This window comes from Macaca fascicularis, chromosome 16 (assembly GCF_037993035.2).
Source record: "Macaca fascicularis isolate 582-1 chromosome 16, T2T-MFA8v1.1".
NCBI lineage: Eukaryota > Metazoa > Chordata > Mammalia > Primates > Cercopithecidae > Macaca > Macaca fascicularis.
This window is the reverse complement of record NC_088390.1, coordinates 66,886,417-66,957,023: the sequence shown is the minus strand read 5'-3', so window position 1 is coordinate 66,957,023 and position 70,607 is coordinate 66,886,417. Positions and strand designations below refer to the sequence as shown.

The 70,607-nt window shown below is 51.4% G+C and overlaps 1 protein-coding gene across 1 annotated transcript; it reads left to right on the top strand.

Annotated features, from left to right (window-relative positions):
- Nucleotides 1-28,659: 28,659 nt before the first annotated feature.
- On the top strand, nucleotides 28,660-59,410 carry WNT9B (Wnt family member 9B). Its single transcript, XM_045375884.3, has 4 exons — nucleotides 28,660-28,791; nucleotides 50,876-51,132; nucleotides 53,439-53,704; nucleotides 55,104-59,410. Exons 1-4 carry the CDS (start codon nucleotides 28,715-28,717, stop codon nucleotides 55,575-55,577), a joined length of 1,074 nt encoding a protein of 357 aa, XP_045231819.1. The 5' UTR covers nucleotides 28,660-28,714; the 3' UTR covers nucleotides 55,578-59,410.
- Nucleotides 59,411-70,607: the final 11,197 nt, after the last annotated feature.

Below are 70,607 nucleotides of genomic sequence, written 5' to 3'. Positions count from 1 at the left end.
CTTGTTGCCCAGGCTGTAGTGCAATGGCACGGTCTCAACTCGCTGCAACCCCCGCCTCCCAGGTTCAAGCGATTCTCCTGCCTCAGCCTCCCAAGCAGCTGGGATTACATGTGCCTGCCACCACACCTGACTAATTTTTTGTATTTTTAGTAGAGACGGGGTTTCACCATGTTGGCCAGGCTGGTCTCAAACTCCTGACCTATATTTTTAAGACAAAGTCTCACTGTGTCACCCAGGCTGGAGTGCAGTGGTGCAATCTCGGCTCACTGCACCCTCCACCTCCCCATATTCAAGTGATTCTCCTGCCTCAGTCACTCAAGTTGCTGGGATTACAAGCACGCACCACCCTATCCAGCTAATTTGTGTGTTTTTGGTAGAGACGGGGTTTCACCATGTTAGCCAAGCTGGTCTTGAACTCCCGACCTCAAGTGACCCTCCCGTCTTGGTCTCCCAAAGTGCTGGGATTACAGGTGCAAGCCACCATGCCCGGCCTCCCCAGAGCATTTTGGAAAGCGATTTGGGGTGAAAGTCCTTTAGGAGGGAGGGAATGGGGTGGGGTGGGGCACTGGTCAGTTGCCTGTCATCTCTGAGCCCCCTGCTTCAGTTGTGGCTTGGAAATAACACTTTCCACCTCGTAGGGAGCTGTCAGCGTTAAATGAGAATGGTGCTGATGGAATGCCAGACCGCGGATGGTGAATACGAAATACTGGGTTTCTTTCTTCTCTTGAGGCATGGAATAAGCCTCTCCCTCAGGTCTCTCCTCCTGCCCCGGTCAGTGTCCGCTAAGCAGTCCCCTTTCAGGAGCTCAGGAGCCCTCTCCAGAGGGATTTATCCAGGAAAATGTTGTCTGATGTCCCCTTCCGAGACCCACTTCAAAATATCCACTTCAGAGAGGTCCCTCCAGACCCCTCGCCACTCCCCAGCCCTGTCCTGTTAGGCTTCTTATTCAGCTTTATTTTCCAGCATAGCCCTGACACTGATGTGATTAATATGTGATTACACATATTATTATTTTTTTGAGACGGTGTCTTGCTCTGTCGCCCAGGCTGGAGTGCAGTGGCGCAATCTCGGCTCACTGCAACATCCACCTCCTGGGTTCAAGTGATTAGCTTGCCTCAGCCTCCCAAGCAGCTGGGGTTACAGGCTCCCACCACCATGCCTGGCTAATTTTTGTATTTTTAGTAGAGACATGTTGGCCAGGCTGGTCTCGAACTCCTGACCTCAGGTGGTCCGCCCACCTCGGCCTCTCAAAGTGCTGGGATTACAGGCATAAGCCCCCATGCCCGGCTGATTATACATATCACATCTTCAGTTGCTTGCATATGTTGTCCGTCTCCAACTGTAAAATCTCCACAAAGAAACTCCCTCCATGAGACTGCGGAACCCCCAGTGGTGTGGGGTCCAGCACTTAGCAGCCCCTCAAAAACACTGTTGATGATGGGCCCAGAAGAGAGGGAACAGGCAGGGCTGAGGTCTCAGATGGAAGGGCCACTGACTCAAGTCTGGGCTCCCTCAGGGTCCTCAGTGCCCCTATCTTGAGTGGCCCTAGCTCCTACAACTCCAGCCCACCCCAGCTACCCAGGTCTGTTGCTTGATTCCTGTGTCCCTTTCATAGGACCCTGTGCTGCCTCCAGTGGGATGAGATTAAGGGTGGGCAGCCTGTTGGGAAATCACTGCCACATGGGGGCATCTGGGGCTTGGTGGCCCCTCGTGCTGCCTCTCCAGCTGTGTGCCACACCTCTCTCTCCTTCCCTTTCTTTCTCCTCTTCAGCCTCCCTCCATGCCCCTTTTTCTGCCTTTGCCTCAGAACCCTGAGCCCCATCCCTGGACATGGCTAGCCTGCCTGAGCCTTTTGGGGCTCTAACCCAAGGCCAGCTCCTGGCATGGGTGTGATCCTGCCTGAGGAGTTAGAGCCAGACCTCTGTGTGTGGCTGCCATGGTTTCTCTCAGTCACCTGGAACTAGAGCTCCTGGGTTTTCCCTCCACTCTCCTGTGTATGGGACATAAGCAGGCAGGGAAGGGGAGAGAGTCCTGGTCGCAACCCAAGAGGGGCTTGGAGCCATCTTTGGTCTCTTCTGTCTCCACCCTTAGTCACGATGGGCCCCCACCTTCCACCTGGGCTCTGAGGGTGGAAAGTGTCTGTATTTTTCATCGCAGACGTTGACTGCATGCCTGCTGTGGACAAGGCTCCACAAGGAATGGGACTACCCTCAAGGAGCCTGCCTTCTTCCTTATAACCCAGCGCCGGCTGATGAACACAGTAGGTGCTCTGTGAATTTGACCTGGTCCATTTTTTCAATGCATCTTCATGGAGCAACTCTGTGTGCAGCTGCCCCTTGGCAGCTGAGCACTGATGGGCAAAAGCAGCCCAGGTTTTGGCCTGCAAGGAATTTGCCATCTGCTGGGGACAGTCATTCATCAGAGGACCAAATACGTAAATGTTTGCTTAAAAAACAAAACCAGGCCGGGCGTGGTGGCTCATGCCTATAATCCCAGCATTTTGGGAGGCCAAGGCGGGTGGATCACCTGAGGTCAGGGGTTTGAAACCAGCCTGGTCAACATTGCAAAACCCTGTCTCTACTAAAAATACAAAATCAGCCGGGCCTCGTGGTGCACGCCTGAAATCCCAGCTACTTGGGAGGCTGAGGCAGGAGAATCACTGGAACCTGTGAGGCAGAGGTTGCAGTGAGCCGAGATCATGCCATTGTACTCCAGCTTTGGCAACAAGAGCGAAACTCTGTTTCAAGAAAACAAAACAAAACAGAGGTGTGGAAGTTCTTTCCATCTCAGGGGTCTTGCGGGGAAGACTTTTGTGGGGGCACATTAGGGAGACAGAATAGAACAAGCCTGATAATATTCTTGGAGATGGTGAAGAAATTTCTAGTGAAGTCCTGGCTTGCACCTTCCAGAACTCTACCAACTAACAACCTTCTCCACAGACTAATATGACCAGTAGCGGTCATTGCTGGGACCTCAGGGTGGCCAGCTATGAGCCCTGAGTCCTGGGAGCCTAATCACATGGATGGAGGCCCAGTGGGCTGGGAATGGGGTCACAACTGCCTCACTGGCAGGGGCCTAGGCACAGCTGGCACAGATGTGGGAGGGCCCTTGGGCAAACCAGGGCCATCTGCCTGGCATTGCCCACATCCCAGCAGGACCCACCTCCTATGCACCTTTGTCTTGGCTTCCAGGTAAGGCCTGAATGGGGATTCACACGTCTGGCTGGGAAATCCTCTCTGAGTGGTTGCCTTAGAGCCCAGGTCTACCACAACCCCAGTGAATCCCAGCTCTGCCTCTTACTATGTGACACTGAGCATATTATGTAACCTCTCTGTACCTGCTTCAACTGCAAAATGGGTATAATAACATTTGTCTCAAAAGACGATTGCCTGTTCAGCAGAGTGATAGCTGCTGTGTTTGAAATGGCACCTGGGACGTGTAAAATGACCGGTGAGCATCCACTCCTCCCTCTGTGGCAATCAGCTGCTTTTTTTTTCTGAGACGGAGTCTTGCTCTATCACCCAGGCTGGAGTGATCCCAGCTCACTGCAACCTTTGCCTCCTGGGTTCAAGTGATTCTTCTGCCTCAGTCCTCCTAGCTGGGACTACAGATGCAAGCTACCACGCCTGACTAATTTTGGTATTTTTAGTAGAGACGGAATTTCACCATGTTGGCCAGGCTGGTCTTGAACTGCTGACCTCAAATGATCCGCCCACCTCAGCCTCCCAGAGTGTTGGGATTACAGGCATGAGCCACCGTGCCCAGCCTCAGCTGCTGTTTTTGAACTTCTGGAAGACAAAGGCTTCTGTTTAGCTTTGGTGTAGCTCACACTGCTGGTGGTCCCTTCCTCCAGGATGGCAGAGGCCCCCAGTTTGTTCTGGTCTTCACCCCTCTCCTACCTTACTCAGAGATAAATCGTGACTGATCTAAGCCAGTCTTGGGGACCCATTCTGCTTGCCAGGGACTGGCCTAAACTGGGTGACATGAGCCTGAGGGAGGTCTGCTGAAGGGTGCAAGAGGGTTTCTGGGAAGAGTTTTTGGGGCTCTTAAAATGACACACAGAAGAAATATCTTTTCCCTGCTTTTGGACATTGTTGTTTTGGGTTGGGATACCTGGAACTGCGGCAACCATTCTGTGACTATGAGGAAAGCTGCCTAAAGATGAAGCTGACCGGCAGAGGAAGACAGAGCAAAGAGAGAGAAACAAACTCCATTTCTGATATCATTGCTGAGACATTAACTGCCTTCAGAGGAGTCCTGCTTTGGAACTTCTTGTGATATGAAATAATACATTTTCCTTGTTGGTTAGCCCACTTGAGGCTGTTGCTTGTAGTCAAAGGCCTCCTAACTGATATCTGTATCCTCCTCACCCATTATGTCCAGTGTAGGGGGTAGTTACATTAAATGTTGAGATTGACTTACAAGGTGAGTTACTTTTACTTAAAGTTAGGTGAGTGTTAGGATTTCTTTTTCTTTTCTCTTTTTTGAGACAGAAATTTCTTTTTCTTTTCTTTTCTCTCTTTTTTTTTTCTTTTCTTTTCTTTTTTTTTTAGGATTTCTTTTTCTTTTCTCTTTTTTTGAGACAGAGTCTCACTCTGTCACTCAGGCTGGAATGCAGCGGCACAATTTTGGCTCACGGCAACCTCCATCTCCCAGGGTCTAACAATCCTCTCACCTCAGCTTCCCGAGGAGCTGGGACTACAGGCATATACCACCACACCAAGCTAATTTTTAAAAATTTTTGGTAGAGATGGGGTTTCATCATGTTGCCCAGCCAGGGTGGTCTTGAACTGAGCTCAAGTGATCCATCCACCTCAGCCTCCCACAGTGCTGGGATTACAGGCATGAGTCACCATACCTTGCCAGGGCTTCTTTTTCTTGATTTCAGGGTTTAGTCTAGGTGGGGGTGAGATTGCAACTGGAGCCTGGAGCTGGGAGCCTCATTCTGAGATGACTTCTCGGGAAAAAGGAAACAACAAAAGTCAGGGTGTAGGGCTAAAGTGAGGTTTAAGATGCATCCAGAATATAGTTCTGCCCAGGTTGGACGTGGTGGCTCATGCCTGTATTTCCAGCACTTTGGGAGGCCAAGGCAGGCAGATCGCTTTGAGCTCAGGAGTTCGAGACCAGACTGGGCAACTTGGTGAAACCCCATCTCTACAAAAAAAAAAAAAAAAAAAAAAAAGCCAGGTGTTGGTGGCTTGTGCCTGTAGTCCCAGCTTACACAGGATGCTGAGGCTGAAGAATTGCTTGAGCCCAAGAGGCAGAGGCTGCAGTGAGCCACTGCACTCCAACCTGTGTAACAGAGTGAGACCCCATCTCAAAAAGAAAACAAACAAACAAAAAGAATGCAGTTCTGCCCAGCGCTGCCTCTGCATTTTCCTTAAGAGGCTGCAACTTGGCTGCTGATGGGTTTGAGGTTCATGAAAATGTTTTGGAATTAGTGGTGAAGGTTCCACAACTTATGCTACTGAATTGTCCACTTTAAAATGGTGATTTTTTTATGGTGTGAAAATTTTATTTCTTTCTTTCTTTCTTTTTTTTTTTTTTTTTTTTGAGGTAGAGTTTCACTCTTGTCACCCAGGCTGGAGTGCAATGGAGCAATCTTGGCCCACTGTAACCTCAGCCTCCTGGATTCAAGCAATTTTCCTGCCTCAGCCTCCCTAGTAGCTGGGACTACAGACATGAGTCACTATGCCTGGCTCTTTTTTGTTGTTGTTGTTGAGATGGAGATTTACTCTTGTTGCCAGGCTGGAGTGCAATGGTGCGATCTCGGCTCACCGCATCCTCTGCCTCCCAGGTTCAGGTGATTCTCCTGCCTCAGCCACCCGAGTAGCTGGGATTACAGGCATGTGCCACCACACCCGGCTAATTTTGTATTTTTAGTAGAGATGGAGTTTTACCATGTTGCCAAGGTTGATCTCAAACTCCTGACCTCAGGTCATCCACCCACCTGGGCCTCCTAAAGTGCTGGGATTATTGTGGAAGCCACCGCGCCTGGCCTCGATTTTTTAAAAAGCGAAAAGCAGCAGCCCAGCCACCTGCCTCCTGCAGTCTTCCCTCTGCCTGTCATTCTCAGGGTGTCTGGGAGCCATTCTCGGGCTCCCTGGGTGTGTGTTGGGGGTGGAGGGGCGCAGCCCCACCAGCCGTGCCACATGGGGGCACTTCCTAAAGTCTCTGCTGGGAGGGGCTGGTGGAAGGCTTGCCTGGGGACACTGGGACTCACTCTTTCACCTGAGGGGACGGTTAGCTCCTAAGGTCTGGTCCTCACTGGCCAATAGCCTCAGGTTGGGGTGGGAGTCGGGGGTGGGGGCAAAGTAATGCTGTGGTGGGGCTGGGGGAGCATGGACTCTGTCATCAGACAGAACAAGTTCACATCCTGGCTCCCTGCTGCTGAGCTGTGACTTAGGGCAAGTTATCTAGATCTCTCTGTGGCCGCTTCTTATCTGGCAAATGGGTATACTAATTCCACCCTTGGCAGGTTTAAATGGCATAATTTACCAAAAAGCTCAGGGCATCTAGTAGATAACACAGGCTGACTTCCTAAGACCTGTTATTATCATGAGACCCAACATAATGGCAGAATCCTGACCAGGCTGTCTTAGTGATTGAGGACTGATGGTGACGAGATGTTCCCAGCTCTCCTGCTTTTCTCAGACTGCTCAAAAGCCTTCATCCCCTCATCCTCATCACCCACCCCTGCCTTGGCCTACCACAGCCTCCCCACCCCCACCCCCAGCCTTTTGCTATGCACATCAGAAGGTGTGGTAATGTGGGAAATCATATTTCCTTTCTTGTTTTTGAGACAAGGTCTCGCTCTGTCACCCAGGCTACAGTGCCATGGCACAAACATGGCTCACTGCAGCCTCGACCTCCTGGGCTCAAGCGATCCTCCCACCTCAGCCCCCTGAGTGGCTGGGACCACAGACATGCACCACTGCACCTGCTAACTTTTTTTTTTTTTTTTTTTTACCTGCTAACTTTTTATTATTTGTAGAGATAGTGTCTTCTTCCTACGTTGCCCAGGCTGATCTCCAACTCCTGGGCTCAGGAGATCCTCCCCTCTCAAAGTGCTGGAATTACAGGCATGAGCCACCACACCTGGCCAGAAATCATATTTTCTGAATCCCAAATCAGAGTACATGGCATAACCAAAATATTTGTTCTTTTACTTTATTTTACTTTTTCTCTAGAATTTAAGAAAATCCGAAATGTAGTTTGGTCAAAGGTTGGACTTTTGGGAACATTTTGATGGCTAGTGTTGATATTTATCACAGCTAGAGAGGGCCGGAGGTGCTCCAGAAGGTGAGGCATGGGTTAAATCACTTTGAATCACACGGGGAGAAAGCTCATGTATTCACACCCCCTGTTCCATTCTCCTTCACTCCTCCTGAGTATCCTCAAAGAGAAAGTCTGTTTGGTCCTAATATGACTTCAGCACCTCTCCAACACTTGCTAAGATCCTTTTCTAATAAAGAGAGAAAGTCACACATTCAGAGCCTTTGCAGGGCCATAATGTCTAGTTAGAATGAAATCTCATTGTTGAAAATGAGTAAATCTGAAGTCTCCTTTTCAGTTGATGTTATTAAGAACAATGCACATCAGTGTAAAGAAAAGTGTTCAGAAAATAGCAGAACAGGTCGCATGCAGCTACAGAGTGGAGGTGGCATGGAAATCCCTGGAGTCTGGAAAACACCGGAACACGGGACAGCAGAGCTGAGGGCTTGCAGTCAGGGTGCCCTGCAAGTGCCAGTCTGTGTGGTCAGAGCATCTTGGTTGGCCGGAGACCCTGTGGGTGAGCGAGGCTAGAGCTGGCAGAACCCCAGAGCTGCACCTGGAAGCCACCTGGCTATGAGCTGAGATGACCCCCAGTGTCTGCTCTGCCTCAAGGTACCAGATAGGCGATCTGGGGTGGCCCATTCAGCCTTAAGAGTGGGTTGGATGACAGAGGAGCCCAGCACTAGGCCCCTGTGACTCAGATACTGACGTTGGAGGTAGAGGTGGAGGAGGAAGCGTAACTGTCTTCCAGTTGTCCAGAAAGACTGGGCAAGGTCCTGGGTCACCTCTCTGTTCTAGGCCCGTCAGAGGCTTTCTTCAGGGTCTGGGAGAAGACGGGGGAGCCCCGGAGTGGTGGGATCGAGTTCAGACACCCCTGAGCACTGCTCTTGAGTCAGGCAGGTCAGGCCCAAAAGGTGCGTGGGCCTCAGGGAGCCACTTGTTCCCCTCTGGTTCCCGTCCAGTGAAGAGCAACAGAGGAGGGGACTGGGAAACCAGGGTTCCAGCTTCAGCTTTCTCCTGACTGACTGTGTGTCCCTGGACAAGGCACTCACCCCCTCTGGGTCTCAGTGTCCCTCCAGGTTGAAACTGCCAAATGAGTTCTTTGGGTTCTGTAGGCATTGATTGGATGCTCTGCCTCCCTGTGATCCCTGAGGCCAACACCGTTTCTGTTCCTGTCCCCTTTCAGGGCAGAGCAGGACACGTGTGCCGGAGCTGGCTGCAGGCCTCTGGCTACCCCAGCCTTCAGCAGAGGCTTGTCCTCCTAGGTGAGGGGCTGTCCATGCCCAGCCTCGTGAGGCCTGCATGGTTTTGGGCAGTTCCCAGTGGCACTGTTGGCAGGCTCCAGGCACTAAAGGAAGAGGCCAAGACCCTGAAAGATGGGGGAGGAAGACAGGGAAGGAAGAGGTGCCTGCAGAGAGGGTGCCGGTGGCTGTCCCTCACGAATGTGCCAAAGGTTGCCAACTTGAGTTTAAGCCTTGGTTCCAGAACACAAAGGCCCCTCTCTGGGGGCCTTAACCCCTCGGAGCCCCCACCCCTGGGCTGGCTGAGCTGCCCCAAGGGAACTAGTCCCAGAAGGGCCTGGTTGTTGGCTGCGAAGTGGCTGGGAGGGAAGTTTTAATGATACACAACACAAGACACAGGGGGGAAAAGAGAGAGGGGGTGGTGGAGGAGAGAAGGGAGGCTGGGGGGAGAAAGAAAGGCCTCCTGCCAGGCGTGTTGCCAGGAGACGGCCAGGCAGCCAGAATCAGCCCTGCTCTTTTCACAGTTGGCTTTAAGCACCGAGAGAAAGCCCGGGCCATAAAGGGGGACATGTGTTGCTGGGTGTGTAAGGCTAGCCTCTGCAGTTAGGGGAGCCCCTGCCCCCGCCCCTGCCGCTGCACCGAGAGAGCCCCTTGCGCCCCCAGCCCTGCCCCCGCGCCTGGGGGTTATGGATGAACGATAGAGCTGCCGAGCAATGGAAAAGGCAGGGGTGGCCCTGGCCTTCCAATGTCGCAGTCACTTTGGGGGTGAAACTCACCAGCTGGGGCGCCAGGGAGCTGGCAGGGGCTGGCAGGGCGGGGAGGCCTGGGATTCCAACATGGCATGTCCACAGAAAAGTGTTCCTATTGGCTCAGGACGGCCTATCCAGGTGGGGAATGGGGGTGGGGGTGTCTGCATTTCTAGGAATCCTCAACAGGGCACTCAGAAGGGAGCTGACAAGTCCCAGAAACCTGCATTCTGGCTCCTGGTTCTTGTCACGGATGCCATAGTGGGAACAGCCCCCTTTAGGCTGCACCTTGGCATTTGGGGACTGTCCCTGCAGCGCAGTGACTGCTGTGTCCCTGAAGAGTCCACCACACAGCCAGGAAAGAGCAGAAAGAGGGGGAGGGTTGTTGACAAAACAAGGACTCAAGGATCCTAGGCCCTGGCTGCCTATCCAGAGAGATGTCAGTTGAAGAGTGACATGGTACTCTCAATACAGAGGACGTCAGCAAACGGGGAAGCAGCGTGTACGTGGAAGCTGGGCCTAAGCCCTGACGGTTCAAGTGAGCTCCCTGGGTGATGGCTCCTTCCATGTGTTCTTACATCCCACTGGAAGCAAGCTGCAATTTCTGTTGCTTCTTGTATCAATTGCATGAAAGGAAGGGCAGTTTCTTTTGATCCTCTGGCATGCCAAGGCCTGAGTGCCAGTCCTGGGAGCCTTACCAGCGCTCTAGGAAGAATCAGAAGGCGAGTGTTAGGGAGGAAGGGACAGCCAACCCACCCCGATTCCCCACCTGGTCACCTGGCCACCTGACTTCTCTTTGAGCTTTCGGAGGCACTGCTGGAGGCCGACCTGAGCTCAAACTCAAACCCCAGTCTCCTGCTCGGTGTGGTGGGCAGCCCTGCTTCCCCGGCTCACGGAGTGAATGAGAGTGTGTGTGAGCCAGTTCTGAACAAAATCAGGAAATCACTGTGTCTTCCAAGAAATCTTTGACTCTGTGCCTATGTGTGCACTGAGCTGTCTACCAAGTGAGTGAGCGTCCTGGAAAACAGGCCTCCCTGGGGAAGAAGTGAGCCAGCCTGCCTGCTGGAAACCGCTGGGGGCTCCTGATCGGGAGGCTTACTTTTCCTCCAACTTCCTTCACCTCTTTTTTCTGGCTGGAGTGTGTGGTTCTGCTAGTTCTGGAGTCTTTCCTGTCCCCATTCTGGACCATGTCCCACCCCAGGTATCAAGAATGGCTCATACCTGTAATCCCAGCATCTTGGGAGGCTGAGGCAGGAGGATCACTTGAGGCCAAGAGTTTGAGACCAACCTGGGCAGCATAGTGAGACCCTGTCTCTGCAAAAAATTTAAAACTAAGCCAGGTGTGGTGGCATGTGTCCGCAATCTCCACTACTCGGGAGGCTGAGGGGAGAGGATCGCTTGAGCCCAGGGATTTGAGGCGGCAGTGAGCTAGGATGGCACCACTACACTCAAGCCTGGTTGATGGAGTGAGACTCTGTTTCAAAAAATAAAAAAAGAAAATGACTTACTTCCGGAGGGGCCGAATCTCCATGAGGTGGTAACCAAAAGGGTAGATTTGCCGACCCTTAGGGGGAAGTGGTGTCCCGGGCAGTGACTGGAGAAGCAGGTGGTGCCTGGGTCTGACTGCAGGAGGGAGGCCTTCCGGGTTCTGCCTCCGGGAGAGGGCAGGCTGCTGGGGAGGGTGCGCATTAGGAGATGGAGAGATAGGCCACCAAGGAGCCCACTAGGGCACCTGGCAAGTTCTGCTAGGCCCACCGAGGCATGGCTGGGCTTTACAACAGGGGGTACGGAGCTCCTTGAGTGGAAAGCTCCTCCCGCTGGCTTGCCCCTGATTTCATCCCAAGAACGGTCAACTCTAGCAAGCACATATACCTGCTGGGCTGTAGGTAGAGGCTCAGTCCGGTCCCTGAGGCTGGGCACAGGCTTGGTCCTTCTCGCCTGTCCTCCCCTTCCCTGTCCTCTGTCATACCCCTCCCCCATGCAGGGGAACCAGTTTTAACCCGGAAGGCTCCCTGTGCCCTCTCACAACTCAGCACCCTGTTATTGCTTCAGAACCCCTGGCCAGCTCCCCAAGGGCTTCTTCCCCCCCACCCTCATATACTGTTAGAGTCTGTGGCTTCTGTTTCTCTAGCTTGTTCAGGGAAGAGTCCCTGGAGGCCCACCTTACTCCCAGAAGCACTCCAAAAAATGGCCTCCCCCAGGCAGCACCAAACTCCCCAGATTGACCCTCAGTCTCCCTTCTTCTTCTTTTTTTTGGAGACAGGATCTTGCTCTGTTGTCTAGGCTGCAGTGCAGTAGTGCCATCAGCGCTCACCGTAGCCTCCATCTCCTGGGCTCAAGTGATCCTACCACCTCAGCCTCCTGAGTAGCTGGCACTACAGGCACACACCACCACACCTGGCTAATTTTTTTGATTTTTAGTAGACAGATGAGGTCTTGCCATGTTTTCCAGGATGCTCTCAAACTCCTGAGCTCGAGCGATGCTCCCACCTTGGCCTACCAAAGTGTTGGGATTACGGGCATGAGCCACCTCACCCAGCTCAGTCTCCCTTATTCTTAATGAGGGGACCATGAAGTTAATCTCTCAGGTCCACCCTCACCTCCTCCAGGAGGCCTCCCTAATTTACACCCCTCCCTCTTTGTGCCTTCCAGCTTCTCATCAGTGTTGTCATTCCTGGCCTAGAGTGGCCTTCAGCAGTTGCCAAGATTTGTCCCCAAAGCTCAGGGCTGGTGGTCAGGTGGGTTAGGGATGAGTTGTCAGGGGTTGGGAGAGTACCTCTCCTAATGCAATGAGGAACAGATCCAGCTGGGTTGGAGGGAAGGGAGGAGGGCCTGGGCCCCCTTAGCCCCCTTCACTCCTCACCTCTGCACCCCTGCCTAGACTCTTGACCAGGAAGTTGAGCTAAAGGAGAGTGGAGACAGGAGACAGGGCCCTTCTCTCTGGGATAGGACTCTCCCCATGGGGCTCTTCAGAGGTGGGGCCCCTGGGAGTCCCTGGACCTTAAAGGTATTGTGCCCACACATTCTGGATGGGGCCTGCGAAGATGGTCAGGGTCATAGTGCCACCTGCTGGGGCTCCCAGGAACAACAGCTGGAGAGACGCTGACATACGTGTGTGTGTGTGTGTCTGTGTGTGTGTGTGTGTGTGTCTCGGTTGTGGTGGTGGTGGGGTAATTAATAACACCTCACCACAGATCTTAAAATTCGCCTGATATTGAACCCTCACCCCCTTTCCAAGAAAGCAGCCAAAAGAGCGCAGAGGAAATGATACTGGAATTCAACTGGGGCTCCCAGGGAAAGCCAGGGCCACAGGGACGTGATTGCATGCCTTGGAACTAGTGTTTTTTGAACTTCATTCACGAAGCCTGGTTTCTAGGGATGGTTTATCTTTTCATGGACCTAGAAGGAAAGTGGAGATTGTTCTTTGTGCTTCTATGTGAAATGGGGTTTCAAGGGCAAAAAACAAATAAGCACTTTGGATATCTTTGTGTTTTATTACATTGATAAGAGGAAGAAAAGCATGTTACATTGTAAATGTCGATGATTAGAAACAGTCCAAGGTGATCATTGTAATGTCAATTTCTGAAGCAGATGGGAGAAATAAGTAGGATAATCAAATGAATAAGCACGGTGCCTCTCACTTGCTAAATACTCTGCATGTTGGGAAATTCATTGATGAAATGAAACCCACTGTAGAGAAAGTGATTGGCCTTCTTGGCAAGCCAGGCTGGAGGTGAGCAGGGTTGGCCAGGGTCATGGGGTGATGTCTTGGTTGGAAGCCACCAGGTGACCTGTGTCCTGCTGAGACACAAGTATGCTGCTCAGTAACTCCCTGGGATTATTTTTAAAAAGCTAGATGTGTGAATAAAGAATTTGGGGGATTACATTTTTGGTTTGTAAATGAAACCTTTGCTTTAGGAAGAACTCAGCATAGGACCCTTGCAAGTATTTCTTTTTTCTTTTTTTTTTGAGACAGAGTCTCGCTGTCACCCAGGCTGGAGTGCAGTGGCGCAATCTTGGCTCACTGCAACCTCCACCTCCCGGTTCTAAGCAATTCTCCTGCTTCAGCCTCCCAAGTAGCTGGGACTACAGGTGCCCGCCACCACGCATGGCTAATTTTTGTATTTTTAGTAGAGATGGGGTTTCACCATGTTGGCCAGACTGGTCTTGATCTCTTGACCTCATGATCTGCCCGCCTTGGCCTCCCAAAGTGCTGGGATTACAGGCATGAGCCACCGTGCCTGGCTGCACCTTGCAAGTATTTCACATGACATTTGTTTTGCCCCCTTCATCCCTTTACTTATATAACCAAACTCCACCTGCAGTGACAAGGCTGACCTGATAACCTACTCATGTAGCCAAATGCAGATGCTTCTTAGGCAGAATTTGGAGAATAAATGGGAGAATATTTGGGGGACTGGAGAGTGGGACTGATGTTGGGGAATCAGCAAGCACCAGGCCACCATCTTGGTGTATGACATTTGTTTCCCCATCGAATCCTCACTAGAACCCTACACAAGAGCTGCCGCTTCCACCCTCGTTTTACAAATAAGGGACTTGTGGCCCAGGCAGGCTGTGTGACCTGTCTGAGGTCAGAGTCCTGATAAATGCTAGAACTGGGATGTGAACCCAGAGAGTCTGGGGTGACTCCAAAGGGCTGAGGCTGGGAACATAGGAAGGTGGTGATGCCCCTGCTGGGAATGTGCCTGGGGGAAGGTTTGGAGGGATGGCTCATGGTCAGTGGGATTTAGTTTCCCACTCACCAGGCAGAGGACTAACCTGGTATGTGCTTTCAGGGCTGACATGCACAATTGTGCATGTTGTGCACTGCAAAAGGTTACCCCACATATGAGGACACTGTGCACATCACAGCCATATTTGCAGTGACTGTTTTCTGACAGTTGGAAATAAAGTGCCTGGAGGAGGAGGGACCTCTTTCTAAATCACTTAGAGGGGCTTCATGGGTGGGCGGCCTTTTCCACGTGTATATCACCATCTTCCCACCCAAGGGAGTGAGCAGGTACTGGGGCAACTTCAGTCCATTGCTCCAACCCCTGTGTTGAGGGGGCGGAGGAACCTTTTGCATTTTCTGCTCCCTCCTCACTTCTCCCAGAGGTCATGGGAGGAGCAACGGACAGCAAAAGCCTTCTCTGTGTCACTGGCCCTGCTGTTTTTTTTCTCTCTGAGGCATCTGGATGAAGATTCAGGCTCTTGCCATCCCTGCAGGAACAGGATTGCATAAGTGGGGAGGGAAGGAAGGAGAAGAGAGGAAGAGTCCAGTGGGTCAGCGGGTCAGAAGAGATAGAACAGGGACTGCCTTAAAAAAAAAAAAAATCATAGACCAAGTGTGGTGGCTCATGCTTGTAATCCCAAGTCTTTGGAAGGCCAAGGCAGGAGGATCACCTGAACCCAGGAGTTCAAGACCAGCCTGGGGAACATACTGAGACCCCATTTTACAAAAAATGAAAACATTAGCCAGGCATGGTGGTACTTGCCTGTAATCCCAGCTTCTCAGGAGGCTAAGGCAGGAGGATCGCTTGAGCCTAGGAGGTCAAGGCTGTAGTGAGCCATGATGGTGCCACTGCACTCCAGCCTGGGCAACAGAGCGAGACCCTGTCTCAAAGTAAATAAACTAATTTAAAAAATTAAAAATAAAATGTAAAAAGTACATATACACACACATCCACTTATATGTAAAATGTCATAGATCATTTGGGTTGTTGTAACAAGCATATAAGTATATCAAGTATATCAGGCTTCAAGCAGATGCAGTCCATAAAAATCTGGGTTTACAAAAACAGATAGTTTGGCACAGAGGCCTGTGCAGAGAGAGGGGATTAGTCACCATATAAAATGGTTTCCAGGGAGTCGTTTTCTTTTCTAAATAATTTTGTTTTGTTTTTTGAGATGAGTCTCACTCTGTCACCCAGGCTGGGGTGCAGTGGAGTGATCTTGGCTCACTGCAACCTCCACCTCCCGAGTTCAAGCCATTCTCCTGCCTCAGCCTCCTGAATAGCTGGGATTACAGGTGCCCACCACACCCAGCTAGTTTTTGTATTTTTAGTAGAGACAGGCTTTCACCATGTTGGCCAGGCTGGTCTCGAACTCCTGACCTCAGGTGATCCACTCGCCTCGGCCTCCCAAAATGCTGGGATTACAGGTGTGAGCCACCGCACTTGGCCTCTAAATAATTTTTTTTTTTTTTTTTTTTTTTTTTTGAGGCAGAGTCTTGCTTTGTTGCCCAGGCTGGAGTGCAGTGGCCGGATCTCAGCTCACTGCAAGCTCCGCCTCCCGGGTTCACGCCATTCTCCTGCCTCAGCCTCCCGAGTAGCTGGGACTACAGGCGCCCGCCACCTCGCCCGGCTGGTTTTTTGTATTTTTTTTAGTAGAGACAGGGTTTCACTGTGTCAGCCAGGATGGTCTCGATCTCCTGACCTCGTGATCCGCCCGTCTCGGCCTCCCAGAGTGCTGGGATTACAGGCTTGAGCCACCGCGCCTGGCGCCTCTAAAGAATTTTAAGTGAATTTCCAAGAGTTTCAAATATGATTGTTACGTTTATGGAATGCTTATTCTATTAGCTCTGAGCTCATGCTAGTCTGTCTGTGGCCATGTGACCCAGCATACACTCTGTCCTTGTGGCCACTGCCAATGGGCTAGCTGTGGGTACCTGACCCTTGGCACCCTTAGCCCTGGGCGGGTCCAGCTAGCACTGGTGTGGTGTCCCCTTTGTTCTCAGACACTTGCATCAGGAGGTATGGCAGATGCCACTGGGCCCCAAAGCCGTATGACTGTAGCACAACACAGGCATCAAGGCAGCCATGACTGCCATGAACCGGCTGTAAATTCTTGATATATATAAAATATATGTATATATTTTTTATTATACCTTAAGTTCTAGGGTACATGTGCACAACGTGCAGGTTTGTTACATAGGTATACATGTGCCATGTTGATGTGCTGCACCCATCAACTTATCATTTACACTAGGCATTTCTCCCAATGCTCTCCCTCCCCCAGTCCCCCAGCCTCCAAGAGGCCCCGGTGTGTGATGTTCCCTGCCCCGTGTCCATGTGTTCTGATTGTTCAGTTCCCACCTATGAGAACATGCAGTGTTTGGTTTTCTGTCCTTGTGATAGTTTGCTGAGAATGATGGTTTCCAGCTTCATCCATGTCCCTGCAAAGGACATGAACTCATCCTTTTCATGGCTGCATAGTATTCCATGGTGTATATGTGCCACATTTTCTTTTCTTTTCTTTTCTTTTTTCTTTTTTTTGATATGGAGTCTCACTCTGTCACCCAGGCTGGAGTACAGGGGTATGATCTCAGCTCACTGCAAGCTCTGCCTCCCGGGTTCATGCCATTCTCCTGCCTCAGCCCCCTGAGTAGCTGGGACTATAGGTGCCTGCCACCATGCCCAGCTAATTTTTTATATTTTTAGCGGAGATGGGGTTTCACCGTGTTAGCCAGGATAGTCTTGATCTCCTGACCTCGTGATCCGCCCGCCTCGGCCTCCCAAAGTGCTGGGATTATAGGCATGAGCCACCATGCCCGGCCCATTTTCTTAATCCAGTCTATCATTGATGGACATTTGGGTTGATTCCAAGTCCTTGCTATTGCGAATAGTACCACGATAAACATATGTGTGCATGTGTCTTTATAGTAGCATGATTTATAATCCTTTGGGTATATACTCAGTAATGAGATCGCTGGGTCAAATGGTATTTCTAGTTCTAGATCCTTGAGGAATCGCCACACTGTCTTCCACAATGGTTGAACTAATTTACACTCCCACCAACAGTGTAAAAGCATTCCTATTTCTCCTCATCCTCTCCAGCATCTGTTGTTTCCTGACTTTTTAATGATCGCCATTCTAACTGGCATGAGCTGGTATCTCATTGTGGTTTTGATTTGCATTTCTCTGATGACCAGTGATGATAAGCACTTCTTCATGTCTGTTGGCTGCATAAATGTCTTCTTTTGAGAAGTATCTGTTCATATCCTTTGCCCACATTTTGATGGGGTTGTTTATTTCTTGTAAATTTGTTTAAGTTCTTTGTAGATTCTGGATATTAGCCCTTTGCAGGCTGTAAATTCTAAGCCTCAGGAAGTAGGTGTGAGTAGTAGTGGAGGAAGAAAGCAGCCGGTTCTGTTTTCCAACTGCATTCTCCTTTCCTGTGCCCCTGTGTAATCACCATGGAACCCCTTTCCCGAGGCTACTTCCAACAGGAGGCAGAGGGTGGGAGAATTCAGGTCAGAAGGCTCATCCCTAGGAAAGAGGGTGCTGACAGACAAGTCTCCTTGGAGGCCTGACAAATCAAATTTACCATTTATTGAGCACCTACTATGTGCCAGGAACACTACACACATGATTTCATTTAATCTTCACAAGCAGCCCAAAGAACAGCTTTCTCCCTATGTACATTCGGAGAAACGGAGGCTCTGAGAGATTGTAAGGGACTTGCCCAAGGTCACTCAGCTAGGAAGGAAAGCCAAAAGGCCAGCCTAGGTATCCTGGCAGTCCAGGACCAGAGACACTGCTGTGAGGCTTCCCAGTGGGAAGAAGAAAAGTCAGGCATCAATATTCATCCCCGAGTGAGAGTTAAGAGTTCAGCCCTGTCCCAGGCACCTCTGGGCGGGAGGGTGGAGAATCCGAAAGAAAGAGGCCCCTCCCTGGTCCTCAAGGTCGTGCCAACAGGCCAACTAAGCCATGTCCCAAATTGAGAGTGGGTTAAGCAACAGGGCTTCGGAGAAGGGAGTGCTGGGGGCTGCAATGCCAGAGGGTTCCTTGAGGAGACGGGGCTGGTGGGGTGTTTAGGGGCTGGCTGGGAGCAGGACCGGGAGGAAAGGACCCTCTGGACTCGGGAGTGCGGGGTAGATGGAGGCAGGGGAGATGGAGGCTCTGCAGTGTGAGGCAGGTGGACGGGGAAGCCCGCATCCAGCTGAGAGACCTTGAGCAACCACGTCCTCCTCTGAGCTCCGCGTTTGCCGTGTGCAAAGTGAAGGGGTAGGCCGACCCCGCAGGGCCCTTCTTGCTCTCCTCTGCGGTGTGGGGGGGTCTCTGGTCCGCGGGAGGACAGCCCCTGCTGCGCCGAGCGTCCTCCAACGTCCGCGGCCACCGCAAGCAGCGCTGACCGGCAGGGGGCGCTCCTGCAGAAGGCTGGCGGCGGTGGCGCCATCGGCACGGCCTGGGCTGGCCTGGGGACCCGGGAGGCCTCCCCCTCCATCCCTCCCGGTCCGCTCCCACCACTTGCCTTCTGACACCGCCCCTTCCCACTCCATGTTCTGGGATTATAGGCTTGGGAAGTTGCTGGTATCTAGGTCCTTGGGCAGGTCACTTCGCCTCTCTGTGCCTCAGTTTCTTCATGCACAAACTGGGTTGTGTGAGGAAGAGATGAGTTATTGGTCAGGAGAGCCTTCCAGCCACAGGTGAGGTAGATACACCACTGTTGCACGCCCCAATATCATTCCCAGGGCAGGGGCTGCGGCTCTACCACCTCAGGGTTACAGTTTGCTTTAAATATTTATTTATTTGTTTGGTTTGGTTTTTCAGACAGGGTCTCCCTCTGTCGCCCAGGCTGGAGTGCAGTGGCGCGATCACGGCTCACTGCAGCCTCAAACTCCTGGGCTCAAACCATCCTCCTGCCTCAGCCTTCTGAGTAGCTGGGACCAGAGGTGCATACTACCATGCCCAGCTATTAAATTTTTTTGTAGAGATGGGATCTTGCTATGGTGCCCCAGGCTGGTCTCGAACTCCTGGGCTCAAGCAATCCTCCTGTCTCAGTCTCCCAAAGTGCTGGGATTACAGGCGTGAGCCACCGTACCCTGCTTTGAACTTTTATTCAAACTCCTTTCATGCAAAGATGGAAATAATTCCTGGATCCTACAGATGGCCTGGCATGGTGAGTGATGCTCAAAACGTAGCTGTGGAATGATTAGTTTTTTGAAATCATCTGGACAGAAGCTAATAGAAAATCAGACAGTGCACCTCTTCTGAATCACACCAGAAGTGTCCACATTCATCTTCACATTTCTCACCACTGTTCTGTGACGAAGACAGACAGTTTGTATCCATTTTATGGATGAGGAAACCGAGGTCGCAGAGGAAGCCAGAGACAAAATTTTAAGTTAGGACCCAGAGTTCTCTTCATGCAACCTCAGGTAAATGATCCTGTTGTTGCCAGTGACTCCTATTGGAGACATGTGGTATTGCAACCAGGCCACATTAGACACTGAAGGCCCCTCATGAGGAAGAAGATGGGCACATCCTGGGTGACAAGATCAGAGAGGAAGAAACTAGGGTAGATATTAATATTGGAGCTGGGGGGGATGAAAATGATATTTCAGAATCAATAGCAGATTGGAAAGGCTTAGCTAGCTTAAAAAACGTTCCCTATTCTTTTTTTTTTTTGGAGAGGGAGTCTCACTCTGTCACCCAGGCTGGAGTGCAGTGGCGTGATCTCGGCTCACTGCAAGCTCCCCCTCCCTGGTTCACACCATTCTCCCACCTCAGCCTCCCGAGTTGATGGGACTACAGGCGCTCGCCACCATGCCCGGCTGATTTTTTTGTATTTTTAGCAGAGACAGGGTTTCCCCATGTTAGCCAGGATGGTCTCGATCTCCTGACTTCTTGATGCGCCCACCTTGGCCTCCCAAAGTGCTGGGATTACAGGGGTGAGCCACTGCACCTGGTAAAATATTCTCTATCCTTAAGCTCCCAACACTTTTTCAACCTCCTCTCACACCAAAGTAGACCTTAATATAGCAAAGGCATGCTTTCTTGGGTGAACCCATATAATTATAATGACAGCCAGTGGGAGAACTTGGGTCCTTTTCAAACATTTGTGTGGCTAATTAGGAGGGACTATTCCATCCGTTAAAGTGAAGAAAGAAGGACTGAAAAAAAAAATCACTCTGCAAAATCTAGCTCAAACATTGTTGCATCTCAGTCGCTATTGTCTTAGCTACCTGTTACCTGGAATAACGAATTGATTGTCCTCTTTCCTGGGTTCCTGCCTTATTTGGTACTTTCTTCTCTTTACTGCCGCACAGTGGTTAAATATGTGTCTTTGGTACCAGCTCCCTGGGTTCTAATCCCAGTTCTAAGCTTACTAGCTGGCCAGTTACTTGACTTCTCTGTGCCCATTTCCTCATTTGTAAAATGTTGTGAAGATTAAATGGGTTAGCAGTTTTATAGGACTTAGAACAATGCCTGGTGCAATGTAAGTGCTCAATAACTAGTTCACACTTATATAGAAATGTCAGAATGCTCTCTGTATTTATTTGTCTTTCCCAACAAACTGTGTGCTCCTCAAGGACAAGAACTGACTTCATTATCTCTTACTCCAGGGTTTAGCACCAGATGCTTATTCAAAGTATGTTAAATTGAATATTATATATTCATACTTTATCATTATGTTTTCTAAGACAGGGTTCTTGCTGTGTTGCACAGGCTAGAGTGCAGTGGTGGCGTCATGGCTGACTGCAGTCTCAACTTCCCATGCTCAAGCAATCCTCCCATCTCAGCCTCCAGGGTAGCTGGGACTACAGGCAGGTGCTACAATGCCTGACAAACGTTTTTTTCTTTTTTGTATTAGCAGGGTCTCACTGTGTTGCCGAGGCTGGTCTTGAACTCCTGGCCTCAAGCAATCCTCCTGCCTCAGTCTTCCAGAATGCTAGGATTATAAGCATAAGCCACTGTATCCAGCCTTATACTTTATATAAAATGGAAAATAAGCAGTGAGGTGGAGTTAGCCACCTTTTTTTTTTTTTTTTTTTTTTTTTAATAAGTTAACACTCAGCTCACTGCTTCCCAGAGATAAACCAAGGTTCGAGTCTCTCTTTTGTTTAAAGAAAAACATCTGGCTGGGCCACTGCAGTCCTACCCTGAGTTCAGGAAAACATGCTGTGGTCCAACTGTCTACTAGTCAGGACATGGTTAATGAGCACTTCCTGCAAACTTATTTGTACCTGCAGTTCTGATAATATGACCTGGAGGAAATGGTCTGGTGGTGGCTGACTCCTAAAACTAACTGCAAAGGAATTGCATTCCTCCAGGCACCTACGAACTTCAAGATGGGACCCCTTTCCTCTCATCCTTCCTTTTAGAGAGCAAGAACTCACCCAGATGAAAACAAACTAAAAAATGTTGAGAATGCCTCTGTGCAGACCCAAATCTATAGGATTTTATTTATAGTAAATTATGGCATTATTTTTTTAACTTCTTTTCCCTAAGAAAGTTGTTTTCTTGCCTCCCTCCTTCCCTTCCTTCCTTCCTTTCTTCTTTTCTTTTCTTTTCTTTTTCTTTTCTTTTTTTTTTTTTGAGATGGAGTTTTGCTCTTGTTGCCCCAGGGCTAGAATGCAATAGTGGGATCTCTGCTCACTGCAACCTCTGCCTCCCAGGTGCAAGCGATTCTCCTGCCTCAGCCTCCTGAGTAGCCGGGACTACAGGCATGCACTACCACCCCTGGCTAATTTTTTGTATTTTTAGTGGAGACGGGGTTTCACCATGTTGACCAGTCTGGTCTGGAACTCCTGACCTCAGATGATCCACTTGCCTTGGCCTCCCAAAGTGCTTGGATTACAGGTGTAAGCCACAGTGCCTGGCCTCCTTCCTCCTTCTTTTGAGCAGTATCCATAGCTGTGCCCTGTGTGGAACCCTTTTCTGTTGTAAAACACCCCAGTGTAGAGTCTTTCGCTAGTGCTTTGCCCTTAGGGGACTTCACAGTGGTTAAAGACAGAATGGCCTGATGCTCCGTGCCACCTGCCCAGCCATCTCCTGGCCTCCAGGTCAGCTCACTGTGTTCTATGCTCCTAAAAGTGGTAACCAGGGCTGGGGTGGGGATTATATTCATGCTGAGCCCAGTGCCCAAGCAGAGCTTGGACATATATGTCACCTGTGGGGACAGGTGAGTCCACTCATGGGGACAATGTAGTGAGTTATCTGATTTTTTTTTTTTTTTTTTTTTTTTTTGAGGCAGAGTCTTGCTCTGTCACCCTGGCTAGAGTGCAGTGGTGCGATCTTGGCTCACTGCAATCTCTGCCTCCCGGGTTCAAACGATTTTCCTGCCTTAGCCTCCTGAGTAGCTGGGACTACAAGGTGCCCGCCACCACACCTGGCTAATTTTTGTATTTTTAGTAGAGATGGGTTTCACCATCTTGGCCAGGCTGGTCTCAAACTCCTGACCTCGTGATCCAACCACCTTGGCCTCCCAAAGTGCAGGGATTACAGGCGTGAGCCACAGTGCCGGCCTTTTTTTTTTTTGAGGTCAAGTCTCGCTCTGTCCCCCAGGCTGGAGTGCAGTGGTGCGATGTCCGCTCACTGCAAACTCCGCCTCCTGAGTTCAAGTGATTCTCCTGCCTCAGTCTTCTGAGTAGCTGGGATTACAGGCGCCTGCCACCATGCCCAGCTAATTTTTGTATTTTTAGTAGAGATGGGGTTTTACCATGTTGGCCAGGGTGATCTCAGGTGATCCTGATCTCAGGTGATCCACCCACTTTAGCCTCCCAAAGTGTTGGGATTACAGGCATGAGCCACCACGCCCGACCATGTTATCTGAAATTGAGGTTTCCCCTTCAAGTCACTACTTACCTATAACTGCTAGACAGAACTGGACTGCTCAAAGCACTCCTGCTAGTTTCAACCATGTCAGTACAGATGGCTCATCCTGTCTCTCATGAACATTATAAAATCTGGGGCAGTGTTTGTAGCCATCGATAAGTCAGGTCAGACCTTCCAGGGTCCAATGTTTATTCATTCAGTTATTCATTCATTAATTCAGTTATTTAACAATCTTTTTACTGTGGGCTGAAACTCAGTACCACTATGGGAGGATGTGTGGGATAGAAAAGAAACAGGGGACAGGGTCTCAGATCTTGAGGTGTCTACAATCTACACATAGCAGGGATCCTAATCTCCCAAACTCAAGGACAGTGTATATCAACATAGGCACTGGAACAAAGTACAGTTGTGCCAATAAAGGTTGTAGAACCAACGTGGTGAGTGGGCAGAGGCAGGAGTCGTCAGTCAAGGTGGGGTTCCAGCAGAAAGCCAGCTGCCCTTGGCCACAGAAGCATGGCTGGGTGGGGGGACACCAAAGGGCTGCTTCTCTGCATTCAGCCTGCCTTGACGGAACTCAAAGATGCTGCTGGATCAAGGGCTGGAGAATGGCCTTGGACAGGCAAGGGGCAAGAGAAGGTCAGTCCCACACTCTCCCCACAAGACAATTCAAAGTGTTCTGTGAGGAAGAAGAAGGAGGGAGGGAGGAACGGAAGTGAGAAGGCCTCAAACTGGAAGTGCCATGAGGAGTGGTGAGCTCTGCCAGCTCTGGAGTGAGCGCCCCAAGATAGGACAGGGGCGCTTCCTGCAGAAGGACAGATGAGTGAAGGTCACAGAGGACTCCAGTCCGGAAATACTGCCCTGCGCCTCCCAAATACCTTTCCTGCAAATGCTTGAAGTTCCACCATTGGAGATTCATTGTTATGTATTTGTCTCCTCCCGACTTTCAGTAATTTTTTTCATTATGTCAAACATGCTTGTCATAGAAAACTAGGAAAATGCAAGGAGGATAAAACTGCTTCTTACCCACACTCCCAACCTCCAAGGCAGCCACTGTTAACATTTTGGTGTCCTTCTCTGCCCCCTTTTCTGTCATGTTCAGGCATGGCTGTGAGTTCCCTGGAAGGGATTCTGAAGCCCACTTTCCCCATTCAGCTTCAGTCCTATTTCAGTCTGGTGTTCCAGAAAAATCAAGTCTCCCATCCAGCGAGAGCTAGTGAGTTCTATGACCTTGAGGAAGTCATTCATCTTTCTGGACTTTAGTGTCCTCATCTGTATGATGGGGAGAATCATGACCCACACATTACCTCGCACTGCTCCAGAGTCAATGCTAGTGGAATGTTGCAAAGGCATTGCAATACAGTTCAAATATGTGGGGCTAGGACTGATGGGAGTGGTCAGGACAGAGCCAGTTATCATAAGGCTATGGCAAGAAGGCCAGGTCACAGGGAGGATGGTGAAGGACAGGGAGAGGGACAGGTGAGCCCACAGCCACACCAGTCCTGTCTGGGCTCCCCAGGACCAGCCCTCCTGGGCAGCTGTGTCTCCGGTCATCATGGGCACCTTCCCTCGGAGCTGCTGGGGCATCATCTGTTCCACTTCCTGTTGGTTCCAGAGTTCATTTCCAGTGCAGTTTGAGGGGATTAGAGGAGAGAGCCAGCCTGGAAAACTGCATTTCCACTTAGGAGGCACAGGAGATCTGGAGCCAGCCAAAGACAGATGGTTCCTGAGGGTTTGCTTCAGGCAGGGTGGGCTGGCCCGAGAGCAGGTGCCAGGAAGAGGAAGGAGAGGTCTGCAGACATCCTGGAGCTAGATTTGGTGTGGCCGTAGGACAGCTTTCAGCCTCATCATGTTTGTGATTTCCAAAGTGTGGTGTGTGTGTGCATGTGCGTGTGTGCACAAGAGGAGGAGAGGGCTCCAGTCCTGAGTGCTGGCTGCCTTGGGCTGGTTAATGGAGACAGGTAGCTGCATGTGGATATCTAAGAATGCTTCTCTTGCATACCTGTGTGAACGTGTGGACCCAGGACCAGCTGTGGGGCTGCCCAGGAATGTAGATATCCATGGGGGAGCAATGGGGGTCTGTGTGTCACCAAATGCCTGGACTTGGGCTGTAGTGTGTGTGCCCCATGGAGCCTGTGTCTGAGCCTAGGAACGACTGTCTCCATGAGCACACATGTGTTTGTATGATACATCTTTATAGCCATGAAAAGACCACAAACCAGGGTTATAAGCTGAAAACAACACTTGTTTACTGAGTACCTACTATGTGCTGGGACTTGTGCCAGGCTCTGGAGACACAGAGAGAAGTAAAACTCAGGCCGGCCCTTCAGGAACCCACAAGGCAGAGGGAAGGTGGCAGAGCAACAAATCATTTATGGCACAGGCTGTAGGTCCCAAGGGCTGCTCTTCATGTCTTTCCTCAGGGATCCTGTAATATCACAATTGCAGGGATGATCTGTTTTCACTGCCATCTCCCCCTCCAGGCTATAAGCCCCTTGGGGATGGACACTTAGCAGGTACTCGATGCTTTGTAAGGATGTGTAATGCAAAGGTGTCTGTGAGTCAGGCTGTGTCCGGGCAGTTCTGAGCCAGCCACGGCCAATCATGAGCCACAGTTAGTACTGACAGTACCTCTGGGCTAGGGCTGGGCTCAATTCCTGCCTCCGCTACAGCTGGCCCACCTACACCTGCTACGTAGGCTCTCCCAGCCTCTGTTTTTTTCTGTCTGTGCAATGGGGTTATGACTGTCCCAGCTTCCCGGAGGGCTTGAGGCTTTAGTGAGATCGTAAGCCAGGCTGGGCACATGTGCATGTGTGTACACACGTACACACACACACACACACACACCCTTGGTACACAGGAGCTGTTGTGGAATTATTATTAGCAAGAAGGAGCTATTATCTGGGCAGTTCTGTGCAGCCTTGTTGGCCAAAAAGGCAGAAGCGGAACTCTGAAGCCTCTGTGGGCAAACTGGATGGACACCCCAGCAGAAAGAAACCTGGTACAGTTCTAACATCAGGAGAAGGGAGCCCAAGGATGGGGCCATGCCATTGGCTGGCAAGGACTCAAGAGCATCCATCTAAATATTTTCCTCGTATTCCTCACTCTCCAACCACTGATGTCTCCATTGAGTCTTGGGTGCTTCTTCCAGTCTCTTTGATTCATAGGCTTACCCATCAGACATCAACATGTAACTTTCATGAAATTGTGAAAAGGTGTCACTTTGGGAGAATGTGCCCTGCCTTCTCCATGCACAATCATGCTTGTGTGTGCTTAGGGGCATGAGAACAGGAAGAACAGCTGGGCAGCCTGAGTCGAACCCACTCCATCCTCACCTGCCTAGGGGGTGTGGCTGGGGCCTGGTGGGGTCTATCTGCCATCCCAGTCCATGGCTGTTCCTTCTCTCTGACTCATACTGGTCCAGCTCAGGCCCCTCATGCTCTAGCTTCTGTGATCATAGTTCAAAGTCTTTTGTTTGTTTGTTCGTTCGTTTGTTTCTTTGTTTGTTTTTTTGAGATGGAGTCTTGCTCTGTGGCCCAGCCTGGAGTGCAGTGGCGCAATCTCGGCTAACTGCAAGCTCTTCCTCCCAGGTTCACGCCATTCTCCTGCCTCAGCCTCCGCAGCAGCTGGGACTACAGGTGCCCACCACCACGCCTGGCTAATTTTTTTGTATTTTTAGTAGAGACGGCGTTTCACCATGTTAGCCAGGATGGTCTTGATCTCCTGACCTCGTGATCCACCCGCCTCGGCCTCCCAAAGTGCTGGGATTACAGGCTTGAGCCACCGTACCCGGCCCATGGTTCGAAGTCTTACCAGTGATACGCTGGAGTTGGGTCCAGCTGGCCTGCAGGGCTAGCTGTGCACATCTCTTCCTAACTCCAGTGATCAGAAACGATGCCACATTGGTGGCATGAAGTCAGCCATGATGAGAATATTTAAGTCACAGAGATCAACAAATGATACAAATCAGACCACCGTCAACCTTTCTCGAGAACCAGTTGTAAACAGCATCACACCCCGGTCCTGCCTGCAGGTATAACAATCACTGATATTAGGTGCCGGCACCTGCAAGGCGTTTAACATCTTTTCATTTATTTATTTATTTATTTATTTATTTATTTATTTATTTAAGATGGAGTCCCGCTCTGTTGCCCAGGCCTGAGTGCAATGGCATGATTTCGGCTCACTGCAACCTCCTCCTCCGGGGTTCAAGCAATTCTCTTGCCTCAGCCTCCCGAGTAGCTGGGATTACAGGTATGCACCACCACGCCTGGCTAATGTCTTTGTATTTTCAGTAGAGACAGGGTTTCACCATGTTGGCCAGGCTGGTCTTGAATTCCTGACCTCAGGTGATCCTCTCACCTTGGCCTCCCAAAGTGCTGGGATTGCAGGCGTGAGCCACGGTGGCTGGCTGGCATTTAACATCTTACCTGCACAAAAATCCTGTTAGATATTTCTCATCATCCATATTTCATATGGGGCTCATAACTCACATGATTTGACTCCAGGTCTCTGCACATTACACTGGGCCATGTGGCCTCAATAAATAGAACCATGGAATTTGATAGGGCTGGCAGAGCTGCTAGGAATCATCAGATCATCTAATCACTGTGCTCATTTGACAGAGAAACTGAGCTCAAAGAAGCTCAAAGGGGCGGTGGGGGGGGGACTTCCTCTGTTAATGCCACCTAACACAGTAGCCACCATCTTCCCAACACCTCTCCCAACCCCCTACCATGCTGGTGTCCACTGAAAAGCCAAGGTCGCTGTCACTTGATGTTCCATATGCATGGCTAATTTTTTGGAAACTTTACATGCAGATCTTGACATTCGTTGCAAGTTATATTTTGTTTTGCTTGATTTAACCTAGTGTTCGAGACTCTCAAAAACATTTTAACTCTCACTTGGGTCATTGGTTGTATGTCTGCTTTCTAGACAGGTACCACACACTGCTTTGATCTCTGCACCTTCGCTGCAGAAATTGGGGTTAAACTTTAAAAAACAATAAGCAAAACAGAACTTTGGGGCCCAACACTTGAAGGTCCCACCCTATCTACCAGAGATTCTGGCATCTACACATCTTGGAAAGTGGGTCCCTCCTCCCTCAGGGCTCTGTCTGCCCCACTGTCCACTCTGGATTTCTGCGCTGGGGAATATCAGCAGCATTTTGTCAAAAGCCCACGGAGGCCCACGCTGTGCACCTCGCCAGTGACAGTCACTCTCCCGTTTAAAAACAGGGCGCCCTTTCCTCTCTCCCCTCTAACCAAGACTCTGCCTGGCAACAGGGTCCTCCGAGCCATTGGACATGCATTTCCCCCGCTTCCAGAGAGCGGTTCTGCGTCAGGACCCGGCCCTGCCCTGAGTCTGGGGGCTGCGGCGAAGAGACCCATACTCGCTGGGCAGGAGGGCGGACATGACCCGGGTTTTCCACCGACTCCAAATGCGTCCCTCCTCCTCCCCCTCCACCTTCTCTACCTCGGAGAAGCCATTGCGCTTGCCTCCGCCCCACCCCAGAGAGGCAGAATCTCCTCCGTCCCCGCCTCGTACCCTCCTCCCCGCCTCTCCAGGCCCTGGGGGCTTCACGTTCCGCCGCCGCGACCTCGGGCGGGCGCGGCGCCAGGTGAGCGCTCACCTGGGGCCGGAGGGCGGGGCAATGGGGGCGGGGAGGGGGCGGGCTCGGGGTGGTGGCCGCACCCGCGAGGGGGCGGAGCTAGGGCGGCGGGGCCAATGGGGCGGGGGGCTCGCCGCCCGGGGTTGGGGCACCTCCCAATCTCCTCCCTCCCCCAGCGCCGCCTGCCCCGCCCCACCTGGTTTAAAGTCCCGCGGGCGGCTGGTGGCGGCGCTGCGAGCTTGAGCGGCGCGAGGAGATGCTAGAGGGCGCCGCGCCGCCGGCACCATGCGCCCCCCGCCAGCGCTGGCCCTGGCCGGGCTCTGCCTGCTGGCGCTGCCCGCCGCCGCCGCCTCCTACTTCGGGTCAGTGCCCGCCGCGCCCCCCGCCCGCTCCCCGGCCCGCCCGCCTCTCCCTCCTCCACTACAGCTGGGCCAAATTTTCCCTCCCGCTGTCCTTGGCCCCGCCGAGGTCTCGAACTCAGACCCTAGCCTGGCGCGACCCAGCCCACTTCGCAGTCGGAGTTCGCGCCCTGAGCTCGGTCTCCTGCTTCCCCGACTCCGAATCCATCGCCCTGTTCAGTGTCCGAGTCTCTGGTCCCCTCCGCCGCCGCTCTTCTCATCCCGCCGGGTCTTGGACTCTGCGCACGCCTCGGACCCTTGCCCCGTCTGTCTTGGCTCCGCCCGTTCAGGCGTCAGTCCCCCCTCTCTGATGCCCTCTCGGGATCCTCACGCGGGTGCCCCGTCTGCCGCCATCCTGGCCTCCGTCGAGCCGTCCTTGCCTCGGACTCCTTCCCCACCCTCCGCCTTCGCCCTGCGGAGCGGAGACCGAGAGGGCTGGGTGGATGGGTGGGGCGGGCTGTTCCCGGTCTCGGGGCAGAGGATCGTGCGCGTGCAGGGGGAATGGGGGAAGCCTCGGACCGTGAGAGCGCCAGCTGGAGACGCAGGAAGGAACCGTGCGCTGGGGAAACCCGACCACATCTCAGACCTGGCATGGGGTGATTTCTCAGGAGAACACCGGAAAGAGTGAGAGGGCCCTGTGTGTGTGTGTGTGTGTGTGTGTGTGTGTGTGTGTGTGTGTGTGTGTGTGTGTGTGTGTGTCTGTATGTGTGTGTGTACATGGTTGGAAAAGGAGGATCACAGTGGGGGGTGACACCTGGGGAGACAGTGGGGTGGGTGACACTGGGGAGAGAGAGGGACAGGAACTATGAGGGGAATGTTTGGATCAAAAGTTATAGGGCAATTGTTTCCAAGTCCCTTCTTCTCTGACCCTGAATTGCAGGGATTTGGTGAAGGATGGGGGTGGGTATCATGGGTAAGAAGGCACCTTCCCACCCTCCACCCAAAGCCAACTCCAATATGTACAGCCTGTTACTTTAAGCCTTGCCTCCTTTTAAAATCTTCACCCCGAATCAATAGGAGGCTTGCAGTCTGGGTATATACAGCAAAGGCAAGAAAATACCAAGCAAGTAACCTGCTAGAGGCTGCTTTGAAGAAGTAGCCGGAGAGAGGTGTGTAAAGGTCTGAGAAGTTCTGCACAGGTTGGAGTAAGGGCTGTGGGCTAATTTCCAGGTCATGACCCCTGGTGAAAACATGTCTGGGCTGTGGAGGAGAGTATCATCCCAGACCCTAGCTCTGGGCTCAGCTTGCTAATGACATGGGAAGACCACTCAGTCTTTGGGCCTCACTTTCTACTTTTGTACAAAGAAGAGGCTGAACTTGACATGACTGATCCTTTTGCGATCCATCCCAAGAGCAGTACACAACATGTTTGTTGCCCAAATATTTCAGGCTTGAAGGAATGGTTGTTGCCTCGATAGGCAGGATGTCATCACTAGGGCACAGACTCTGGGGTCAGTCTTGCCACTTGCTAGGTGTGTGCTCTTGGCCAAGTCACTTAACTTCTCTGTCTCTCAGTCTCTCAATCTGTAAAATGAAGATTATACTGCCTATTTTATAGAGGATTGACCTAGTATGTGTAAAACACTTAGGACAGTGTCTAGCACGCAGTAAGTGCTCAACTAATGCTAGTGACTTTTATTTTATTTTATTTTATTTATTTTTTATTTATTTTTTTAGACAGAGTCTCCCTCTGTCACCCAGGCTGGAGTGCAGTGATGCGATCTCGGTTCACTGCAACCTCCGTCTCCTGGGTTCAAGCGATTCTTCTGCCTCAGCCTCCTGAGTAGCTGGGACTATAGGTGTGTGCCACCATGCCCAGCTAATTTTTTGTATTTTTAGTAGAGACGGGGTTTCACCATGTTGGCCAGGCTTGTCTCGAACTCCTGACCTCAATCTACCGAACTCAGCTTCCCAATGTGCTGGGATTACAGGTATGAGCCACCGGGCTTGGATAGTTTGTTTTCATTAAGGACACCAGGTATAGAATCTTGATGTCCTGGCCCTAACAGTTTTCTGAGCTGGAATGAAAAGGGATGGGAAAAATGGTACCTATATTCTCTTACACATTGGCTCATTTCCACAATTCATTTGTTTACTTGGTTTTTATGGTTGGAAATGGGGCAAGAGTCAGGTGGGATGAGAGGAGAGGGGTTCCAGGAGGACCACCCTAGCTGCTGTATTGGAAGGAAAAGGTGTTCTCAGCAGTGCATGCGGTTAGAATTTGAGGTAACTGAACATGGATGGAGCAGCCTTGAAAATGACAGGTGAGATGGTCAAATAGGCCTGGGTTAGAGCTGGGAGGAGTGAGTATCGGAGCCACCTCTTCCAGGTCAGGAGCCCAGCTGGAAAGAGCTGACAAAGGACACAAAAGCCGCCACCACCCCAATCTTGGGAGCAGGACAGATGCTCAGAGAATCAGCTAAAACTGGGGCCTCGTGATGTTAAGTGTTTGGTCTCAGGGAACAGACAGGATTCAGCCTGAGCGCTCAGTGAAGAAACCCTCTGGTGACTCAGACCAGGTTTCCCAGCTTCCCATCTGCATTTCCTCTCTGGGAGGAATCTGGTATCAGTCATCTACACTGTAGTGGGAAAGTGAGGCAAAGTGCTTGTTCCTCTGCAGTCATTTGCGTTTGATTATAACACGAAGTGCTTTGGCATCCTGATAAGAGAATATGCAAACATCAGGAAGGCAGGTGAGGCCAATCTTCTTGGGCTCTTTGAAATCATAGAATCATAGACTTCAGAGTTGGAAGTGACCCCAGAAGGATCTCTGGTCCAAAACTCACTGCTTCAAGCAGCATGTATTATTATCCCAATTTTTCAGGTGAGGCAACCCCCCAACCCCAAACCACAGTGAGCCAGCTGTTGGTTCTGCTGCTTTTGAGTGAGCCTAGAGCCTAATTCTGTTAATGGTGATTAAAAACAAAACAAAACAAAACCAAAACAACATAACTAGCATTGCAGTTTCCAAATCACTTTTTTTCTTTATTTGAGACGGAGTCTCGGTATGTCACCCAGGCTGGAGTGCAGTGTCATGATCTCGGCTCACTGCAACTGCCACCTCCTGGGCTCAAGCAGTTCTCCTGCCTCAGCCTTCTGAGAGCTGGGATTACTGGTGCCCCCAACCACACCCCGCTAACTTTTGTATTTTTAGCAGAGACGGGGTTTCACCATGTTGGGCAAGCTGGTCTCGAACTCCTGGCCTCAGGTGATCCACTTGCCTGGGCCTCCCAAAGTGCTGGGATTACAGGCATGAGCTACCATGCCCAGCCCAAATCACTTTCTCATACAGCCACCTCTCTCATCTGTTCCTCAGAGCCCTTCCTCCAGAGCCATGTCGGATGGGTGTAAATAGTTCCCACTAGGAATCTGAAGGTCAGAAGGGTTCAGTGAGTAACCCAATGTCACACAGCGAATTGGTGGGGGAGGATGAATAGAAACCTTGTCCTGCTTCCAGTCTGGGCCCTTCAACCTACAGGGAACAGCCTCCAGTGCTGAGACAGTATGATTCCTCCAGGGCAGCAGTGGCTGCAGAGAGGCTACAGAGGGTGAGGGTGGAGGGAAGCCTCCCTTCCCTGCTTAATTGACTCTTTTAGACCCTCTTGGCTGTAGTGAGATGGGTAAGGCCACGCATTCTTTTCTGTCCTCAGTAGTGAGACGGGATGCACTGATCCCTGCTAGGCTGTCAGTTTGGCTCACAGAACAGCATGGTGGCAGTGGGACAGGAGGCGGACCAGAGGTCAGGGGCTGAGCTAGTCCTGGCTCTAGGACACTCTCTGTGTTGTCCCTCATCAAATCACTCATCTCCAAGGTTAGTAGCACCTGGAGGTGCTAAGGTTCCCTAACGCTAACAGGGCTGGTCCTGGCTCTGGAAGTCCAGGATTGCCGAAGAGTTTTTATTTTGGCTTTGAATGCCTAGGAATTCCACAAATGTTAACTTCTGTGATGTTGTATAAATGAAAATGCACTGCATTATGTGATGAGCTGGGCACAAGACAGGCCCAGTTACCCAATCCAGTCTATTTATTTATTTATTTATTTATTTAGAGACGGAGTCTTGCTCTGTCACCCAGGCTGGAGTGCAATGGCACGATCTTGGCTCATTGCAACCTCCACCTCCCAAGTTCAAGGGATTCTCCCGCCTCAGCTTCCCGAGTAGCTGAGATTACAGGCGCGTGCCACCATGCCTAGTTAATTTTTGTATTTTTAATAGAGACCATGTTGATTGCCATGTTGGTCGCTCAAGTGATCCACACACCTCAGCCTCCCAAAGTGCTGGGCTTATAGGTGTGAGCCACCATGCCTGGCCCCCAATCCAGTCTTTAAGTCATCCCAATGGCTTCGTAACTAGAAATAGTTTCTGTGGATGCAACTTTTTAAATCATAGTTAACTTTGGTGATGTTTCTTCAGTGTGTGACCTCTGCACTGGTTGAGTTTCTTTCCTCTCTAGGGACAGTACAGAGAAGTTTATGAAAGCACAAGATAGTGAACCCCAGCTTTGCCTGTTGCTAACTGTGTGACTTTGGACAAATGTCTTAACCTTGCTGAGCTTTGGGTTAGGAGAATACCAGTCTGAGAGGTGAGCTTGAGGCTTAATTGAAACAATGAATGAAAGGGCTGGATGGGGTGCCTGGCACATACGTGCTAAGTGCTCAGTCCAGGCTCACTCTCAGTGGTTGCTGAGGTTCTAAACACCATCCCAGGTGGTGGAAGTGTCATTACTATAATTCCATTAGAGAAACAAAACATAATCTTTTTTTTTTTTTTTTTTTTTTTTGAGACAGAGTCTCGCTCTGTCGCCCAGGCTGGAGTGCAGTGGCCAGATCTCAGCTCACTGCAAGCTCCGCCTCCTGGGTTTACGCCATTCTCCTGCCTCAGCCTCCAGAGTAGCTGGGACTACAGGCGTCCGCCACCTCGCCCGGCTAGTTTTTTGGTTTTTTTTTTAGTAGAGACGGGGTTTCACCGTTTTAGCCAGGATGGTCTCGATCTCCTGACCTCATGATCCGCCCGTCTCGGCCTCCCAAAGTGCTGGGATTACAGGCTTGAGACACCGCACCCGGCCAACATAATCTTTATTTTTCCCCCAAATCGTTGTTATATACAATGAAATGCATGTTTTTTCTTTTCTTTTTTTTTTTTTTTGAGATGGAGTCTCACTATGTTTACCAGGATGCAATGCAGTGGTGCAATCTCAGCTCACTGCAGCCTCCGCCTCCCAGTTTAAGCGATTCTCCTGCCTCAGCCTCTCAAGTAGCTGGGATGACAAGTGTGCACCACCATGCCCAGCTAATTTTTGTATTTTTAGTGAAGACACAGTTTCACCATGTTGGCCAAGCAGGTCTCAAACTCCTGACCTCAGGTGATCCACCTGCCTCAGCCTCCCAAAGTGCTAGAATTATGGGCGTGCACCACCACAGCCAGCCAATGCATGCATTTTAAAGTGCATAGTTTGGGTTTTAACAAATTATACACATGTATAACACATTTGTGGTGATTCCAATGACTACATGGAACATTTCCACCATCCCAAAGGATCCCTTGTTCATCTTTGCAATCAACCCTCTCCCACCAGCCCACAGCTACTCCAATTCTCTGCTTTCAGTCACTATATGTTAGTTTTGCCTGTTCTAGAAGTTTATATCAAGAAATCATGCAGTATGTAGCCTCTTATGCTTGGATTATTCTGCTCAGCATAAAGCTTTTGAGATTCATCCATGTCATTGAATATAGCAATAGCTGATTCCTTTTTATGGCTGAGTATTCCTTCGTACGTCTATACCACAAATTGTTTATCCATTCCCCACTTGATAGATATTTGGATTATTTTGGCCGGGCATGGTGGCGGATGCCTGCAATCTCAGCACTTTGGGAGGCCGAGGCGGGCAGATCACTTGAGGTCAGGAGTTCGAGACCAGTCTGGCCAACATGATGAAAACCTGTCTCTACTAAAAATACAAGAATCAGTTGGGTGTGGTGGTGGTGGTGGTGGTGCATGCCTCTAATTCCAGCTACTCAGGAGGCTGAGGCAGGAGAATCACTTGAACCCAGGAGGCAGAGGTTGCAGTGAGCCAAGATTGTGCCACTGCACTCCAGCCTGGGCAACAGAGCAAGACTCTGTCTCAAAAAAAAAAAAAAAAAAAAAAAGATATTTGTGTTATTTGCAGTTTTGGACTATTTCAAATAAACCTGGTATAAACATCCATGTATACCTCTTTTTGTGGGTGCATGTTTTCATTTCTCTTGGATAACTGTCTAGGAGTGGATTGTTGGGTCATATGGTTGATATATGCATAACTTATAGAATTGGCATTTTTCAGAGTGGTTTTACCATTTTACACAGTAATGTATGAGAGTTCCAGTTGCTCCATATTCTATGGTCAGCTATCGTCAGTTTTAACTTGTGGCTATTTTCCTAAGTATGTAGTAGTATGTCATTGTGGTTTTAATTTGTGTTTCCCCATTGATGAATGGTATGTTGAACATTTTTCCATGTGTATATTGGTCATTTGAATATCATTTCATTGGGTTATTTGTCTTCTTATTGAATCGTAAGAGTTCTTTATATATTTTGTTGCTGTTGTTGTTGCTGTTGTTTGAGACAGAGTCTCACTTTGTATCCCAGGCTGGAGTGCAATGGCACCATCTCGGCTAACTGCAACCTCCACCTCCTGGGTTCAAGCAATTCTCATGGCTCAGCCTCCCAAGTAGCTGGGACTACAGGCGTGCGCCCCCATGCTCGGCTAATTTTTGTATTTTTAGTAGAGATAAGGTTTCATCATGTTGGCCTGACTGGTCTTGAACTCCTGACCTCAGGTGATCCGCCCGCCTCGGCCTCCCAAAGTGCTGGGATTACAGGCGTGGGCCACTTGGCCTAAGAGTTCTTTATATATTTTGGATACAAGTCTTTGTCACAAGTATTGGTAATATTTTATTCCTGCCTGTGACTTGCCGTTTCATTTTCTTATTGGTGTCTTATGAAGAGCAGATGTTTTTAATTTTGATGAAGTCCAGTGTATCAACCTTTTCTTGTATGGTTTGTGCTTTGTTGGTGTCCTGCCCAAGAAATCTCTGCCTGCCCAAAAGTTGCAAAGATTGTGCCACTGCATTCCAGCCTGGGCAACAGGGCAAGACTCTTTTCTCCTTTTCTCCTTTTTTTTTTTTTTTTTTTTTTTTTTGAGAATTTCCGTCCTCCAGGCTAGAGTTGCTTCTGCTGCTTTTGAGTGAGCCTGGAGCCTAATTCTGTTGATAGTGATAAAAACATAATAACGAGTATTGCAGTTTACAAATCACTTTCTCATACAGCCCCTTCTCTCACCTGATCCTCAGAGCCGTTCCTCCAGAGCCATGGAGGATGGGTGTAAATAGTTCCCATAAGGAAACTAAATGTGTTACACAATCACAGCTCACTACAGCCTCGACCTTCTGGACTCAAGTGATCCTCCTGCCTCAGCCTCCTGAGTAGCTGGGGCTATAGGCATGCGCCATCATGCCCAGCTAATTTTTTATGTTTTGTAGAGATGGGGTTTTGCTATGTTGCTCAGGCGGGTCTCAAACTCCCAGGCTCAAGCAGTTCTCCTGCCTCAGCCTCTCAAACTGCTGGGATTATAGGCATGAGCCACAGCGCCCGGCCCTGTTTTCTAGAAGCTTCATAATGTTAGCTTTCTTTCTTTCTTTCTTTCTTTTTTTTTTTTTGAGACAGAATTTCACTCTTGTTACTCAGGCTGGAGTGCAGTGGCATGATCTTGGCTCACTGCAACCTCCACCTCCTGGGTTCAAGTGATTCTCCTGCCTCAGCCTCCTGAGTAACTGGCAGTACAGACGCCCGCTACCGTGCCTGGCTAATTTTGTATTTTTAGTAGAGATGGGGTTTCACCATGTTGCCCAGGCTCGTCTTGAACTCCTGACCTCAGGTGATCCACCTGCCTCGGCCTCCCAAATTGCTAGGATTACAGGCATGAGCCACCGCACCCAGCCAATTTTAGCTTTTACGCTTGAGTCTATGGTTCAGTTTGGGTTAACTAGTGTGTACAGCATGGAGTAAGGGGCAAGCTTATTATTTTGCATATGAGTGTCCATGTGTTTCAGTGCCATTTGTTGAAATGATGATATTTTCTCCACTGTCATCTTTGTTGCTCATCAATTGATTCAATATCTGTGGGCCTATTTCTGGACACTCTATTCTGTTTCATTAATCTATATGCCTATCCTTATGCCAATACTATACAGCCTTGATTACTGTAATTTAAAAAAATGTTTTTCCCCAATAAGTCTTTTGTATTCCTAGATTACTATAGCTTTATATAAGTCTTGAAACTACTTACTATAAGTTCTCTAACCGTGCACTATTTTTTCAAAATTGCATTGGCTATTCAGGATCATTGTGTTTCAGCATAAATTTTAGTAGTATCTTGTCAATATCCACATGAAAGCCTCCTGGGATTTTGACTGGGATTGCACTGAATCTATGCAACCATTTATGGAAGATTGACGCTCTGACAATATTGAGTCTGCTGATTCGCACATAGGCCATATCTTTCTATTTAGAGCTTTTGTAATTTCTCTCAGCAGTGTTTTCTAGTTTTCAGTGTGCAGGCATTGAAAATTTTAAAAAAGAAATTCTTCCTATGCACTCTGTGTATTTGGATGGTATTATTTTTATTTTTTAAACCCCCACATTTTTAGAAATTGAATTGGGGCCTGAGAAAAACACAGTTGGAGGGAAGAAAGGGTAAAAGAAATTTTACTGCTTTGGGGGTGGTAGATTGAAAGCCAAACATCGCTGATAAGAATCATTGTGTTTTGGGAAGGAATTTAGGCCAGCTTGTCCCTGGCTGAGCTGTAACCCCTGAGGAGCTGGGCTCCAGAGTTGGGCTGAGAGTCAGCCTAGCCTCTTCAGTGGATGATGGTGGACTTTCTGTGACTGAGAATGGGAAGGAGGAGAGGAGGGAAGCGGGGCTGGCAGACTCCTAGGCTGGAATCTCCTAAGGAAGAAAAGGCCTGGTGCCTTTGGGATTATGTGCTCAGGAGGAAGTTGGGCTCAAGAGGAGGTGGGCCAAGTGCTGTGAGGGTGACTCCCATGCTGGCATCAGCATGAGCAGGATGGGACATGGCCCAAGGCCCTCTTATAGTGTAAGGGGCACTGGGCTTGGGGTCACATAGATCAGAGTTCAAATCTCCATCTACCGCTTACTGACTGACCCAGGGCAAGTCAGATAACCATTCTGACCCCAGTTTTCTCATCTGTAAAATGGGCTAATCTTGATCTCCTAGGCTTGTTGTAAGGGTTAAATAAATGTATATGTAAGTATTAAAATGCTATCTCTGTATAAGGATTCTAAGAAATCTAGTGGTCTGCTGTACAGCGTCCCAAGTTAAGAGGAGTCTTTGGTGGTAACATCTGTTCCTTCTCTGTGCCTGTATCCTAGCCACTGTACAATTCAGAACCAACCCAGCCTTTTCTGTGCTCAGCACTTTATGTGTATTACTTCAGCCTCACATTGTAGCAACCCAGGAGGTAGGTGCTGATATAATTCTCATTTATTTTAAAATTTCACTTTTTTAAAAAAAAATTTTTAGAGAGATGGGTTCTTGCTCTGTCACCCAGACTGGAGTACAATGGCATGATCATAGCTCATTGCAGCCCTGAACTCCTGGGCTCAAGCTATCTTCCCACCTCAGCCTCCTGAGTAGCTGGGAATACTGTTGCACACCACCATGCCTGGCTAATTATTATTATTATTATTTTTTTTAAGAGATGAGATCTCACTATGTTGCCCAGGCTGGTCTTGAACTCCTGGCCTCAAGTGGTCCTCCCGCCTCTGCCTTCTGAGTAGCTGAGATGACAGGCACAAGGCATCATACCTGGTCAGTTATCCTCATTTATAGGTGTGCGTGTTGGGGAGAAACTGTCAGAATCCAAGCCAACCTCTTCATCTCTGCCTTATGCTGGCAGTGGAACCCCAATTGGAGGCCTGCCCCCTTAGGGCAGCTCTGTCCCTCTAAGCCCTACCCTGTGGCCCAGGCCCTGCACTTGGCACATGTCCTGGGTATCTCTTGCCCTGTGTGTCTCAAACTCTTGGCTCATTAGCCAATTTTTCAGGTGCTCAGGTCTTCAGTTCACTTGTAGTTTCCTTCAGTAGAGACCTCAGGGCCCTGCTGTTGGCTGAGTCCCACAGTCCCTAGCGTTGCTCCCTGGTCTGCAGTGAATGTCTTGGTGGGCAGTGCCCTCTCCTTTTCACTGGCCCTTCCTTTCCCCTGGAATCTCCCTCTGTGCCCTGTCCCATTCACTCCTTCATCTTCTGCCTCCATGGGGCTCTCTGGGGCACATACTACTTCACCTAGGCCTGGCCAACTGGGAGCCATGGCCTGGCTTCTGTCACGATGGGAACTGGACACAAAGCAGAGAGCAGAGACTTATTTCCATTGGACTCCAGAAATCAGCCACGCCCACCGCCTCATGGCATGCTGGTAGCAGCAGACATGAGCTGGGGGACAGGGTGGCCTCTTCCACACCCAAGCCCCTCAGCGGAGAGATGAAGGCTGAAGAGGAGGGTGAAGAGTCTTAGGGCCAGAAAGACTTCAACTCCCAAGCTCTGGTCAGTCCTGGAAACTTCCAAGAGGCTGGTTTTAGGGCAAGACCAAAGGGTTTGTTTTTCCTGATGTTACAATCCCTTTGAGGCCAGATGCTGTCAGAATTCAACATTGCTTTTTGAATTTTAGAAAAGCAGGCCAGGTGTGGTGACTCATGCCTGTAATCCCAGGACTTTGGAAGGCTGAGGTAGATGGATCATCTGAGGTCAGTAGTTTGAGACCAGCCTGGCCAACATGGTGAAACCCCATCTCTACTAAAAATACAAAAATAGCTGGGCGTGGTGGCAGCCACTTGTAATCCCAGCTACTTGGGAGGCTGAGGCAGGAGAATCAGTTGAACCTGGGAGGCGGAGTTTGCAGGGAGCCAAGATCGTGCCATTGCACTGAAGCCTGGGCAACAAGAGTGAATCTCCGTCTCAAAAAAAAAAAAGAAAGAAAAAGAAAGAAAAGTAATATAGGAGGTAGGGGAGGCAGAAAAAATTAAATTAAAAAATAAAAATTAAGAAAGTAAAAGTATAGAAAGGTGATGTATTGTATATTCCGTGGCTAACAGCACCTCTAGCGAGGTCGAGGGCAGCACCTGTCATCAGACTCCATTGTTTTTGCAGGAAGACATCTACAGGTTGGGATAAACAAAGACCATAATATTCTCCCCGGTTTGGGTCAGCGCTTGCTGCTGTATGAGTTCACCACAATGGTTAAAAAAAAACTTGTGGCCAGGCGTGGTGGCTCACTCGTGTAATCCCAGCACTTTGGGAGGCCGAGACGGGTGGATCACGAGGTCAGGAGATCGAGACCATCCTGGCTAACACGGTGAAACCCTGTCTCTACTAAAAAATACAAAAAACTAGCCGGGCGAGGTGGCAGGCGCCTGTAGTCCCAGCTACTCGGGAGGCTGAGGCAGGAGAATGGCGTAAACCCGGGAGGCGGAGCTTGCAGTGAGCTGAGATCCGGCCACTGCACTCCAGCCTGGGCGACAGAGCGAGACTCCGTCTCAAAAAAAAACAAAAACAAAAACAAAAACCAACAACAACAACAAAAAAAACAAACTTGTAGTTTTCTGAGTTTCCTGGAATTTGGAATTGTGGATAAAGGTTTGTGAACCTGTGGCAAACTTTGAGCCCATGTCACCACGAGAGGTTGTGCAAGCTGAGTTTTTTTTTGTTTGTTTGTTTTGTTTTCTTGAGACAGAGTCTTGCTCTGTCGCCCAGGCTGGAGTGCAGTGGCAGGATCTTGGCTCACTACCACCTCTGCTTCCCAGGTTCAAGCAATTCTCCTGCCTCAGCCTCCTGAGTAGCTGGGACAACAGGCGTCTGCCACCACACCTGGATAATTTTTTGTATTTTTAGTAGAGATGGGGTTTCACCATGTTGGCCAGGCTGGTCTCAAACTCCTGACCTCAAGTGATCTGCCCCCCTCAGCCTCCCAAACTGCTGGGATTACAAGCGTAAGCCACTGTGTACCTGGCCTAAGCTGAGTTTTAAACAAAGACTCAGGCCAGATGCTTGGCTGGTCCTCGCTGGGTGTCACCAGGCTACCCAAGCACAGTTCTTCCCCAGGAAGTGAGGTTCAAAGGGAACCGGCCTGGGTCTCAGACCCCAAGGCAGAGGGCCCCACAGGGGCTGAGGACCAGGGCCAGATGGCCCCGAGATCTGGCAATGGGGAGAGCATATGCCAGCAATCTGTCACAGGGGAGGGAGGGTGTGGCCACAGTCAGCCTCCTCCAGAGCCACGCCCTCCCAAAGCCGGCCCAGCTTGAGCTTGGAAAGGTTTGGTGGCGGGGTAACGTTAGGTGGTAGCCTCTGCAGCCAGAGAGCAAGACCACAGTGAGGCCAGCAGGGTGGGACTGCAGGGAGGCTGAGGGAGAGCCCCGAGCTGCACTCCTTGCATAGGGTTAGACACCTAAGGGGCATAATATGCAGCCAGCAGGTGTCTGTGGAGCGTCTGCTTGGGAGGAGCAGGCATCTGGCCTGGGAAAGAATGGATCTCAGGGTATGGAAAACCATGGCGTTTACCAAGGACCTTACAGGATACAGCTTTGAAGTGGAAGAAAGAAGTGTCAGCCATGCAGAACTGATGGCACTATATACACGAAAGTGGGAGAAGGCAAAGAAAGAGGAACGTTAGACGGGGATGGGGCTGGCAAGTAAGCAGGGCTTCCTGGAGGAGGCAAACAAACATCACATCATGCTAGAGCTGTGGGGGACCTCAGGATCACCTTTCCCGTTCTCTGCATTTTTGAGTCAAGTGTTAAAAAAAGACGTGGCTATAAAAGGTTCCAGGGGATCCATGACGGCTTTTGGATTAGGAGAAGGTATCCCAGGCAGAGGTTACGGCATGGAGGTCGGACCAAGTTAGACATGGCAGAGGACAGGGAGAGACTAGCCTGGCTGAGGGGAGGAGCCCCTTGCTCCAGCCCTGGCTGGCTCTGGGTTTAGGACAGTCCTAATGGTTCTATTCCCAAGGGAGCTGCTCACAACTACATTCATTCCAGCAGGTGTCCTGGACTACTCTGGGGGTGGATCCTTGATCAGGCAGGGAGGTTCCTGCTGTCCCTAGAACTGGGCGGAGGGTGTGGGCCATCCGTGGGACCTGTAGGAGAACAAGTGGAATCTGCAGCATGGGACATCTCTGCCTAGAGCCTGTGCAAACAATGGCACTGTCCTCATCGTTGAGGGGTCACGCACAAGGTATTCCCCAGATGCCTGGCCCTTTCAGGGCCCAAGCCCAGCCTGAGCCTGCCTGTGCATGGGAAGAGGGTGATCAGAGCCCAGGGTGCATTCAAGAGCCTGCCAAACTAGTCAACGCGTCATGGTTAAATAACTTGGTTGGAGTCACCCAGCCAGAGTCACCCAGTACCCTGGTTGGGTAGGAACTTACTACCAGGAGTGCGGTTTCAGCCATGATTTGCCTTTCCCTGAAGTTCCCACCCACTGCCTCCTCATCCCCACACCAAGCTCCCCCAACTCCTTCTCTTCACATATCAGGCCCTCTCCTTTGATCTTCCCTCTATCTAGCCAAGTGTGTTCTCAAGCACTGACATTGTATCAGACCCTCACACTTTGGTATGAATAGGTAGGCCATGTAAGCCTGATTCCTGACTTTTTGTTGAAAAGAGACTGAGTCTCAGACCGGGGAAAGTAGCCTTTAGACAGAGGGTCTTTCTCTCCCTTCCTGGGGGCCCACCCTTGGGGCACGCAGGGGGTCAGAGGAGTCCTGACCAGGGTTCCTCCCCTCAAAACCTAGCTGTCTTGCGTTTCCACCACCTTAGATGTTTGCTGTGGTGATGGCTGATTTGGCTTCCCTGACGTGCCGGGTCAGCAAGCAGAAACTGCCAGTCCTGGTGGAAGCAATCAAGAGACCTGGGTCACAGGCCCAGCCCTGCTACCAAGCCAGTGGGTCGCCTTGGACGACCAATCTTGCGTGAACTTGTGGGGCACCGGAGACCTGCACACTTGGCACACCCTTGCCCTCCTGCTTCCCCGCACAGCCTCCAGGACACCTTCCAGGAGCCAGCAGGGCAAAACTTCTGGGCCTGGTAACCTTAAAGGGTTTCTGCAGTTCTCATGTATAATGATTTGAATGGTGTACTTTTGGACTCAGCATAGGAACTGGGGGAGATGTTTATAGTCACAGACTTGTAGAGGTGATGGATCCTTCTTTGCAGAAATGACTTTGGGGACCCTCCGCAGCCACTGTGACACTTGACGCATGTGTGCCAGGGACAAAGACTTCCTCTCCCTGGCTTCAGCCCGAGCCTGAGTGGAGGGGGAGAGAGACAGGAGGAAGAAGAGGAAGCATTTCCTTCACAGATGTTGAGCTCGCCACACTCTAAATGCCGGGGATTGTTGAGATGCAAAGCATGCTCGCTGTGCGGGCTGCTCACTACCCGCTTCGCCCCTGAACACATCTCCCTGATGCCATCCCTTGCAGGCAGCCCAGTCTGTGGCTGTGAGACAGGAAGTGGGGCTGTGCTTGGAGAGACAAAGCCCACAGCTGGACCCGGCTCTTTCCTTTCTGAGTCAGGGATGGGTGGGGGACGAAGCTGTGGGGTGGGCTCCAGCGGGGAGGTGCGGCCAGATTCAGTCCTCAGGGTGGGTTCATGGGGATGGAGAGTGAGAGCTGGGGAGGGAAGGAAGGCTGGATTCAGGGGTGGGGGTAGGGAAGCCAGACAGGAGGAACAAGTGGTGTCAAGGTCTGTGGGTAGGCCAGGCACAAAGCTGATGCTCAGAAAAGTCCTTTTTGGTGTGTGTGACAGGGTCTTACTGTCGCCCAGGCTGGAGTGCAGTGGTGCAATCATGGCACACTGCAGCCTTGACCTCCTGGGCTCAAGCGATCCTCCTAGCCTGTAGCTGGAACCACAGGCACGTGTCACCATGCCCAGCTAATTTTTTAATTTTTTCTTTTGTAGAGACAGGGTCTCACTTACATTGACCAGGCTGGTTTCAAACTCCTAGGCTCAAGTGATTCACCTGCCTTGGCTTCCCAAAGTGCTGGTACTACAGGTGCGTGCCACCACGCCCGACCAAAAAATCCTTTATAGTTGTACTTTTGTTTATTGATACGCAGTTAATAGAGGTATAAATGAATGAGCGAGTAAGTGAAAAGAGGGGGTGGAGAGAGTTGGGCATAAAGGTAGGAAGGTAGGAAACAGTAGCTTCCAAATGTGCCTGGCTGCAGGACGTCATGGAGGAGGTGCAAGGTGACATTGGCTGCTGTAGAAGAGAAAGGCGTCCAGAAGGTGGAGGAGAGGGTGTGCTCATAGTAGGGGAAATCTGGGGCCTCCCAGTGTAAAAGCAGGAGGGGAGAGAAGCCTGGAGTTGGTGTTGAGCAGCCACCCTCACAGAAGGGCTGCCCAGGGCCATGGTGCCCTCTCTTACTGGGCCAGGCACTGCCCTCACTGAACTCCCCGCTGCTGAGAAGAGGTCAGGAGTGGAGAGCAGGGGAGGGGCTAGGGGTGTGTGTGTGTGTGTGTGTGTGAGAGACTGTGTATGTGTGTGAGAATGTGTGTGTGTATGTGTGAGTGTAGGTGTGTGTATGTATGAGTGTGAATGTGTGTGAGAGCAAGTGTGTGTGTGTGTATTTGTGTGTGTAGGGGGATCAGTGAGGGCCAGGAGACGTAGATTGAGACGTCTGAGATGAAAGCACAAAGGGCGCACTCACCATGCAAATGGCCCTGCAGCGGAAGCCTGTTATCAGGAGCATCTGATGGGGTTTTTCAGGGTGGAGGCCAGCACCCCGGGCAGCACAGGTTTTCCTGGTTCCCAGGCAGCTGCCTGCAGTTGGCATGGCCCTGGTGTAATGCACCACTCCTGGACCCTCCAGCTAAGAGTCCAAACACACTGGCATTACCCGGTGCCCTGGAAACCACCTGCCTTGTCCTGTGCCACCCACCCACCACATCCTGGGGATAGCCTCTGCCAAAGGCATCAGACCCTCTCAAGCAGAAACTAGGATGGGAGTAGGTGGAAGAACAGGGCCTGGAGCACTCTCAGGTGATAAGCCAAGCTCTCCACCCACCAGGTCTTCCCCACACAGCCTGGAGTGCTCCCTGAGAGCTTCCCCGTGCCTCGTGCTCACCCCCAGGCCTCCTACAGGCAGGATGGGACAGGTCAGGATCAAGTTCTCACCCGCATGGTGCCAGGAGTTCTGATCTGGGTCCCTGAGCAGCTACTGGTGTTTCCTCAAGGAGCCAGGCCAGTTCAAAGATTTCTCTTCCTTCCCCTTCTTGGGGCCTTGAGAGACTTTGGAGGACTCCTGAATCCAACCAACTTCCCTCCAGACGGTGATCTTCTTGAGGGCAGGACTGTGTCCCAGTTGTACCTGTACATGGTAGGTGCTCAATAATGACAAATACTTATCTGGAGCTTACTGTATGCCAGGCACTGCTCTTAGAGCACAGAGAGGTAAAGCACCTTGCCCAAGGTAGCACAACTAGGAAGAGGTAGAGGTGGGATTTGAACCCAGGCAGTCTGGCTCCAGCCATGCCCTCCCATGAGTTAAGATGTATTTGTTTGATGGAATGAGCTCAGTTGGTGAGGCGGCAACCCTGAGGTCACCTCTGAGTGAGTTGGACCTGGTACCAGACTACCCAGGCCAGAACTGCCTTGAGGCACGAGATCCTTGGGCCCCACTCTCTAGGCTGGGGGTGGGTGATTATTGAAGGGTGAGGTCCCTGGGGTCCTGCTGATGGTGGACAGAGCAGTCTCCTGGGAGGCTTTCCCCAAAACCTGCGAGAGCCATCTTCTGCTTCCTTCAAGGTCACCCCCGTAGGGCAGCTTTAGCCACAATCGTGGGTGGGGTGTGTGCTGGGGAGTGTGAAAGAAGGTGCGGCAGGAGGTTTCAGGAGGGTTGGAAGAGATCTGAGGGTGGGAGTGTGTGTGAGATGAAGCCCTGAGGGGCACCCTTGACTTCTCCCACTCTAGAGAAAGACAGGCTGGTCTGTCAAGTGGTTGGGGGTACCCTGGGGTCCAAGCCAGAAGTCATTGTATGTGTGGAGGTGGGGGCTCTGGTCTTATGATCAACCTGACCACCAAGGACCATGGGGTGAGGGTGCAGAAAGCAGAGGGACACAGACTGGGGGCAGCGAGGGGAGGGGGCCGCTGTTCACTTGGGGTCATAGCTTTCTTAATAGGAAAAGAGAGGCTGGAAGTCAGCCTGGGGGAGCCTGAGACAGACAGGAATAGTGGAGGTAGCTGGGCCAGAGCAGGTGCAGCCTGATAAGAGTGGTAGCCCCAGGAGGCTCAGGAGCAGCTGAGCCAGGCAGTAGCCCCCAGCCCAGAAGAGCAATTAGCAGGTTGGCAAATAACCGTTCCTCTGCCCTTTAGTTCAGAAACCTGGTTACTTGTTTCATCTGATAGCATCTGACTGGCCACAAGGCAGCGTCTTCATTAAGACCCCCGTATTTGGCTGGGTGTGGTGGCTCATGCCTGTAATCCCAGCACTTTGGGAGGCTGAGGTGGGTGGATCACATGAGGTCAGAAGTTTGAGACCAACCTAGCCAACATGGCGAAATCCCATCTCTACTAAAAACACACGAAAAAACTAGCTGGGCCTGGTGGTGCACGTCTGTAATCCCAGCTACTTGGGAGGCTGAGGCAGGAGAATCGCTTGAACCCGGGAGGCAGAGGTTGCAGTGAGCCAAGATATGGCCACTGCACTCCAGCCTGGGTGACAGACTGAGACTCCATAAAAAACAAAACAAAACAAAACACCAAAATAAACACTTTTTTTTTTCTGGGTTCATAAGACTAAGGAAGCCCACTCAAATTTCTCCAGTTGTCCATCTTACCCCCTCGGCACTCAGCTAACTGTGGGTAATTGAGATGTCACAGAAGGACCCAGTGAGCGGTGTCTGCAGGCCTGGGATGCCAAAGAGTATGACTTCTTCCAGGGGATGACATGGTGCCTGCTGACCTCTGAGCAGGCTGGAGCCTGCCACAGCCAGAATTATTATGGGGTCTAGGAAGATACCTTCCCAGCAGAAGCCATGGGCTGAGCAGGTGTAGGATAATTCACTGTTTAGGAAAATAGATGGTCATTTTCTACATGTGATGCCATGGTACTATTTCTTCAAAGGAAATATGATCTCAAACAGCAACACAGAAAACAAACAGAGGGGAACTGGGTCTTTGGGCCTCCCGGGCTGTCTTCATGGGCCCCGTGGGGTTCCCAAGGCCGTGCCAGGGAGCCTTCTTTGAGAGCAGCCCTGGGCAGACCAGGGCCCAATGTGGCCTGAGGCCTCTGTGCGGTTGGCTGCCTTTCCTGGTCATTAATCGCTACTAAGTGTCATTACCACTAATAAAATTAACCGACTTGATACTGGACTCTCTGAGCCATCAATCTCAGGGTCCATTAGATGAAATTTAAAAAACAGATGCCTCTAGGGTGGGGCCTGGGGATTTGCATTCCACCGAGCTCCCAACAACGCTGGCCATGCAGAGCTGGGCACTGTTTGAGACCCACTGCCCCCTCCAGGGTCTCTTCCCCTGGGCATTGTGGACATCGTGGTGGGGTGAGGCCGTTCTGGAAACTGCAGGGTGCTGGGCAGCATCCCTGGCCTCCACCCACTCCATGCCAGAAACACCAAAAACAAAAACAAACAAACCAACCAACAAAAACCAGATGCCTGTTGAATGAGTAGAGGGGTTTGCTGGGTCTGGCTCCCAAGTGCAGCCTAGGGAATTCTGGCACTCCTCAGATGTCAGAGGTCAGAATCAAGGATGATGCCTTTAGTTAGACAAACCAACTCTGACCCTTCACCCCACACTTTAGGGGAGTCCCAGACAAGAACATAGCTTGGGCAGGGTGCAGTGGCTCACACCTGTAATTCCAGCACTCTCGGAGGCTGAGGCGGGTGGGTCACTTGAAGTCAGGAGTTCAAAACCAGCCTGGCTAACATGGTGAAACCCCGTCTCTACTAAAAATATGAAAATTAGCCTGGCATGGTGGTGCACACCTGTAGTCCCAGCTACTTGGGAGGCTGAGGAAGGAGAATTGCTTGAACCCAGGAAGTAGAGGTTACAGTGAGCTGAGATCACGCCACTGCACTCCAGTCTGGACCACACAGCAAGACTGTCTCAAAAAATAATAATCATGTTATATATCATGTCATATCATATGACATATAATGTAGCTATAATGATGTAATAATCATAGCTATTATTCTTTTTTTTTTTTTTTTAGACGGAGTCTCGCTCTGTCGCCCAGGCTGGAGTGCAGTGGCCGGATCTCAGCTCACTGCAAGCTCCGCCTCCCGGGTTTATGCCATTCTCCTGCCTCAGCCTCCCGAGTAGCTGGGACTACAGGTGCCCGCCACCTCGCCCGGCTAGTTTTTTGTATTTTTTAGTAGAGACGGGGTTTCACCGTGTTAGCCAGGATGGTCTCGATCTCCTGACCTCATGATCCGCCCGCCTCGGCCTCCCAAAGTTCTGGGATTACAGGCTTGAGCCACCGCGCCCAGCTGGCTATTATTCTTAAAATGGCATATGAGGCAGGTCTTGAAGGATATGCAGCTTCATTGGCCAAAATTTCCATTACTCCCTGCTCGCTCCCCCCTCTGTCAATCAGCTGCTACCAGAGAGGTCCAGTTTCTGAAACACAGGAATTGTGTGAGCAAAAGTCGCTGCTCACACCAGCCCTCAGTGTGAGGAGGAGGACATTTGAGGGCAAGGTAGCTGCAGCCCCCAAGCTGCCCTCCACACTGGAAGCCAGTCAAGGCGTGGCCTCCTCAGCTGGAGTTGACATCTAGTTCTGCTCTGGACCTGCCAAGGGTCAAACTCTGAGGGTTTCCTGCCAGGCTGCAGGGAGGGGTTTGGGTGTAGACCTGGTGGACTGGAAAATTACCCATTTGCCCCCAGATTAATGATTAACGGGTCCCTGCCCTCACCCTGTCTGGGAGAGGAGCCCAGGGCCAGGCTGGCCAGGGGGAGCCCGATAGCATCTGTCTCTGCTCGGAGGTTTCGGAGATATGCTCCATGGTGGGCTGACTGCACCTGATGGGTGTGGAATCTACGGGTGATTTCTGAGGGCACCTGGGGCCTGGCCAGGCCACATACCCTCCAGTGAGGCTTCTAACTTCTGGGGCATACAGAGAGGGTGTGGCATCCATTCAGACATCCTGATTAAGGCAGGTGGCTCCAAACAGGAGAGCTGTGACCTTGGCTCAGAGGAACGTGGGCTTCTCTGACCACTCCTGGCTTGACCACAGGACTTACCTTGGCCAGTGGCACATAAGCAACAGTGGCAAGTGCCACATCCAAGCAGGAGCTCTAAGAGCCATTGCCTGCTTCCACCTTTGCTTTTTTTTTTTTTTTTTTTTCTTTTTTGAGATAGGGTCTTGCTCTGTTGCCCAGGCTGGAGTGCAGTGATGCGATCTCAGCTCACTGCAGCCTCCACCTCCCAGGATCAAGCTATCCTTCCACCTCAGCCTCCCAAGTAGCCGAGACTACAGGCTTGTGCCACCATGCCCACCTTATTTTTCTATTTTTAGTAGAGACAGGGTTTTGCTGTCGCCCAGGCTGCTCTCAAACTCCCGGACTCAAGCGATCCACCTGCTCGGCCTCCCAAAGTGTGGGATTACAGACGCGAGCCACTGTACCCAGCCCACCTTTGATCTTTTACTGGCTATGAGGCCAGGATGTCCCAGAACGGGGTTACTTCTTTGGGGCTGGGTCCTGGAATGATGTATATTCCACCCACACTGGGGGCGCCAGGGTATAGGACAGCAAACATTTTGAACCAGCAGAGCCATCTCACAGAGAGCTTCTGGGAAGAGGGAAGGTGAACTCTAATTCGAATTCCCACCCTGCTCCTGATCTGTTGTATGACCAGGCCAGTTACTGCCTCCTCATAAATCCTTCGTTTCCTCATCTGGACAAAGGGGAGACTCTGCTTGGCTAGAGAGGAAAGCATCTTGCAAAATGAGAGAAGTTTGGGAAGCTCCAGCTAGTAGGAAGTTAGGCCTGCATGTCCCAGGCACTGTGCTTAGTCCATGTCATATAATCCTCCCAGCAACCCTAGGAGGTAGAGAAGATTATGCTGCCCAGTTTCCAGAAGGGAAAAAACCAAGGTGTCAAGATTGCATAGCCAGAATGTCAGCCTTAGAATTGGGCAGCTTGGCTCCAGAATTGATGAACTTTCAATCCAGGAGAACAAGAAGTCTGGGATTGATGGCCTGACGGGAATTCAGCTCCTTCACCTTCATCTAGCCATCCATCAGTCCATCAGTCCTTCCTTCCTTCCTTCCTTCCTTCCTTCCTTCCTTCCTTCCTTCCTTCCTTCCTTCCTTCCCTTCTCTTTCCTTCCATCCCCTTGTCTCTCCAGGCATCTATTTGTTCCAGGCACCGAGTGGTCGGATGGTTGAAGATCTATCTGGGAATTACGGAAACATGTTAGATTGGTATGGCATTACTTGGGCAGCAGCATAATGTAAGGGAGAGAGGGATGTCAGGGGACCTTGGCTGGGTGTCCGCTCGATGTCCACATCCCCTCTGCCTGCCCCCTCTTAGGAATGTGGCTCTCCTGGCCAGGCAGTCAGCAGTACTCTGTGCATCGTTTCCCAGACTTCCCAGATCACAAAAGCTGCCCAGGGACTGTGGTAAATATACAGATTCCCAGGCCCAGTTCCAAACCAACAGACCCAGAATTGCCCAGCATGGATCCTGGGAAAGCATATTTTAAATAAGCACCCCAGATGATTTTTCTAACTGGGCCAGTTTGGGAAATAGGGTGGATAAGAAGAGCAGAGACTGGAATCTGGAAAACAGGATTAAAGTCCTGCAGCAACCCTTGTTACGTGAACCTTGGTTTCCTGTAAAATGGGGACGGGACCTCCAGGGGGTCAACCTGCCACCCAGAAGGGCAGTAAATGAAGCCCCTGAGGAGGCCCCTTCCCTTCACTTGCCCGTCACCACCATCCCCAAGGCTCACCCGTCTCCCTCCTCTCGCTCTCTCTAGCCTGACCGGGCGGGAGGTCCTGACGCCCTTCCCAGGACTGGGCACTGCAGCGGCCCCGGCACAGGGCGGGGCCCACCTGAAGCAGTGCGACCTGCTGAAGCTGTCCCGGCGGCAGAAGCAGCTCTGCCGGAGGGAGCCTGGCCTGGCTGAGACCCTGCGGGACGCTGCGCACCTCGGCCTGCTTGAGTGCCAGTTCCAGTTCCGGCATGAGCGCTGGAACTGTAGCCTGGAGGGCAGGACGGGCCTGCTCAAGAGAGGTGGGGAGGAGGGCCAGGGGAGGAGGAGGGCTGGGGGAAGAAGGCTTCAGGGAGGAGGAGGCTGGGAGAGGTTGCCCTTTCCTTTTTCCTGGCTCCTGTGTCCAGGCCACACTGCCCTTCCTGCCCTAGCACAGTCCCAAATGAGAAGAGTCCTGGGAGTTAATGAGGGACAGTTGAAGGCCAGGTGTGGCCCAGCCTCAGGTTTGGGGGAGCAGAGGAGCAAGGAAGATCCAAGAGAGAAGGAGACACAAGCCTATTCCTGGAGGAGCCCACAGATGAGATGGGGGTCCCCCAGTTGTCTCCCTCTGCCACACACACACACACACACACACACACACACACACACACACACAGAGGCACAAAACAAGGCACATGAAGACGTGAGGATGGGCGGCAGCTGGTTCCAGGCCCGATGACACGAGCCAGGCCATGCATTTGTTCACTCCTTTATCTGTCCCTTTGTTCATCACATCCATCGATCCATCAGTCCCTCCTTCCCTTCCACTCCCATTCTACCTCCCTCCCACCTCCACCCACCCACTAAGCATCTGTGGAGGCTCATAGTGAGCCAGGCACTGTGCCAGATTCTGAACAAGACCCCAGCTGCCCTCGGGAACCATGCAGTCTGGAAGGGAGAACACAGATCACCATGTGACTCCCTCGCCAAGGGGAAAGGACTTTTGAAGGGGAAGGACGAGGGAATGTGGCTTGAGGACACAGCTCTGGGTGGGTCTCCCTGTCAATTGCCCCTTAAACTCTGACTGCAAGTTGCCATTATAAATGGAACTTCCAGGCTGGGTACAGTGGCTTGTGCCTCTAATCCCAGCACTTTGGGAGGCTGAGGCGGGTGGATCACTTGAGGTCAGGAGTTCAAGACCAGTCTGGCCAATATGGTGAAACCCCGTCTCTACTAAAAATACAAACATTTAAAAACTGCAGTTGGCTGGTTGCTGTGACTCACACCTGTAATCCCAGCACTTTGGGAGGCCAAGGTCAGGAGTTTGTAACCAGCCTGGTCAAAATGGTGAAACCCCATCTGTACCAAAATACAAAAATTAGCTGGCATGGTGGCAGGTGCCTGTAATCCCAGCTACTCGGGAGGCTGAGGCAGGAGAATTGCTTGACCTGGGAGGTGGAGGTTGCAGTGAGCCAAGATCGCACCACTGTACTCCAGCCTGGGAGACAGAACGAGACTCTGTCTCAAAAAAAAAAAAAAAAAAGCAGTGATGCTGTACAGGGCAGCCATGCCCCTCCTAGGCCAGCTGCTCTCCACGGTCTGCAGCCAAGCTAATAGCCTCTCTCTGTGTCTCTTGTGGGATGTCACCAGCACCCAGATGCACTGGAGGGCAGGTAGGAAGTAGTGAGCCGGTGGGAGGCCAGCTTTGGGCCACACCCAGCAGAGAGGAGAGCAGTGGTCCCAGAGTGGGTGGGATGGTCAGTCTGGGGCAAGTCAGCCAGGAGACTCAAGGTCACTCTGTCATTGGGCCCATTCCACAGTGGGTAGCAGAGAATGACATTTGAGAACCATCATGCCTCACAGGAAGCCCCCAGGGCTTATCTCAGGGGCCTCAGACATAGACTGGTCCAAATGGTCACACGCTGACTCAGAGTCAAAATGGCAAGTTTAGCCCCAACTGTGCCTGCACCAGTTTTCTGAGTAGCTTCTCTTTGCATCTCAGTGTTCTGAGAGGTGGAGGCCGTAGCCCCTGGCCTGCCGCCCTCTGGAAATCTGGGCACATACTCCATAGTGAATTTGTAAGTTCCATTTATTTATTTATTTATAAATTTTTAAATTTTTTTTGACATAAGGTCTCCCTCTGTCACCCAGGCTGGAGTGCAATGGCACAATCTCAGCTCACTGCAGCCTCCACCTTCCAGGTTCAAGTGATTCTTCTGCATCAGCCTCCTGAGTAGCTGGGAGTATAGGCATGTGCCACCATGCCCAGCTGATTTTTGTATTTTTAGTGGAGACGGGGTTTCACCATATTGGCCAGACTGGTCTTGAACTCCTGACCTCAAATGATCTGCCCGCCTTGGCCTCCTAAAGTGCTGGGATTAGAGGCACGAGCCACTGCGCCCAGCCTGGAAGTTCCATTTAAATGGCAACTTGCAGTCAGAATTTAAGGGGCAGTTGACAGAGAGACCCACCCGGAGCTGTGTCTTCAAGCCACATTCCCTTGTCCTGCCCATCATGGCACTGCCACCACCGCCTCCTGCCCTCAGAGGGCAGCAGGCAGCCTCTAAGCTTTCTCCTTCCCTCTCTTCCCCCTTTCCTCCCTCCCTATATCCCTGGGTGCCCGATCCAGGCTTCAAAGAGACAGCTTTCCTGTATGCGGTGTCCTCTGCCGCCCTAACCCACACCCTGGCCCGGGCCTGCAGCGCTGGGCGCATGGAGCGCTGCACCTGTGATGACTCTCCGGGGCTGGAGAGCCGGCAGGCCTGGCAGTGGGGCGTGTGTGGTGACAACCTCAAGTACAGCACCAAGTTTCTGAGCAACTTCCTGGGGTCCAAGAGAGGAAACAAGGACCTGCGGGCACGGGCAGACGCCCACAACACCCACGTGGGCATCAAGGTGAGCATGTCCCTGGCTGCCCACAGTGCCTTCCCACCAGGGTGCAGAGCCAGGGAGCAAGGCTTGAAGAAGGCCAGCACCCCACCCCCCAAAACAGATGAAGAGCCATGAACTTCATGAAGGCAGGATGAACTTCACGTCTTCAACCAACATTCCCTTGGCATCTACTCTGGGCCATGACTGGGTGCCAGGAACACAGCGGAAATAGGGAAGGGTCATGAGTGTCATCGGTGGGAGCAGTGGTCAGCAGTGGGAACCAGGCTTAGGACTAGGTCTTGGTGAAGCAGGGAGATGTTTGGAGAGGGGTCTCCATTCTAAGGACCGGGCCTTCCTGGAGGTCCTAGAAGCCAACATTGTTTGATAACCTCCATCTAGAGCAACCTCGCTCCTCCTCCATTTTATGGGTGGGAAGATAGAAGTGGCCCAGAGAAGGGAAGGGGCTGAGGTACACAGTAGTGGGAGGCCTGGAGGGTGAAAAGTATCTTGGTCTATTGAGGGGAGGAGGCTGGGAGATGCCAGTGCTTTAGCTGTTTACGAGATTAAGTTCTGAGTTGTCATCACTGAGTTGTGAACCAGGACTGCTGTGTTCAATCACTGAGTTGGTGTGAACCAGGGCTGCTGTGTTCAATCACTGAGTTGGTGTGAACCAGGGCCGCTGTGTTCAGTCACTGAGTTGGTGTGAACTGGGGCCACTGTGTTCAATCACTGAGTTGGTGTGAACCGGGGCCGCTGTGTTCAGTCACTGAGTTGGTGTGAACTGGGGCCACTGTGTTCAATCACTGAGTTGGTATGAAATGGGGCCGCTGTGTTCAGTCACTGAGTTGGTGTGAACCAGGACCACTATGTTTAATCACTGAGTTGGTGTGAACTGGGGCCACTGTGTTCAAGCACTGAGTTGGTGTGAACTGGCGCTGCTGTGTTCAGTCACTGAGTTGGTGTGAACCTAGGCCACTGTGTTCAAGCACTGAGTTGGTGTGAACTGGGACTGCTGTGTTCAATCACTGAGTTGGTGTGAACCGGGGCCACTGTGTTCAGTCACTCAGTTGGTGTGAACTGGGGCTGCTGTGTTCAGTTGCATAAATGGTCTATTCTACAAGAACTCCAGGCCAAGGGGAGGAGCTGGGACTGAGACCTGGCCCACTCTGTTGTCACCAAGGCATGCACATTGGCACAGTACAGGGCTGTCTCTGCCAAGGGGAAGGGAGTCTTTTACTATTAATAGTTTGCACGAAGGTGCCTCATGGCTAGCTTGGGTTCTCTCTTTCCCCCTCATGGGAACCTTCCTCTGTCTCTTTCCCATTCTCCTGCCGCTGCCTTGCTGGGGTTGGTGCTCTAGGGGCAGGCTCTGGCTGCTGGGCCCAGGCCTCTGACCACACCTCTTTTCTGCCTCCCCCCACAGGCTGTGAAGAGTGGCCTCAGGACGACGTGTAAGTGCCACGGCGTGTCAGGCTCCTGTGCCGTGCGCACCTGCTGGAAGCAGCTCTCCCCATTCCGTGAGACGGGCCAGGTGCTGAAACTGCGCTATGACTCGGCTGTCAAGGTGTCCAGTGCCACCAATGAGGCCTTGGGCCGCCTAGAGCTGTGGGCCCCTTCCAGGCAGGGCAGCCCCACCAAAGGCCTGGCCCCAAGGTCTGGGGACCTGGTCTACATGGAGGACTCGCCCAGCTTCTGTCGACCCAGCAAGTACTCGCCTGGCACGGCAGGTAGGGTGTGCTCCCGGGAGGCCAGCTGCAGCAGCCTGTGCTGCGGGCGGGGCTATGACACCCAGAGCCGCCTGGTGGCCTTCTCCTGCCACTGCCAGGTGCAGTGGTGCTGCTACGTGGAGTGCCAGCAATGTGTGCAGGAGGAGCTTGTGTACACCTGCAAGCACTAGGCCTACTGCCCAGCAAGCCAGTCTGGCACTGCCAGGACCTCCCGTGGCACCCTTCCAGCTGCCCAGCCGGCCTGCTGGGCAGGCAGTCATCACATACGTGCATAAACCGGCATGTGTGCCAATGCACACAAGTGTGCCGCTCACCACCATTCCTTGGCCAGCCTTTTGCCTCCCTTGATACTCAACAAAGAGAAGCAAAGCCTCATCCCTGAACCCAAGCGTCTCCAACCTTGTTGAGGACTTGGAGAGGAGGGCAGAGTGAGAAAGATGTGGAGGGAAATAAGGGAGACCAAGAGCACACCAGGACTGAAGTTTTGGAGGGGAGAGAGGGGCTATTCCATCTTGCTTCCTGGGATGAATGGCTTGGAGCCAGCATGTTCTTGGAAGGTGAACTGCTGGGCTGGGAATGCCAAGGCAGGCAGTGCCAGCTGGAAGTGAAGGTGGGATCCTGGCTGGGATGGGCCAGTTGGGTCCTGTGGCCCCACTCAGGTGCAGTGAGCTCCAGGTGTCACACACCTCCACCACTCCCCTGGTTTTGCTGTGCCAGAGATGGGGAGAAAGCCCAAGCAGTAGAAGCCATCCATTCAGAGAAAGGAGAGCTTTCTGCGCTTGAGTGAACCCAAGTGAGATCTGTGTCCTGGAGCCCTGTGTCCTTGTTTTGGCTTTTCAAATATGCCTCGCCTGAGGCCTTATTCTTGTCTTGAGAGCTGGGTTATGCACACTCACCCAGATGTGCTCAAAATGACCACCAGTGCAGGTAAGGCAGGTGGGAGAATCAGTCACCAAGGCGGGACTCAGTGAGTGACCTGAGGTTGAACAGGGAGACAGCGGCCCCTCCCTGTGTTCCTTCCTGGTCAAAGGAATCTTTACTCCCAACCCAGAGGAGGAGGGCGACAGCTTCCTGGTGCCTGGCAGTGACGTGGCACGCTCAGTTTCTCAGCTGGCTCTTGAGACAGCTTTGGTGACTTCCTGTGGCTGGGGCCTGCCTGGTCTGTGATGCCGCCACACCAGCTGAGTTCACAATACTGAAGACCAGCAGGCTCAGGAGCTATGACTTGAAGTTACATTTCTATTCTTGCGGCTGCTCATTTAATTGAGGCTTTTGCCCTGGCTGGGGTTATAGGTGCTTGAGTCCTTGCTAAGCCTGGCTCCTGGGTAGCCTCCTTCAGTGCCTAATGGCCTCTCACTCGGCCCTCACTTTGGCTCTTACTTGAGGAGACGTGACTTTGATCATTTCCTCAGATCCTGTGGACATTTTCAGCAACACCTGCCAAGGCCCTCTGTGAGAGGAGGAGAGACTGGCACCTCCGCACAGGCACACATGGATGCACAGCCCCTGAACCAAACTGGGGGTTCCCGTTGCACACGCCTCTCTGGTTCAGGATGAAGACCTTGCAGGGGTCACCTTGCTGGAGGCGTTGTACTTCCCCAGAGTGGGGCCCGATGCCAGCCAGGAGGAAGTGACTTCTTTCGGGAAGCCCTTGGCCACTTTGCTGGCCCTGCCACGCCCCTCTGTCAGCTTCCTTTCTCCCTAAACCTAGAATTGCTGACCCTTCACCGACACAGGAAACTTCAGAATCAGCTGAATGCTCAGAAACCTCTCCTGTGCCAGCTCCAGGACAAAGGCCCACACCCTGGGCCCCGGCCAACTCCCTGAGACCTCCAAGGGCGAGGAGGAGCTGCCCAGTCTCCAGTGGATCAGGGCAGTCTGGTGGATGCTGGAAGGATTTTCGACTGCAGAGGCTCAGCCGAGAAGCCAAACTGACCTGCGCCCCTCTCGTTAAAATGACGTTGCTGACCCAAGCACCTGGCCCACACCTTGGCAGACGGAAAACGGGGAGAGGGCTGGTTCTCTTGTTTCTTCCGCTTTCCCACAGCATGGAGAGACTTTCTCTGCCTTCCCAATGCATCTTGCTCCTCTGAGACCCCAACTCTGCCTCCACCCAGGCTCGGTGCTGGGCATAAGGCAGCAGGGACCTCACTGGCAGAACAGGGGGCCTGGGAGCAACTTGGGGGCCAGAGCACCCTGATCCACCAACACGCCACCCACATTCTGACTTCATGACTGGCAGTGCCAGGGTCACGGGAGGGCAAAGGGCAGGCTCTAAGGCATCTAGGCAGTGGCTGGCTGCTGACATGGACACCCCAAGTCAATGGCACAGTGCAGGTTCTGAGGGCTCCTTGGCTTGTGGGGTCTTCTCTGTCTGTCTCTCTCCCTCTCTTCTTCCTTGCTCTCATCCCTTTCTTTTCCAGTTACCCCTAAAGACCCACCTCGGCCCTCTTGGGGCCCCTGGGGACTAGAGTGACCACTGACCCCTCATTCTACAGCTTTAAGGGAAATGCTCACAGGGTATTTTTGTCTACCTCAAATATATAGTTTTTAGAGCAAAGGAGAATAATTTATGTAGCTAAGATATATGAGAAAGTATTTATATTATTTATATAGTTGCTATATTTCATGGACAGCACAGGTGGGGTTTGTGTGTTTTCCCAGAAACCCTCTGGGGAGATACAGCCTGACCTGACTGGGTCCACCACTGAGCAGGAGGCCAGGTGGCCGGGAAGGAGGTCGAGCCTGTATCCCATGACTGGGTCTGTCTCAGAGCTGGTGAGCACATGTCCCCTCTGTGACGAGCCCTGGTGGGCTCCATCCAGACCCTCCTTGTGATGTTTTTATAGATTTTCTGCTCTTCTGGGTCCAGGCTCCCTTCTTCTGCTCTGGCAAAAGTGTCTTGCTCATAATAATAATGACAACTAGAATGCCCACACCTGGCATTTGTAAAGCACTTTGCTGTTCAGAAACAAAAACTTTTACCCCTCTCATCTCACTTGATGTCTCCGTTATCTCTGTGAGGTAGGTGGGGCCACATTACCGTGGCCATTTTGTAGATGAGGCCCAGAGACGGAGAGCTGTGCTCAAAGTCACAATGAAGAGACTTGTTCAGTGATTATTTACGGAACGTCTCCATAGACCAGGCGCTGTGGGCTGACTTCTCCGAGCCCAGGAGTCCCAAAGCCTGGATACCACTGTGAGTCCAAGAACTCAGGGAAGCAGTTCCTTCCCGGGCTGTGATCCCGGCCTTTCGGATCTGGATGGCATGTTGGCACTTCCTCCAAGTGGAGTCCCATGTCTCAGGGGCTGAGGCTGCCTGAGAAGGCTGGAGAGACCGGAACCCCACGGAGGCCACTCCAAGGGGTCCTTCTGCCCACATCGCCCATGAAGGTTGGGCTACACCACCGGGCCCCTCCCAACCTACAGATGAAATTTGTGTGCTCTCATTTGTGTTTTGCTTGTAAAAATTCATTGCTTTCCACTGGATTTCTGGCTACTTTAGCAAAAGTCAGCTGCACTGGCAGACTGGGCCTGCATTTCCTCCTGGCCACAGGCAGCTAGGGCGAGGGAGCCTGTTAGACAGGATGCCCTGAGTGCCCCATCGCTCATGGATGCTCCTGCCTGCCTCTCAAGAGCACATAGTCCTGTCCCCTGGTCTAGATAAGCCCAGCTTTCCTGGTACCCTTCATCCCCTGGCAGACAGACGGCCCTGTGCCAACCCTGGAGATTACTTGCTTTTGAACCTTTCCTTTCTCAAAAACCATGAACTTCCAATGCTTTTTGTCTCAGGACACTTTAGAATAACAATGGAAACCATCACTTATTGAGCGCCCCGTATGTCCATTTATTCAACCAACGATTATTTAAGGATCTCTTATTGAGTGCCAGGCAGCATCCCGGGTGCTTGGTACAGCAAGGAACAGGACCAAGTCTCTGCCTCATGGGGCTGACATCCTAGTGGGTGAGAAAGACAATAAACCAATAAATGACATGCCAGTTATTTGCATTGACTTTGTCTCAATTTATTGCAATAACTTTGCACACTGGACATGTTCCCTGTAATGGAGAAGGAAATGGAGGTTGTGAGATGAGAAGCCTCCTCATTGCAACTGGCAGGCAGTGGGGCCAGGATTGGAACACAGATCTCCCAGCCTCCAAAGTATGGGATTTTTCCTCTGTACACTGGTATAGGTCGGGCAGGGATGGATCGCCCCATTTTATGGATGCTGGGTAAACTGAGGCCTAGAGGAAGGAAGTAACCCATCCTGGATTACACACCAACTCAGACCAGAGCCTGGGTCCTTCCTGGAGGTGATAAGCGTTTCCGGAGCCCTCATGCTATGGCAAGCAGCGTGGGTCAGGGTGGGGTGGGATGAAGCCAAGCAGGGGCCTTCAGGGACCTACAGTCTAACAGGAGAAATGAGAAGCACAGCCATGCAGTGGTTTGGGTCATTTACACATGAACCCTGTGTCCCATTTCTGGCCACAGTGCCTTCCCAACATGCTTTGGGAGGCCTCACCCATCAGGATCCTCCTGGCGGTCTGAGGGGAGAGGAGGCGTCTTTCTGAGCCAAGCACAACAGAGTGTGCCTGTCTCCTGGCTCAGGCCTGCCCTGCCCCAGTTCTTCAGCCCTGCTGGGGTCCACATTGCCTTACCTGGCTCCCCAGGGCGGAAGGCAGTCCAGCTTGCAGGGGCCTACATTTCCACTAGCATCCCTGTCCTAACATGCTCCTTCTACCCAGTGTTCCTGGGCCCGGAGACCAGCTGGCTCTGAGTAATGACAGACACGTCCGCATGCAGCAGCAGGCTCCAGTTTATCAAGGGATTTCTCATCTGTTTCCTCTCTTGAATCTCACAAGCTGGACACCCCTCTTCTCTTTTTACAGATAGGGGAATTGAGACACAAAATGGTTAAGTGACTTACCAAAGGCTACATTGCTAACAAGTGGATCCAGGCCTTTTGCCTCCAAACCCCATATTCTTTCTACCATACACCATCCTCACCTCCTCTTGTCCCCATCTGAGCCTTACTTTGCTCCTACTCATAAACTGGTTCCCAAACAGGCCCGCAGACCTCTCCACCTCCAGCTGCTCAGTGCCACCATCTTCCAGGAGAACCAGGGCTTGTGGAGACAATCACTAGGTGGGTACCCTACCCACAATATCCCCTTCCTTTAAAAACAGCCACATGTGCTATCTCTCTTTGCATATGCAATATTTATCTTGTTGAATCATTTGTGAGACCTTTGCAGACACCGAGATACTTACATACTTTATCATGTATCTCCTAAGGACGAGAACATTCTCCGACAGAACCACAAGGCCATCACCACATCTAAGAGCTGTAACATTGACACAAATTCTCTACTACATAGTCCACATTCAGACTTCCCCAATTGTCTCTCAAAATGTCCTTTATAACATTATTTTCTGGCCAGGTGCAGTTCATATCCATAATCCCAGCAATTGGAGGGGCCGAGGCAGGAAGATCACTTGAGCCCAGGAGTTTGAGGCTTTGGTGAGCTGTGATTGCACTACTGCCTTCCCACCTGAGCGACAGAGCGAGACCCTGTCTCTAAAAAATTAAAATTAAAAACATTTTAAAACATGTTTTCCTGGCCCAGGATCTACTCAAGAATTGCACATTGTTGTTATGTCTCTCCACCTCCCTGTAATCTAGAATAATCCCCTGCTTTCTTTGCTTTCATAACAGTGATAGTTTGAAGAGTTCAGGCTGCACGTCTCATAGAACACCTCTCAACTGAGATTTGCCTGATCGTTTCCTTATACTTGGATTCAGGTTAAACATTTTGGTAAGAAGCTGCTTGGTTGGTGTGTATCCTATTCTGTGCATGCTGTTAGGAGCCACAGGATGTTTCACTCTGTCGCCCAGGCTGGAGTGCAGTGGCGCAATCTCGGTTCACTGCAACCTCCACCTCCTGGGTTCAAGCGATTCTCCTGCCTCAGCCTCTAGAGTAGCTGGGATTACAGGCTCACCCATGATGGGGATGGGGACATTCTGGAGGAGAGGCACTGGGGGGAAGCATCCTATATGCCTGCCCCCACCCTCCCCATTTCTTTCCCATTCTTGACTTCACCCCATCTCTCACCAGTTCCTTCTTGCAGCCGATCATGCAGCAGACACTGATTGGTGGCCTACGGTGCACGAGGCACATGACGGGGTCCTAGACGCCATGGTAATGAGACTAGGTCCAGCCTTCAGGGAGGTCCCAGACAAGGGGAGAGACAAGCAAATAGATGGCTGGCATGCACGGTGTCCAGAACTCCAGTAGCTGGCTCTGTGCAGGCTCCACTCCACACAGGCACTCCTGTGCGGGCCATTTCCTCACATTCCCCTCTGGGCAACCCCAGAGGTCCCCAGGGGTCCATACAACCACGAGCCCCATTTTTTTTTTTTTTTTTTTTTGAGACGGAGTCTCCCTCTGTCTTCCAGGCTGGAGTGCAGTGGCATGATCTCGGCCCACTGCAAGCTCTGCCTCCTGGGTTCACGCCATTCTCCTGCCTCAGCCTCCCAAGTAGCTGGGACTACAGGTGCCTGCCACCACGCCCGGCTAATTTTGTTTTTGTATTTTTAGTAGAGACAGGGTTTCACCGTGTTAGCCGGGATGGTCTTGATCTCCTGACCCCGTGATCCGCCCACCTCGGCCTCCCAAAGCGCTGGGATTACAGGCATGAGCCACTATGCCCAGCATTGTTTTTTGTTGTTGTTGTTTTTGTTTTTTTGAGATGGAGTCTTGCTTTTGTCACTCAGGCTGGAGTGCAGTGGCATGACCTTGGCTCACTACAACCTCCGCCTCCCGGGTTCAAGTGATTCTCCTGCCTCAGCCTCTAGAGTAGCTGTGATTACAGGCGCCCGCCACCACGCCTGGCCTTATTTTTGTATCTTTAGTAGAGACAGGGTTTCACCATGTTGGCCAGGCTGGTCTCGAACTCCTGACCTCAGGTGATCAACCCACCTTAGCCTTCCAAAGTGCTGGGATTACAGGTATGAGCCACTGCGCCTGGCCTATGATCCCCATTTTATAGATGAGGAAACTAAAGCTCAGAGAGGCTCCCTGGCCACGCAGTAAGTAGCAGGGCTGGAAATGAAACAGCTTCGTCACTGTCTCTTCCGGGGAGTGCAGGGCATGGCCTGGGGACAGACAGAAGGGGTATGAGGGAGTTGCAAGGATTCAGGGTGACTGGTGGCATCTTCTAATCCTGCTGCTTGGTCCTCCTTGTCTTCTCCTCTCTCTCTTTCTCCCCACCCTGCATACCTGTGGAGAGGAGGCTGATGCCTCTTGCGCATCTTATCCCCCCACTCCCATCCCTCCTCAAGTCCCCAGGGGCTGTGGGGCCCACATTCCTCGCTGGCTCTCTTGGGCCCATTAGTGTGTTTATGCTGGAGCTGTCTCAGGGGAGCTGAGCCCCTACCCCTGCCCCACCGTCCTCCCACCATGGAGAGTGGGCAGTGGAGTGGTGGAGGCCGGGCAGAGGCGCGGGAGAACCTGACTCAGCGTCCGAATTCCTGCCCCCACGTCTCAACAAGTCCAGGGTGGCCAGAAGCCTGGGGAGCAACGATAGCCCCCCGGACCCCCACCTCTTCCCACAAAGCCCCTCCAGAGCCTGACAGGCTCTAATCTCAGCTGTCTTCATGCAGCCAGCCCTCCGAGCCTGGGGTCACCTGACGCCGACACATTTTAATTCAGAAGCTGATTTCTGCTTGTTGGCAACATGTCATTTCTGAAATTGCTTTCTCTGCCCAGAGGCGGGAGATGTCAGAGCTGTGCAGGTGTTGCAGTGGTGCCGCCCCTGCCCCACACCCAGCCCCCTCCCCAAGTTCAGGAAGGATTAAGGGGCGTGAGGGGGCACACAGGAGATCCTCAAGCTCTGCTTCTCATGTTTCCCCAAGGGCTGGGGGCCAGGGATGGGGGATGCCTGGAATGGCCTCTGCTTTCCTTTCCAGGCTGATGACAGAGGCCCAGGGTTTGGTAAATGGAGTTGCTGCTCTGCCAGTACTGACAACAGCCACAGTAGTTGTTTTGCGCAGGCTGCATACAGGTACCAAGTGCTCTGCAGAGCACCTCTCACGTGCATTGTTGTATTCGAATCTTATGACAACCCTCCAATTTGGTGTCATCCCTCCTTTGCAGCTGAGAAAACTGGGGCTCAGAGAGGTTCGATCACTTACCTGAGGTCACACAGCAAGTATGTGGCAGGGCCAGCGTTCAGACCCAGGGAGGGCAACAGCTGGACTGGGATTGGGAGGTCTGGGAAGGGAAGGGAGAGGCCGTGGAGCTGGGAGGACTATGGCCTGGCTTCTCCTATATTTGCTTCCTGACTTGGTTCAAATATCTCCAGTGAAATTTGTGAACTCCCCCAACTTCCCAACTCCTGCAACCCATCAAATAGTTATTTGCTCCCTCTTTTATATTTCCTTAGCTTTTTATTTTAGATGAAGTCTTGTTCTTGTTGCGCAGGCTGGAGTGCAGTGGCAAGATCTCGGCTCACCGCAACCTCCACCTCCGGATTCGAGCGATTCTCCTGTCTCAGCCGCCTGAGTAGCTGGGATTACAGGCATGCGCCACCACACCTAGCTAATTTTGTATTTTCGGCTAATTTTATATTTTTAGTAGAGATGGGGTTTCTCCATGTTGGTCAGGCTGGTCTCGAACTCCTGACCTCAGGTGGTCCACCTGTCTCGGCCTCCCAAAGTGCTGGTGTGATTACTGGTGTGAACCACTGCGCCTGGCCAGCATTTGTTTTTGTTTTTTTTTTTTTTCTGAGACAGAGTCTCGGTCTGTCACCCAGGCTGGAGTGCACTGGCGTGATCTCTGCTCACTGCCACCTCCACCTCCCAGGTTCAAGCGACTCTCTTGGCTCAGCCTCCCAAGTAACTGGGACAACAGGCGTGCACCACCACGCCCAGCTAATTTTTGTATTTTCAGTAGAGATGGGTTTTCACCATGTTGGCCAGGCTGGTCTCAAATTCCTGGTCTCAAGTGATCCGCCGGCCTCAGCCTCCCAGGGGTGCTGGGATTACAGGTGTGAGCCACCGTGCCTGGCCACCTTAGCATGTTGTGTATGTCTTGAGTGACAGTCATTTGTCAATATTGGCATCCTTTGTTTTATTGGATGAATGAATGAACAAATGAGTTTATAAATCTTGTTCTCCATATTGTTTACCCATTCTTATTTCTCTCACTGGCAGTGTCCTGCCATAGCAGGCTTCCTGGTGTAGATGGCACCACATCCCTTCCTGACACACGGGCTCCTTATTGCCCATGCTACCTACCCTTTTCTCTTCTCCCTTTCCTTCCCTTCATTCCCCCTGGCTTTCCCTTCCCAACTCTCAGAATCCCTGGCTGCCTCAACCACAAGAACAAAGCTGTGCAGAAGGCTGAACCTGGAGCTTCTGCAAGGTGAGGTGGGGAATGAGCTAACCCAGCTGGAAAGCAGCCTGCTGGTCCCTGGGAGAGACGGCGCTTGGGCCAACCCACCCTCCCCAAGGTGGTCCCCCCGTCTCAGCTCCACCCGCTTCCCCAGATGAACTTCTTTCTCTCCCTCCAGCACTTCAGAGGACACACAGCTGTGTGTACTTGACCCTGGGCCTGGGCTAGTGCTGGGGACATAGCCAGTCTGGCTGATATGGAGCCCAGGACAGAAAGCCATCCTCACCCACTTCATGCACTAGTTCCGTTGGTAACAAGCATTAACTTTATAACTATCCCATTTACTGCAGGCATCAACCTATATTAATTGGTGGGGGTGGAGGTTAAACTAGAGAAGACATCAAAGATGCATAGAATTATTGGGCCCCTTCCAATTATTCAGTAAGATTTGTAGGAGGCCATTAGTTTGTACTGTGCTCCTGTAATGGACCCAACAGACCAAACAAATATGGAGTCACTCATGCTAAATGCAATTAACTTAGGAGTATACTCCTAAGTTGCAAAAAGTTGTAACAAATCTCTGAGTTTTGGGGCAGTTACAGCAGCTGAGCATTTGTCAATGTAGGTGGCCAGGTGATTCAATTAAGGATGCTGAGCTATAACCAGTTAAGCTGTATCTACATCTCACTTCTGTTTTCTGTCCATAAATACTGCCTGATCATGTTGCTGGTTGGAGTTCTTTGAATATGCTGTGGTTCAGAGGGCTGCCCAATTCTAGAATCATGAATAAAAGCCAGTTAAAATCTTTAAACAAAATTTGTTGTCATTTTGTCTTTTGACACCATTTTACAGGTAGGCAAAGTGAGGCCAGGTGAGCAACAGCATCTGTTTTTTTGTTGTTGTTTTTTGTTTTTTGTTTTTGAGACCGAGTCTCACTCTGTCACCCAGGTTGGAGTGCAGTGGTGCGATCTCAGCTCACTGCAAACTGCATCTCCTGGGTTCAAGCAATTATCCTGCCTCAGACTCCCAAGTAGCTGGGGTTACAGGCATGCACCACTATACCTGGCTAATTTTTGTGTTTTTAGTAGAGATGGGGTTTCACCATGTTGCCCAGGCTGGTCTCGAACTTCTGGGCTCAAGCGATCCACCTGCTTTGGCCTCCCAAAGTGCTGTGATTACAGGCATGAGCCACGGCGCCCAGCCAGCAATAACATCCTTAACACAAAGTTGGAGTGGTGGTAAAATGAGGTCAGGATTGGGCAGGCACCAATGGGACTTTGGGAGTATAGCATTGCTCTATTTCCTGATAATTAATGAGGGATACTGTTTATGTTCCCATTTAAAAATAAGCCTGAAAAATTGAAATCAGGATCCATTTCACAGAGGATGGTCAAATGTCCAAGAAGAAGGGACGGGTGGTCATTAAAATTCAGATAAACAGAGTCCCCAGTGAGCACTGTCTTGGGAGTTAGAACTCCCAAGCAGGCAAAGTCACCTTTCTTCTCTGAGCCTCATTCATTAAAAAAAAATCTCCATATAGATATCTTTCTATAGAAATCTCTCAGAGAATGCCAGGTGTGGTGGTTCAAGCCTGTAATCCTAACACTTTGGGAGGCTGAGGCAGGTGGATCATCTGAGGTCAGGAGTTCGAGACCAGCTTGGCCAACATGGTGAAACCCCCGTCTCTACTAAATACAAAAAATTAGCCGGGCATGGTAGCATATGCCTGTAATACCAGACACTTGGGAGGCTGAGGCAGGAGAATCACTTGAACCCAGGAGGTGAAGGTTGCAGTGAGCCAAGATCACCCCACTGCACTCCAGCCTGGGCGACAGAGCAAGACTCCCTCTCCAAAAAAAAAAAAAGAAAGAAATCTCTCAGAGAGATAGATAACACATGTAGCACTCCTACTACGTGCCAGCCACTGTGCTGGACCCCAGGGATGAAGCAATTAGTGAGACAGGCAGAGTCCCTGCTCTTAAAGCACAGAAGACAGATAAACAAGTCATCATTATTCAATGTGATGAAACTGACAACCCTACTCACCCTGGGCAGCCAAACTCAGCGGCTGGGAACTGGAGATAGGCAGAGCAGGGAGACTTTTTACTCCATTTCTTGTTGTTTTTGAATTCTGAACCATGTGAATGTATTCTTGATCCAAAATAAAAAAAAATAAAATGTGATGAGTTTTCACAAGTGGGACGTAGAGTGTGCTTATGGGAACATTAGCAGGGAGAAGGGATACTTAACTGGCCTAGGGGATGTCAGAGAAAGCTTCCCAGAGAAGTGAGAGCCCAGCTACAGCCTGAATCTTAGGGAGGTGTGGGTCAGGTGGGGAGTTGGAGGGAGAGGGATGCAGGTGTCAGTGGGAGTTTATTGTGCTGGGTGACAAACGCTAACCTTGCAGGTCACTGGGAGGATTAAAGGTGTCCCCAGAAAGTGCCTGGCACACAGGATGTGCTTACTGTATGGTAGCTATTATTATTCCTCAATTATGGTTGCTGTCATTGACAGAGGCTAGGGAGAGGGGACCCTAAGGCTGCCACTGACTCTACTGATATATTCCTGGGCCTCTGAAAGCCCTTGGTGACCGGAACTCCTAACACTGCTGCTGCATTTTACAGTTTACACTAATCCAATCCTGGGTACAGGAGGGCAGAGAGAAGTTTGAAGCTCAGGGTGGGCCAGTGAGGGGGGTTCTTGGCTCTTCTAGAATCAGCTCCCTGTCAAGCACAGGACCAAAACAACCCACACTGTCTGGTTTCTCATCTTATGTCACAGACCAAGAAATTTACCCATTTCTAGGAAGACCAAGAAATTTCCCCATGCCAGACCCAAGGCAGCAGCATACTGTTCATAGCAATGAAAACCAGTGTTTCCAAGCACCACTGATGCACCTGGTGCTGTGCAAAATGCTTTACTTGGATTTGATTAAATCCTTGACCTCACAACCACCCTACCATGAGCAAGCTACTGTAATCACTACCCCCATTTTACAGATGAAGAAACTGAGGCATGTAAAGGTTAAGTAACCTGCATGAGGTCGCATTGTCAAGCTTTGACTCCAGGTGCCTCTTAGCCCCTTCCTGACCCTAAAGCAGAGCTCTCATATCTAAAATTTCCTCTGCTTGCCTGCTCAGCTCTTCCCTGCAGCAGGAAGAGAACCATTTCTCCTGATTCTGCCCAGCCTACTAAGTACAACTCAATCTTTATTCGTGTCCTAGACTTAGAACCCGTGGTGGCATCAATATGATTTTGAAAATCTGATTTCCAGTGGGGGCAGATGGTCAGGAGTTGACTATATCTAGATGCAGGATGGGGAGGGAATGAACCACTCACTCGGAGATGTCCCCTTCAGAATCAGGACCTCTGGGTGTGACTGCCTTAGCCAGGCAGGAAGTGCCTCCCTGGGCGTGGCAGGGGTGGCTCAGCACGTCTGACCCTCGGAGAGCTGTGGGGCCAGCTAACCACAGGCAAGCAGAGCTGGAGACCAAGTCCCCTCTGTCCTTTCTTGGAAGAACATGGAAGTCATGTATTAACCCATAGCTTCATCATGGCCTTAGTGGAGACCAGCCAGCTGTCAGGGGTCGTGGCCATCAGCCCCCGCTGGGATAAATGGACCTCTGAGTCCTAAAAGGCTAATTAAGACCTCTGACTTCTGTGTCCTTGGTCCCCCATCACCCATACCTGTGCTGTGATTATTAGAGTGTGCCTTTTCTTCCCTCCCAACCCTGGATGGAGGGGTCCACACAGCCCTCCCTCACCCTCCTCGCCACAGACCCCAAGCACTTGTTCATTCTGAAAGTGTCAGTTGCATTTCATGGACTCCTAAGTGGGACCTTTGACTTTTGACCTCTAGAGGACAGAAGGCAGCTTCTACTAGCAACCAGACCCCAGCCTTGCGCGCAGGACTGACATTCTTTATCGATAGACCTCTCCATGCCTTTATTTCTATATCATCTGTAAAATGAGGATCGAGATACTAACACCTACATTGCAAGGATCACATTCGTTAATACAAGTGCTTAGAACAGTGCCTGGCACATGGTCAGCTCTAAATAAGCATTCTCTGCAATTACTATCATTACCATAAATATTATCCTAAGTAGCCCCTCCCATGTCACCATTTCAGCCCGGCGTGCATATCCACCCCTGAGGCTCTGCCTCATTCTTGGGTCTGCTCTATGTCTTTTTGTCCCTCGTCCCTCCTCCTCCTTGCTCCTCTTCCCTCCCTGCCAGTCCCCCACTGCTCCTGCAGTCTTGTGCCGACTAATCATGCTGCTGTCAGTTCAGATTAGAGCCCATTACGTTCCTTCATCTCAGCTTAAAATTTTTGCGGTTTCCCAACTCTGCCTAAAGTGCTCCATGAGAGACAAGGGCTGCCCAGCTGGAGGGTGCTTCAGGAGGAAGAATTCGGGTCTGTGAGTCCCCTGGTGGGTTTTCCTCCTTCCTGCCAATTCGAGAAGAGGCTGGATGGTGGGGAGTGGGCAAAGGGGAGCAGTTCCTCCTGGACTTCCATCAGGAGCTCAGGCCCCGAGACCAGGGAGTGGGAGGTCTTGGCATCCCAGCATCACTGCCTCCGGGCAGACTCATACTGGTGTCGTGTGACAGCACTGCTCTGGGACCACGTTTTGGTCACTCCATTTGAGAGTTCCCAGGGCTGTGAAATTTTGCAACTGAGAGACTCCTGGCTTTCCTCCTTCCTGCCACTGTGCTCAGCCCTTGCCCTGGGGTCTATCTCCTTCAGCCACAGGCATGGCCTCTCTTTGGGATGGCATTATCCATAGTAACCCTTGGACCTTGTCACAAGCTTCCTTCCAAAGGCCCAAGCTCCAAGGATCTCACTGACCAGGGGGTCCCTCAGGAACCCTGGGCAAGGCTCTCAGGAAGAGACAAAAGCAGGAGCAAGAGGCACGGGCGGGGGTTGGATGCCAGGAAGGAAGGAAGCCAAGAACCATCCGTTTTAATGCTCATGTTCAGTGGGCCTGGCATTGAGCCAGGACTTTGCCCGCCTCATCCTGTTTCATTTCCATGACAGGCCCCGAGGTAGGTGCACCTATCACCCCTTGACAGTTGAGGAAACTGAGGCACAGAGAAATGAAGGGCCCTTGCCTGAGGGCCTTGTCCAAGGCTGGAAAGGGGAAGAGTAGGATTTTGAATTCAGGTTGCAAAGCACCTGATGGGGAGAGACAGGAGGGGGACCCCTGGCAGCCTCAGGGCTCTCTGGCTAGTCCCGGCCTCTAGAAAATTTGGTCCGGACCCTGAAATTCTGTGTCTGGGTCTTCCCTGTCCTGTGACTTGGGTATTACGTGTTGATAATCCTATTTAACCTTTGTGTAGCGCATTCCTATTTACAAAGCGTCTTCTGTGGCCGTTCGTTTTGAGCCTCACCATAGCCCACAGGGCAGGCAGGCGTGCCTTATCGTCCCCTTTTGCAGATGAGCAAACTGAGGCTCAGAGAGACGAAGCCTCTTGCCAAGGTCACAGATGGAAGATGCCTCAGCCAGAACCCAAAGCAAGGTCACCAGGGCCCAGCTGTGCAGTGAGGACACCGCACTCTGACCTCTGTGATGGATGGTAGGCGTTCCCCACACCATCTGCAGCGTCCTCAGTTGGGCCAAAAGCTGAGAGGCTTCCAGGGGGTACCCAGCCAGGGGCTCTCATGTGGGCCCCTCAAACCTTCCCCCTTCCAAGGCTATCACTTCAGCTGGGAGGATGTCAGTTTGTCTGTACAGAACACCAGGGAGAAAATGATCACCGCCATGAAATGCCTCCCGTTCCACCCGACCTGACAGCCTTCCAGC

Coding starts and splice junctions, on each gene's coding strand:
- WNT9B (XM_045375884.3), top strand. CDS start 28,715: ATGCGCCCCCCGCCAGCGCTGGCCCTGGCCGGGCTCTGCCTGCTGGCG. Junction 28,792..50,875: donor GCCGCCGCCTCCTACTTCGG/GTCAGTGCCCGC, acceptor CGCTCTCTCTAG/CCTGACCGGGCGGGAGGTCC. Junction 53,705..55,103: donor ACACCCACGTGGGCATCAAG/GTGAGCATGTCC, acceptor CTCCCCCCACAG/GCTGTGAAGAGTGGCCTCAG.